Raw genomic sequence first — 72,089 nt, 5'->3', positions numbered from 1 at the left:
CGCGGAAACAGCCAGAACCAACGGTTTTCGAGACAAAGCATCTGCCACCACATTCTTCTGTCCCTGCACATGGACAATCTGGAAGTGGAACTGTGACAAGATGTTCACCCACCGCATCTGCTTTTCCGAAAGCTGCTTCTGTGACAAGAAGTAGCGCAAACTCTGATGGTCTGTAAAGACAGTAAAATCCGCTCCGAGTAGGTAATGCCGCCATTGAGTAAGAGTGTGGATAACCGCCAAAAGCTCTTTCCCATAGATCTGTGCTGTCATCTCCGGCCTAGAGAACAAACGGCTCTCGTAAGCTATGACATGGCCTTCTTGCATCAAGACCGCACCTAGACTACGACCACAAGCATCACAATATACTTCAAATGACTTCTGCAAGTCCGGCAAAGTCAAAATAGGTCCCGTAGTCAATTTCTCTTTCAATGTCCGAAAGGCAGTCACCTCTGTGGGTCCCCACGAAAAAGGTACTCCTTTCTGTGTCAAGGTATGCAAAGGGGAAGCAACCTCTGCAAACTTTCGTATGAACTGCCTGTAGTACGAACACAGTCCCAAGAAGCTTCTAGCTTCATGGACATTCCTCAAATCGGGCCAATCACGGATAGTCTCTATCTTGGCCGGGTTCATTTGCACTCCTGCTGTTGACACAATGTGTCCCAAAAAATGTATCTCTCGTAGGAAAAATTCACTTTTCGTAGCATTAATCACAAATGTGTGATCTTGTAATTCCTGAAAGACTTGAAGCAGATGATCTCTGTGTTCTGCCTCATTCTTGGAGAAAACAATGATGTCGTCAAAGAAAGTGCCAACAAATAGCCTGTACTCTCGAAAAATCCTATCCATCATCCGGTTAAATGTCGCAGGAGCACTGGTTAAGCCAAAAGGCATCACCAAAAACTCAAATAACCCAAAAGTCGTCCGAAAAGCTGTCTTGTAGACATCTCCTGGCGCTATCCTAATCTGATGATATCCACTCTTCAAGTCAATCCTGCTAAAGCACGAGGATCCCTGTAACCTGTCGAGTATATCATCGATCCTAGGAATCGGAAATCTGTTCTTGATGGTGATTTCGTTGAGAGTGCTATAATCGATGCACATTCTCCAAGATCCGTCTTTCTTCAAAACCAACAACACTAGAGAGCAATACGGTGAAGTACTAGGCTGGACAAGACCCTTTTCCAAGAGGTCTTTCACTGAGTTCATAATCTTTTCATTCTGTACTCGGCTCACACGATAAGGTGGCCGATTCGGTGGCGTGCTTCCAGATATCAGATCAATATTATGATCTTCAGGCCCTCTCAAAAGCAATCGGCATGAGCGTGGAGAAAAAAAAATCTTGGCGTTCTTTTCTTCAAGTCAAAACATTTTCAACTTTTATCCATCGTTCAGTTCTCCCAAAAGAATGAGTAAGAAAACTGAAGTTCATCAAGTACAATCTCTAAGCCCTTCATTTATCAAAGTCGCTTTCTCGGCCCGGTAGTCAACCACGGCGTAGTTCTTGTGGTACCAAGGGATCCCGAGTAGAACGTCACTCGCGTGCCCTAAACACCCCTGTCATTGCAAACGAAGTTTGCCAATGCTCGGTGTAATGGCAACATCCCATCCGGGTGCCAGTCGAACTACCTCCGCCTGTGGCGTCAGTCTGTCGGGCGTAGTTCCAAATCGAGCCGCCAATTCCAAGTGAAAAGAAGTTGGCCTTGGCTCCTTCAAAAGAGCTTCCTGATTCTTCACTTTGCCCCGAAAGCGGCAAAGTTTGTACTTTCATTCATTAGATTCGGTGCAGGTCCCACGCCATGTGGTACCAGTTCTGCTTTTCTATCTGCCTTTTCTGCCACATTCCTCAGCTGCTCTCGAACTCTCGGATCTGTCGTCGTCTTTATCATTCTGTTCTTTCTGTGCCTTATCAGGGACGGGGGACGGGGGGGGACGGGCCCTAGGGCCAAGGGACGGCCGTAACCGGGCCGGTAACGGCTGGGAACGCCGAGGGACGGACGAAAAACGGGCCGGACGGGCGGGTCGCAGGGGGGACGGACCGGGGACGGCCGGGGCCGGACCTGGGTCGGATTCAAAAAAATGGCCGTTTTTGACCGTTTGCAATGGCTCTGTGCAGCCCCAACTGCCATATTTTTTAAGCCTTGGCCCTTGGGAGGCTATAAAAGGCTCCCTTGGGCCTCTTAATACTCATAGTCTGAACGCTCAATGCTCATTCCATTTCCCTCAAGCTCAAGGCTCAAGCTCATTCCATTTCCCTCAAGCTCAAGGCTCAAGTTTGAACTTTGAAGCTCTCCTCTCCCTCTTCTACCCACTTTGAAGCTCTCCTTTACTCTCTCTCCACACAAGCTCTCCTCTAACCCTTCTAACTTCTAAGCTCTACTCTCTCGAGTCTCTCCACCATCATGTCATCTCAAGCCAACTCCACTTCTCAAGCCGCTTCTTCTCGAAGGAGGCCCGCCATGCAAACGTGGTCATGGTGGGATGAAGTCGACTTTAGCTCGCGTGGCAAAGGTGGCGGTGCAAGACCATGGACGTGCAAACTATGTCCATACAAGAGATCGGGTGGTTCAAACAAAGTGCGAGCCCATCTTCTTCATGAACCCGGTCACAAGGTGAAGTTTTGCCCTCATGTAGCTCCCGAGAAGAGGTTGGATCTTCTTGAGAAACTCACGGTGTATGAGGTTGCGGAAGCGGCCAAGAGGGGCCGTTTTGTTGCCGTTGATCCCTCCGCCACGGCGACACCACGAGAGTAAAGGGAAGCCAACCTTGACGACATCTCTCGAACCTTCAAGAGCCATGGATCTACATCGTCCTCTTCCCTTCCGCATCGCCAAACCACTCAACGAAAATTGGAATCCTAAATTGAAGGAAGAGGTGGATAGGTCGGTTGCCCGATTCTTCTTCCACGACCACATTGCCTTCCATGCTTCGCGGTGAGTTTCCCTTGGCATATACACATTGCAATCTTCCATTTTGTATTCATAATGGGTTATAATTTCTCGACTCTCCATACTAACGCAACATGCTCTATTTTGTGTGGATAGGTCTCCATACTTTCGAACCATGGTTACGAAAATAGGGGAATATGGCTCCTCTTATGTGCCACCTTCATCGGAGAGGCTTCGCACCACCCTCCTTGACAAAGAGAAGCTTGCCGTGGAGCAAGCGGCCCAAGCAACAAAGGATTTGTGGGAGACCAATGGCGTCTCTCTTCTTGTAGATGGATGGAGCGACACCCGCAAGCGGTCCATCCACGGGGTGGTGGCCTACTCTCGAGGGGAGATGTACTTTGTGGAGTCACATGATGCATCTGATAGTGGCAAGGCCGCCGAGATGCTTGCTGCGGAGTGGACAAGCACCATAGAGATCACCGGCCCAGAGAATGTCCTTTGTATGGTTGCAGATGGAGAGGCGTCAAATAGGGCAGCCGGAGCTATCATTGAGGGCATGTATCCCAGCATCCATGTCACATTTTGCATGGCGCATTGCCTCAATAACCTCCTCAAGGACATAGGGAACTTGTCATAGATTTCACCCACCATTGGTGACACCTCTCGAATTGTCTCCTTTGTGCTCAACCATCAAAAAGTGCGCCATGAATTCTCAAAGAGGAGCCACTTGTCTTTGCTCAAATATTCAGAGACAAGATTTGCATTCAATTGGCTTATGCTAGGCCGCTTGTCTACATGTGGCGGAGCCTTAAGGGGCCTCTTTCTCAGTGATGAGTTCCAGGCCATGCCGGAGTCTACATCAGCAGTAGGATTGAAATGCCGAGAATGGGCCGACGATGCCGCTTGGTGGGAGGAGGTGAAGACTCTTGACGCCATGGTCAAGCCTATTCTACACCTACTTTGAGTGGTGGATGGCTTGCAGCCATGCATTGGCAAAGTCTACGAAGCCATGGATCGGATGATAGAGGCACTTGAGAAGCTTGTGTCTGACCCTGTTCAGTATGCGGAGATTCATGGCTTGTGTGAGTCGAGGTGAAATGGATACTACTCTCCACTTCATGCGGCAGCTTATGTGCTTGACCCTGAGTTTCAAGGAAGGCGTCAAGAGACTGACAACGAGGTGAGCAAAGGATGGCGGCTTGCATTGGAGCGCCTTGAGCCTAGCAGTGACATTAGGCACAAGATTAGAGACGAGCTACTCAACTACAAGCAAAAGAAGGGCTCCTATGGATGTGTAGATGCACAGCTTGATCGCAACAAGATTGGCTCGGTTTTGTGGTGGGAGGACTATGGAGGAGATGGCCCACATTTGCAGCGCTTGGTTGTTCGTGTCCTTAGCCAAGCATGTAACACTAGTTGCTTGGAGCAACTATGGAGTGTGTACAGCCACATTGCCTCTAAGAAGAGGAATCGCCTTGGGGTTCAGAGGGCCAATGATTTGGTGTTTGTGAGTGCTAACTTGCACATGCTTGCCAAGAGCATCACACACAAGGCAGATCCTTTCACTGAGTGAGAGATGGCACAAGAGAATCCATCTACGGCCGATACTCTTTTGGAGGAGCTAGAGGAGGATTTCAAGCCTCAATGCGAGCCTCCCGAGCCGGAGCCCTCATACGTTGCTGACGACCTCGACTACGACGACGATGTGGAGATTCAACAGGCGAGCACTTCTTGAGTTTGATGATCATTGATCACTCGACTCTCGAGTCTAGACTCTTGAGTCTACGACTCTACCTACTACATAGCCCTTTGTACTTTTTGTTATCCTTGAGGCCTCAGGCTTGTCCTAAGTCCTTTAGGCTTTTTGACTCTTGAGCCCTTGTGGCATGCACTTCTCATTTTGTATCGATCGATCATCGATGTTTTATTAGCACATTTCAGCCTATATGACTCGTGTTCTTTGGTCTATTTAGTGTAAATTTATGGTCAAAGTGATGCTCTATGTGTGTAGGTCAAAAAATGCCAAAAAAACTCTCTTTTTTTTTGTCGTTCCGACCCCTGTCCCCGTTTCCTGACTTTTGCCGTCCCGACCCCGTTCCCGACCCCGACCCACCGTCCCATGTAACTATGGAAATATGTCCATGTTCCCCGCATCCAAAGCACTTCCCCTCTCTGATGAAGCGAGCTCTCTCCTCAGGAGTAAGCTTGGGTTGTGCATCCTTTTTCTCTGGCTTCCTCTTTTTCTTTCTATTTTCATTCCCAGAAGTCTATTCGGCTCGTTGTGTCATGGCCTTTTCTGTGGGGTAGGTCAAACTGCCAGAGTGAATGGCAAAGCCCCGCTTCGCATGACTCATCAACTCCTGAATAGAAGCTGACTTCTATTCCAAGCAGTGATCTCGGATCTCTGTAGGTAGACTCAAGGTAAACCGCTCAATCTGTTCTCTGAACGAGATCTTCTTGAATGAAAAGGCGGGTAGAAAAGAGTTCCAGAATCTTTCACAATAAGCATTGATTGTATCTTTCTTGGTCATCCGAAGATGGTTCCAAGCAGCTCGTACATCTCGTTCATATTCTTGTGTCAACCAAGAAGAAAGCTTCTTAAATTTCAGCCATTTAACTGGCGCAGTCTTGTTTAAAAGAAGCGTGGACCACCAAGTACAAGCATTCCCCTTAAAGTAAGAGGCAGCTCTCCGAATCTTGGAGTGCTCTGACTAGCGTCCTCCCACGAAAGCGATGTCAAATTGCTGAAAAAAGACACCGCCTTCAAGCATCCGAGTATCCTGAAAAAGTATCAAACTTGATCGGGTGGCCACCTTCCTTAAATTCTCGGACTTTCTTGCTTTTATCTTCGAGAAAGTCATACTGGTTGGCTTTGTAAAAATTCTTCTTGTTCGCATAAAACTTTCCATCATCGGAATCTGAGCTGTCTGTAGACGAGTCCTCAGTAGAACTGTCAGTCTCTGGGCGAGATGTTGCCTTCTTTGCCTTCTTCTTGCCCTTTCCAAAGCGTTGCTTCTTGCTTCGCTTTTTACCTTTTCTGTCTTCTTCGCTCGAATCCGAGAAGCTAGAAGAACTGTCAGAAGAAGAAGAAGAAGAAGAACTGGGTAGGTCTTCAAACTTGACGCCCTTCTTCAATTTCTTTGCTTTGTCAAATGTCGACCGATGACCCAAATATCCCGGGAAGTCAGTGCCTTTCTTCTGCTTTTTTCCGTGCTTTTTGGCTTTCTTTTGCGTGTCAAAAAGCTGAGCAATCCGTGCATCAACCACGTTCTCCAGTTCCTGCTCCGTATATTTTCTTGGAGGCAGAAGGTTTCTTGAGAGCGGGTTTCGGGAGTGGTGTTGTGGTTCTCTGCCACTCCGTTTGTACCTCTTCCAAAGAGGTCTGGTTCATATATTTTGCCATCTTCGGGTCCTTGGCAAAATTGAGCATCATCTTTGTTGCATCGCCGATCAACTGGCGACGCTCTATCTCTCACCGCTCCGCCTAAGTAGGCCAAGGCGGGCCATACTCTCTGCCTGAATCTTCGCTGTGATCCCAGTCCGCATCTCCACATGCAGAGGGAGTCGACTGATCATTGCCTAAAGCCATAGGTGCCGCGGAAAAAAGAATTCGGGGATCGGATTTCCCGTAGAAGAGAAATCGGCCGTGCTCTGATACCACTGTAACAGACTTGGACACTCCAAGTCAAGAATCAACCGCGACAGCACCAAATAACGACTTCAAAACAATTCACGGATCACAATAGATTTGCATTGGCCCGGCGGAGTTCCGTGCCTAGAGATATTGGCCCCAAAGACTGGCACCCCTTTCGGTATTTCTTTTTGTATTAATCAATCATCAAAGTACAAGAGAGCGGTAGGGTTTCACTCTCAGACTCTGCATCCAGATGCTCTGAGAAGTGAGGCCCTCACCACTAATTTAAAGGTTACAAGGGATGCCCAAAAGCAGAGCCCCAAAAGCTTCAAATCAAAAGCAATTGCTCTCTCTCTCTCTCACAGAGAGTCAAAACATGAAAGCAAAAGCATTCTCTCTCTCTTTCTCATTTAAGTAGAGAAAAAGCAAAATTTTCGTCGCTCATCATTTCCAAAAAAAAAAAAAAATCCGCCTCCGCGATTTCCGGAAATTAGGGTTTCTGGCAAAAATTAGGGTTTGCAAGAATTTTAAAGTTTCTGTTGTCCGCCACGTCATCACTTTGTGACAAAGATCATCCTGCAAGAAGAGAAGCTCATACTTCTTACACAAACCTGAATACCGTTCTGGAGTCTTGAGGTCCTAAGTCACTCAGGTGGCATAAATGAATGCCGCTTGAGTTCCCCGCCATAGTTCACACTTGGCCTGCACATGAGAGATTAGAGGCAACGAATGGATGCCCTGCTCACCGCGGATGACCACGGAAGAGACACCCTCTATAGAGAGAGTGAGCGTGTTGTTTTTCCAACTAACGTGTGGATCATGCTCACGAAACCACTTAATGCTTAAAATCATATCACATCCAATAAGAGGAGAAACGACAAACTTGCGACAGAAAGATACTTGCTGAACAGAGACTAGCACACTAGGACATTCTTGCGTGATTAAAGAGTTCATGCCAAGAGCGAATCCAGACAACTCTATGGGAGTTGTTGGAGTGGCTTCTAAGCGTGCCCTCTCCACAAGTGAATCACTAATCACATCATGCACACTGCCAAGATCAAACAAAATCACAAGACGCTGACCATTCACATGACCATAACACTTAATGAGAGACTCATTAGGATGATCATCAGAAATTTGGGGTGCACTACTTGGCTCAAGCATGACACTAACAGAAGATGTGGGTTCTTTCTTAGGTGATTCCTTAGGCAATCTCTTTTCATGTGGCCCTTAGTGTGACACTCAAAACATCTTCCTTCTTTTCCATAAGCTGTTTGTTCTTCAAAACTTAACCATCCTCCTACTATTCCTTTAGCAGATTTTTCATTAGGTGTCACCGTAGGGGTTTCCTGAGTTTTAGCCTTTCCTTTATTATCACTATTAGGTGAACAGTTTTGTGCTTTAGGTGTAGAGGAAGATTGAGAAGGAGAAGAACTACGTTGGTCTTACCATTGTTCTTACCATTCTGTTGGTTCTGAGGGTTCTGTGGAGTATTTGACTTGTTCTCATTCGGCTTACCTTTGTTGTGCTTCATTTCTTGCTTGAGAGCGATTGTGACGGCGTCATTGTAGTCCTTAGGGTCTAAGACTTCTACATCGTATTTGATGTACTCGTCCAAACCAAAGAGGAAAGCCTCCTTGCGATCCTCGTCCGACTTACGCAATTGAACACCAACCTGCAAAATACGGTTAGAAAAAAAGCATAACGGGAGTTTCATTTTGCTTGAGGCCTCTCCAATCCGCTTTCAACCGATCAAGGTATTGCGGTGGCATAAAACGAGCCTTGAGCTTGTCTTGGAAGTTGGCCCAATTGTAAGACAATGGTTCACCATCCACGGCATGCTCAAGATGTTCGGCCAACTGTGCCTCTTGCCAGGCTTGATACCAATTAATGGCATCACCCGACAGATACAGGCAGCAATCAAAACTTTATTGTTACTGTTTTTCTTGTTAGCAGCAAAGTAAGCGTTAATTTGATGCAACCAAGAATAAATCAAAGCTACATCCATCTTACCATCATACTTACTGAAAGTCAACTTTTCAGTGATTGGATTGTTGGAGTCGTCGTCTCTACCTGATCGGCGTGATGACTCACCGGCCTCCTTGAGTGGATGGCTCTTTAAGGAGAGCACGTGCAGGACCAAGTCTTGCATGCGTTGGTCGCGTAGTGCCTCACACTCGAGCTCCATAGCTGCCCTCTTTTCTTCAGCCGCTATGCGTTGAGCTTCGCATGCTTGCTCGCGCTCTAGCTCCATAGCTATCCTTCTTTCTTCAAGAGCTTCACGTTCCCTTTCGAGAGCCATGCGTTCCCTTTCAACTGCGGTGCGCCTCGCTGAGCTTCCTGCTGGAGCTTCATTTCCATCATGGACTTTACAAAATCCTCCATAGGATTTGGTGCAATCGGTGGCGTAGATGGGGACGGAGCAGGGTCTTGAAACAATCCTCCCGGTGTAGGGACTTCTTCTCCAACTTCAGACTCATCACTTTCACGCAAAGTATCGATTCCGCTTCGGGTGATGACCATGCACTAAGTACTGGGGTACTTGGGTTCTTGGGTACTTGGTACTTGGTACGAGGTACTGCTTGCAATCTGCGTTCAAGAAGGCTTATCTCTTACCCAAGCTCAACTCCTTCCTGCGGGTGCACCCCTTGGGGGCCTGGCCCTCACACCAAGGTTGCTTTTTCCCACCTCATGTCGATTGGTCCGCCGCTAAGTGCAAGGTCCGCTCTCAATGAGTGGAAAAGAGGAACGAGGGGAGCTGGGCAAGCCCTTCTTTTCTAGGTTACTTGTCACTCTTCAAAAACACAGATTAGGGATCGACGTGCCCAAGTGCGCTTGGGTTACGTGCGATCACAACAAGCAAAAAAAAAATTATGTGGTTCTTTATGATTTTTCCTTGAGTGATGATACCGAACACTGCCAAAGAGCCTAATACCAATGTAATGTGCAGCGGAAGTGAATGCTCAGGATGAGTGCTCAATGATTACTCGTGGTTCCTTTTACTTCATAAGAGAGTTCCTTTTACTTCATGAAAGATGTGCAAAGACTAGAGCGAGAAGAGAGAATGCTATTGTGAGTGAATGTGTTGTGAGCAATAGAGAGAGAGAGAGAGGAGATCGACACCAGATGGGGTCCCAAACCCCCCTCCAATGGCCCCCCTCTCTATTGCTAGAGAAGTATTTGCTTTAGATTGCACAAATTCTTGGTAATGGTTCTAGATGTTGAGATGCTTGATGTTACTTGTGGTAGATGCTTGATGCTGCGACGGGAATGCTTGGTACTGCGAGGCTAAAGGCTGAAAACTGATTAGCTATAGATGCCGAAGGCTGGAATATGAAAACGCTGATGATAATGATGGCTGAATTCTGGAAACGCTGATGGTGCTAGGCTGAGCACTGAAACGCTGAAGATCTGGTACTGAAAACGCTGGTGATCTGATCTGAAAACGTTGGCGATGCTGATCCGAAACGCTGGCGATGCTGATCGGAAAGAGCTGGAAGAAAGGGGTGCTGGTACTGCTCGTGTTGATAAGTCTTCTCCTTCTGCCCCTTCTTGCTTCTCTAGCGCTCCATAGGGCTGCCTATATAGGAGCTTTAGGCTGGGTCGAACAACTTAAACGATCAGCCCACGATTTCCTTAAAATGCCCAAGTCACTTATTATTAAGTGACCCTTATAAGAGGTGATTCACATGCTGCCAAGAGGAGGTTCACATGTAGTGAATTGCTTATGCTTGGTGCTCACTGCTCATGCTGGGTGTTAACGGGTTGTGCAATCAGAGGGTATGCAACTACTCTAATTGCCTGGACATGCACGTCCTGCATACAGGCTCACAACGGTGCCAGGACACTTCCTAGGCTGACCTAAACCCTAGAAGTAGGAGTAAGCTTGTCCACATGCACATAGGGTTAGATGTGCACGTGACACCCAGCCCAAAAATAATAAAATACACGAGGAACTTTTGATATTACAAAGAGGGCAAGTAGCCTCTCCTTACAAACATAATTCCCAAGGCGTCGGTCTCTCCCTGCTCCTAGCGTTTCCTCGGATAGCATCGCCCACCTTTTGCTAGCATTTTTGGAGCCCTTGTGATACTATTTCCAAATCTAGCCAACGATCTGTGTTTGCAACCATCTTGTGCACACCAGCCCACCCATCCCCCTTTTTTCCTTGGCGCCCCATTCCCTTGAAGCCGAGCCCCATTTTCTGCCCATCTATTGCTGCATCATTTTCAGCATTGCATTGCGACGGATTTACTGTGTTTCCAACATCGCAGATCTCCATTTTTTCAATGGGTATCCACAATCCACATTGAGCAGGAATACTAAGGTATATCATATAAGCCCCGGAGGTGCTTCATTCCAAAGAATTACCACGGCTACAGCAATTGAGCCGTGGTAAGTCTTATATTGAGGTATCTCATCGGAGTACAGCCCATTTACGCAATCTAAGCATATACCACATTAGTAATTGTGTGGAGGGGCCTAGATACTGTCAATTGGGACCCCATCAAGGTGTCGTCATCTCTCTCTCTCTCTCTCGGTGGCTCCTGAAAACTAGAGCTGGGGAAGGAACTCCAAGAACTCTGATGACAATGACCATGTGAAATCCTCTTGTAGAAACCTCGTAGAGTGAGCAGAGAGCATAGCAAAAAGGCAACAACCCAACAACCAAAGCAAGACAACCAAGGAAAGGAAGCCAAATACAAAAGACGGAAAAACCAACCAAAAACACACTCAAACAAAAAGAAAAGCGCTCTCAAACAAACTTCACCCACACCCATGCGAGCGTGCACACACACCCCCCTAAAGTTTATCTTAAAACCAAAACATGCAGCCAAAAACCGGAAATAGTACTTTTGAACCCAACTTCACCCATACTCACTCACCCTCCCAAACACACACACACAAACTCGCACCCCCAAAAGCACAGCATAAAAGTACATAGACCACACACGCACACACACAACAAAGCAAATAAATGAAGATGAAACCAACAAAGAACGAAATAACCGGAAAAACAAAGGAAAGAAGCCAAAACACTACCCTAAGTCAAAACCAAGGTGGAAAGGTACGTAAGGTACGGTTCGGTTTCAATTCGTAAGGTACGTACCTTTGTACTGATAAAAATTTAAGGTACGTAACAATACGTACCCTTTTTAAAAAAAAACATAAATTATACAAAAATTCTACATTTTCACAGACATATCAGCCATCTTGCTCCGTAGACAACCATTCCTCAATCTTAATATCCATGGAACTTTGTGTGTGAATGAGACCTCTCTGATAAGCCTATGCAACACTTTTCTATCTGCAGCAGAGAACTTCTGTTTTCTCTAGTTCTCTGCAGAGCATTAAAAAAAGCCGGGCGCCCTATTTTATCCCCTCGCTATGCTGCCCTGACCATACATGTATGATGTGCAAGCTCAAATTTATAATTTGGGAGGAGGGGAAAATAAAAACCCCTAAAAAACCACTCCCGGGAAGACCCCCGTTTAAATTTATAAATCTAGAGGGAAAGAAAAAAAAAGAAGAGAAAAAAAAAAAAGCGAATGGTACCTTTTTGTACGTATGGATGTACCGTACTGTATGGATCCGTACGTACGTACGGATGCAACCTTGAACAAAACAACTGGAAAAACAAAGGAAAGAAGCCAAAACACTACCCTTCCAAACCAAAGACTACCCGGGAAGCAGAGTCAGGTAGTAGCCAAGCTAGTGGCACCACCAGGAAGACCATCATGCGCAGCGCAATGCAGGGCTCCATTGCTCGCAAGGTGCACATCAGCCTCGGCTAGCAGAACCGGGGAAGCCTTCCAAGGGGTGGCCTATGCCGAGGAAACAATCGAGCCCGACGATGGCAATATCTAGGAGGTCAAGCTTTTCTTGTCAGAACAATGGGCAGCAAGTGTTCCTAGTAGCGAGATAGGCATACTCGCTAGTGTGGCTGGCAAGACAACTCGCACATACTTCAACTAAGGCAAGCAGCCCCAAGTCAGGCTGGGTAGTAGAACTTGAGGAAAATCAACATGCGGCACTAGTAGCACAATGCAGGAGCAGCCACAGCTCACCTGAGAACACATAGGCAGAGCTCTGTAGGCAAGAAAATCTACACTTTGTGTCTCTGTTCACGCAAGCAACTCTCTGCTCGCAGCCAACCAAGTTCTCAAGGGCGGAGATTGCTCGCGATCACCTAGGGCTGTAGCGAATAGCTGCTGCAGATATGGATGGCGAGGGTGGGCTGGCAAAGGCAGGCGGCAACAGCAATAGAGGCAAGGGTGGCTGTGGAGACTGAGGCTGTTAGTGTTCGACGCCAGATTGGTCGCCAAGAGAGGGTTTTAGGTGGATCCCCCTTGGGACACGTGTATGATATCTTGGTTGTCAGGTTGGCTTGGATTTGACACCAGAGTAGCAGATTGCTCCTCTCCTCCTCTCTATTCGGAGGAAGTTACTGCATTGGAGCTCAGCACGGCTTTCTCTTGCCGGTAGGGTCATAGTGGCCAACCAGGTGCTCTTGGCTACTATGTGGTACATTACATCTTGCTGGATTTTCTCTAGCTCTTGCATCAGCCAGCTGGAGAGGTTAGTCAGGAACTTTTTGTGGTCAGGGTGTGATACACAGTCGGCTCGGGCCAAGGTTTCCTGGCAGGTCATCACACTACCTTGCTCACAGGGAGGGTTGGGGATCATAGACCCAGCACAACAGAGTAGAGCCCTCCTTGGGAAGCTGGTGATCAGGGGTCTTCTTCCAGGTGGGGAGCCCTCGAAGGAGCTGTTGCTGCATCAAATTAGAGACAAGTCCCGCAGACGGGGGCCCATGGAGTCCCTCTACACGGTGGATCTTTACAGAGATGTGCAGAGTCGGTCTGAGCAGGAGATGGGAGGATCGGTTTGCAGTGAACCTGTTGAGGGCTTGGGAGCAGCTGAGGGGTGGCCTGGAGCAGCATCAACCCACCTGCATTGAGGAGCGCTTGAGACAGCCACTGGTTTTGGACCATCTGGTCCGCACCCAACAAAATAAACATGGATGGGAGTAGACCCCATGTTTCTTGGGGCCCCATGGCAGAGGGGCCAGCCCGCTCCCTAGGGGGACTTGCTGCAGTTTACAGAGCTTCCAGAGCAGCTTCAGAGTACACAGGTGCAGGGCATGAGAGGGGCGCAGAGCATGTGTCAGGACATTTCAGAGGCTTTACCAGCAGATAGGCTCATCCCTTTAGAGCCGCCAGCTCCTTGCTGGATGGGGGCCTTCACGCGACTGGAGGTCCTCATAGCAGTGAGGGCCAGCTCAAACTCAGGCTCTTGCTTGTTCTTTGAGGTACAAAGAGAGGGTCGCCTCCTCAAAGTTGCTGATGAGGCACCCGAGGTGGCTGAGGGCTGCTTCCAGAGATTCGAGTGGTGGGCATCAATGGGAGGACTTGTGTCATAGACCCCCACTCTACTGCTCTGGATACAGGACATTGGCGGCTCTGGACCTGGGAGAACGCCTCTGACGCGGCTACAGTGGGACCCTGGGGAGTGGTTCTGGAGAGACCCCTTTGCCGCAGTTGACCACCCAAGGACCCCTTTTTCTCAGTACAGAGCTCGGCTGGGTCGTCACATACTGACAGCTCGAAGGGAGGCTTGGCCACTGCAGCGACTCACTGGCAGGAGGAGGGCCTCACGACAGAGTTTCTAGCAGACTTTTGGGAGCGGTTGTGGGACAGCCGCCAGCCGAGGAGAGTTACTCTGTTCCAGTGGCTGGTGGCACGCAGAGCGACCACGGTTGGGAGTTGGTTGGTGCACAGTGGCCTCTCGGCAGCATGTGGAGCTTGCAGCCACCTATTTGAGACGTAGTGACATTGTTTGTGGGATTGCCCCATGGCACGGCAGGTGTGGCTTCGGATCTTGCGATGATGCCTGCGCTTTCTTCAGTTTGTCAGTACACTTGGGGTGCTGCTGCCTGGTCCACCCTCTCGGGCCTAGCACTCAGTTTCAAGAGGGCGTCAGTCAGCAGGATGATTGTGATACAGGATGGCAGGCCTACACTTCAGCCAGCCACAGAGATCATCCCTCGGGAGCAGAGCAGGGATAGAGAGAGGTGTTGGGAGCTCATCTGCTGCCTGACACTTTGGTTCATTTGGAGAGCCCGCTGCTTTCGCATTTTTGAGGTTCGCAGTGTCTCTCTGGCGGAGACTGTTCACGACTTCTGGCTAGAGCTGGTCCACACACTCAGAGGCCAGTTCGAGCGGCTACAGGGTAGCTTTGACCGCATGCAGGAGTGTCGGGAGGCTTTTTTGAGATTGTGGCAGCTTGGACCATTCTACACCATGGTTCAGGGAGTGCCCCGATGGCAGTACCATCCACCGGTGTGGCTCTTCCCCCCACCTATCTCCTGATTTAGCCTTTGTACATACTTTGTTGTTTCATTGGGAGAGTCTCCCCATTTGCTGATGTAGCCCTCTGTTACAGGGGCTGTTTGTAGCCCATTGGGCAGGTTTGTTAACTAATGAAAGGATCTTTTTCTGGAAAAAAAAAGAAAGAAGAAAGGGGCAAGAGGGCATCCCTGTCGAACCAATCGCGTGACCAAAAAACGATTCCCTCTTCCCCTTGCCAAGAGCAACTGATTGTGAGCACGCCTGTATAGAGCTGGCACCCCCCTGATCCAAGCATCTGAGAACCCCATGCGAAGTAGAGTGTCCTGCAAGAAGCCCAATCCACTCTGTCATACGCCTTCTCAAAGTCGAGAAGAAGTACAACCAAGTTCTCTCCCCTGAGACGAGCCAGGGCCGTCGCCTCCCAGAAAGTGAAGATGTTGTCAAGGATGCTGCACTCCTTGACAAAGCTTGTCTGCGTCCCATGTATGAGGCTCTCTAGCAGTGGCTGGATTCTCAAACTCGGAGCCTTCGCCAAAATTTTGTAGGTTGAGTTGAGAATGGTGATGGGTCGCCACTGCTGAATCTTGTCCAGTGATCCTCCCTCCTTGGGGATGAGAAAGATCAATCCCTCGCTCAGACTGTCAGGCATCTCAACAGTGTGTAGAATGTACTGATAAGCGCTACACAAATCCAGACCAAGCACCTCCCAGTACTTCAAGAAAAAGCTCGGAGTCAAGCCATCCTTCCCTGGGCAATTGCCTCGTGGTAGTCACTTGAGAGCATCGTGGATCTCATCTGACTGGAGGGGCATCTCAAGCCTCTGGCGCATCTCCTCAGTGACCAAACAAGGCATCTGTGCCCCCACCTGCTCTCTGCATGCATCTCGGCTCTCTGACTAAGGCTCAGCTGAACGCAACTCGCGGTAGAAGTCTGTAGCAGCTGCACGCATATCCTCTGGCTCAGTAGCCAATGACCCATCTGGCCTCCTCAACTGGCTAGCACTGGTGCGTGCATGTCTAGGGCCCACAATCTCGAAGAACTCACCAGTAACTCTGTCTCCCACCTAGGTCCACTGAGCTGCCTGACGATGGTATGCAAACTCATGGCACCTCTCCTCTACTGTGATCAGCTCCTATCGAGCCTGCTGCATCTGCTCCTCCATCCAGGGGCTGCCAGGGTGGCGCTCCTGCATCCTCTGCAGGGATGCAATGCCCCGACGAAGCCGCCTCTCCTCCTCTCTGGTCGCAGCCAAACGAGTTACAGACTCCTGGAGAAAGAAACGGCTAATCTCTGCGAGGCCCATGGCCACCCTATCACCTAGGGTGCCCTGTCTGTCCAAAGCATCTCAACTTGCTCTCGTAGCTCTGTATCCAGTAAGATCCTCTCAGGGATGCGCAATGTGGTACTACAACTCCTCTGTGTGTCTGCCACTGTAAGAATCACTGGCGCGTGGTCAGAGAAGGTGGTGCCTGCCAGAATGCATACTGCTCCTCCCCTGTCACAAAAGTGGCTCTAGCATAGAAGCGGTCGATCCTCGACAGATTCACCCCTTCTACTCTCCTGTCAGACCGAGAGAAAGAGAGGCTATCTGATGGTCGTATAAATCCTGCATGCTGCCATACATTGGCTACCCTCATGGTCATACATAACTGCTCCCAAGATGCCAACTCAACTCCATGCATTGTAACTTGGCTGCCTCTTGTCCTGTCAGAGGGGTCCTCCAACATGTTCCCCACACACCACTGCTCTGCGTGAGGTAAGGCCCCCACTATCTATGCCCAAAACTTGGCTCGACCACTCGCATGGTTGGGTGTATAGATGTTCAGGAAGCCCATGAAATAGCCTTGGACCTGCAAAGTAATCCATTGTGCCCTGCCTGGCACTATAATGCCCCTGTCCACAATGGCCGGCTGCCATGAATCCGCAATAGTTATACATACCCCACCCTGCGTGCCTCCTGATCCAAAGCCAGCTGGCCAGAAAGTCTCAGAGTGGCCCCGCAAAATCTAACCACATCGCCGAATACGGCTATCACAAAAATGATGCTCCTACAGCATGAGAATGTCTATCCTGCCTCCCACAAGGCATCTCTGTAACTACTGTCTTAGGCAACCCCTCTGCCGCACAAACTGGGGTCCACCTAGACCTTGCACGTTCCATGAGACAATCCTCATGGCTCAGTGAGAGAAAACTGACGTTGCCGCGGCAGCCAAACGCGCAATCTTCGAGGCTGGCTTGGATGGGGAATAGTCCGCATCCGAGCGAACCCCGAGAAAGGCGTGTATGCATGTGCTGTACAACCCAAGCCCACGAAGAGCGTGCAGATCGTAAAGCAACATTTGCAGACCAAGAATCCTCATTGACAAATACATAGCTTGAAATGCTCTGAGTGTCTGCAAAGAGGTAAGCCACAATGTAGCACAACCCGAAGAAGACTGTAAGGGATCCGTTCTGCAAAAAATGGAACTGACAGAAGTTCTGCACAAAAGGACGAAATTGCCTGCGCAGCACTGCCTGTAGTGGAAACGAAGGTCGAAATGAGCCTAAATCAAAATTCTAAGTAGACGCCCTGTTGATGCCCACCAAAGCTCACTCAAATCGGAGAAAGTGAGTAGGAGAGTGTTGGCGACGCTGGCGACTATGCGCGGGAGGTCGCAACCTGCTCTGATACCAATTGCTGGAATTAGGGTTGCAAGGAAGCACACACACAGCTTGGAGAAGATGAAGAAGCTCTAGGCACACAGCAGGGAGTGTATTGCTTAGTGCTCAATGAAAGATAAGTTAATCCTAGAATGATACAATGCACGGGGGAAAAAACCTCCTAGTGAGGGAAAAAATGCTCTGGCGGTCCTAAGTGTGTTCACACGCATCACTACCTCATATATAGTAACACCATCTACTGAGATAACATGCATGAAAGGAGATGATCAACCAATGCCGGAGGTACCTAATGAATTAAAAAGTCTTTATCGCTTAATAATTGACAGTAATACATTGAACCACCTGAACCTTTCGATGGACGCCGCAACAAGCAAGCAATAAATCAATGGATATTTAAAATGGACACCTATTTTGCAAACCATGATTTACCAGAACCCAAACAAGTCGCCTTGGCGGCCAGTCTTCTAAAAGATACTGCATTTCTATGGTGGCAACGATGGGTTGCACTTGGAAAACACACGCCAACTTGGGCTAAATTTAAGCGAGGATTGTGCAAGGCTTTTGTATCTGCTAGTGCAGACTTCCATGCACGTTCGGCTTTGCGTCACTTATGCCAAACAGTGTAATGTGCAGCGGATGTGAATGATGGTGCAGCTCAGGATGTGTGCTCAATTCACGCTCAAGGTTCCTTTAATGAGATGAAGGGAGAGCTTTCACCTACTTCAATGAGAAAGTGTGTGTAATGATCAAACAAAGGGGCAATGAAATACTGTGCGTACAAGTGCATGAGAGTGCTAAGGAGAGAGAGAAAGACACAACACCAGATTGGGTCCCAAACCCCCCTCCAAGGGCCCCCCCACACCGTTGCCGATGTGGTATTTGCTTTAGATTGCACAAATGTCTGGTACAAGTGGTACAAGTCGTAAATGCTGTGAGTACTAAATGATGCTATGTCGAGGCCGACGGTGGTGCCGACGATGACGAGACTAAGGCTGAAAACTAAATGCTGCGAATCTGCAACTGTTGCACCAAGACGGGGCTGATCTGCTGCCGTCGCCAAGGGCAGTAAATGCATGCAAAGTTGCTGGCTGAACTGAGGCTAAATCTGAAAATGGACTGTCGTGATGGCTAAAAACTGACCATCGCAGATCGCGCCTCGGCAAGCTCTCGCGGTGAGGATCTGCTACGGAATTGTTGCGGGTCGTAGAGGCTAATAGCGGAAAACTGAAAACGCTAGCAGAACTGCAAAGAAATGCAAAACGCTAGGGCTTACCGGGTTCTTCACGATGGTTCCGTCGAGGCAGAGAATCTGCGGCAAGGAGGCTAATCGCTTGGGCTGAAATCTGCATTTGCCGGCGAGAGTGGGCTAAATTCCAAAACGCTGGCTGATCTGGGTCCTTGGGCTGAATTCCGCAAACAGTTGCGTGGATGGGCTGAATTCCCCAAATGCTGGTACTGCTGGCTGCTGACGGTTGGAATCGCTGGCTGATCTGGGCAATTCCACAAACGCCAGGCTTGGTCTACTGAGAAACGCTGAAGCTTGATCTTCTGCGATCCGGCTTTACTTCATCGCGTGGGTATTCTTTAATACGTCCCAATTTACTGGTCGAGCAGCGCTATGCCAAACTCCACGATCTCATTACTTTATTATAAGTTAAAAAGATCACTTATAATATATAAGAGGTGGTTCACACGCAAAGTGAGTAAATGACTTGCAGATGGTCTGATGACTCTGTTAGGCTACTGATGGTCCTTCTCTGCTACTGAATGCTATGCTTGGGACTAAATGGGTCATGTCGTGTTGTGGTTGTGCAATCAGAGGGTATGCAGCTACTCTAAGTGTTTAGGTGATGCACGGCCGGCTACGGCTCACAGGGTGCCAGAAACACTGCCTAGGTTGTCCTAAACCCTAGAAAGATGGGATAGCATGTCCGCGTACACATAGGGTTAGATGTGCACGTGACATCCCCTCCTTTTCAAGGTGAGGTACTGGTACCGAGTTATATGGCCGCAAAAGAGTCGGTCAACACCTTCAGAGAATCTTCGCTGGTCCACTCTGCTACGTGGGTCCTGCGATACTTGAACTTCAGAAAGGTTTGCAATGCTTGCTTCTTTGGGCCGCACTGAAAGCAACGCCAAATACTCAGTTTCTGGTCCTTGTCTTCAATGTCGTCTACGATCTCGTGTCCATCTGCGTCCAGGGTCCATCCTGAACCATACTAAAACACAAAACCATAAACGCATCTGTCCAATACAAAAAATGTGTGCGAAACTTAACCTTTTTCCTTACACTTATCCACTGTGGCAAACCACGAAGGGAATACCAATGCTTGTTGGACAAGCGTGCTAATGCTTTGGCGGTGACTGTGTCACGAAATGTGTCTATCTTTTCTAAAGTATTGTCTATGCATCTGTGCTCATCCATGAGTGAATCATGTGCAGCGTGCAATATGTCTTTCCTATGAGAAGAAAACACATAACGAGGGTGACGAACATACAAGAAACCGTCACGAATGAAACATTGAATCAATGCAAAGAGACTAATCAAGAGAGAGAAAAATACTCCCTGATGGGGTGCTTGTGATCTCGACTTGGAAGTCAAGATCGGTCATGTGTGACTAATCGAATCTGCAATAGGGTTAGCTTTTCGAAAAACACTGAAACCACCAAATTGCTCACAAAACTGGAACCATCTAGCTTGACGGTCACCCCAAGTTGTACTCGGTACAGCCTGAAGCAACTTGAAGGCTTGATGCTCCTTTCGAACAATCACTTCTTTCTTGTGCAAAACATGTGTTTTGTGTTGAGAGAGAGTTTCTTTTTCATGGTTCTGTTCTTGTGCTAGTTCTTGTTCTTTTTCGGGTTCTTTTTCATACAAAGAATGGTTCTTTTCTAAGTGTTGGGAATGTGTGCAAATTGAAGCTATGCAACTACGTGTTTTCACCTCATGCAACACACTAGAGTGAGAGATAACTGGCACGGATGGAATGCTCGTGTCACAGCGAAGAACCACGAGAGGTGATCCTTCCACTGGAAGAGAGAGAGTGTTTTCTCTCCAATTAATCTGCGGATTATACTCCTTAAACCACTCAATGCCAAAAATCACATCACATCCAATGAGAGGCGAAATCACAAAATTTCGTCGAATGCAGACATTCTGAATTGCCACGGTCGTATCAACACATTCATGCGTGAACGAAGTGTGCATGCTAGGAGCAAATCCACAGACCTCGATGGGATCTATAGGACTAACTTCTAAACCTCACTCTTCACAAGAGAGTCACTGATCACATTATGCATACTGCCAGGATCAAACAAGATGACAATGCGTTCGTTTTTCACACGACCATAACACTGCATGAGAGACTCATCGATATGATCATGAGAAACTGTGGACACATTAGTTTCTCGTTGTATGACACTAACAGAAAATGTGGGTTCTATGGGTTCTTTAGGTGCCTTAGGTGCTTTCTTTCGACAATCTTGTTTCATATGACCCTTAGTGTGACATTCAAAACATCGACCTTCTTTCTTGTATTCATTAATCTCCTCTGGAGTTAACCTACCTCCTACGATTCCTCGAGCAGATTTTTCATCAGGCGTCAACTTAGGGGTGTCCTGAGTTTTAGCCTTTCCCTTAGGTTCATTTTGAGAATTCTGTGCTTGTGAAGTACAAGAAGATTGAGAAGAAGAATTACTATTTTTACCATTGTTCTTACAAGTCTGTTGGTTCTGAGAATTTTGCGGGGTACTTGACTTACTCTCCTTCGGCTTGCCTTTGTTGTGCTTCATTTCTTGCTTGAGAGCGATTCTGACAGCGTCATTGTAGTCCTTTGGATCGAGAACTTCCACATCATACTTGATATAGTCGTCCAAACCATAGAGGAAAGCTTCCTTGAGATCCTCGTCCGACTTTCGCAATTGAACACCGATCTGCAAAATACGGTTAGAAAAAGACATGACGGGAGTGCCACTCTGCTTAAGGCCTCTCCAATCCTCTTTCAAGCGATGTGGTGGCAGAAAGCGAGCCTTGAGTTTGTTTTGGAAGTCGGACCAACTGTAAGACAGTGGTTCGTCATCCTCAACATTCTCAAGATGTTCTGCCAACTGCACCTCTTGCCATGCCTGATACCAATTGATAGCATCACCCGACAAATACATGGCGGCAGTCAAGACTTTATTGTTATTGTTCTTCTTGCTAGTAGCAAAGTAAGCGTTAAATTGATGCAACCAAGAATAAATCAAAGATGCATCCATCTTACCGTCATACTTACTGAAGGTCAACTTTTCAGTGACTAGATTGTTGGAATCGTCGTCTCTACCTGATCTACAAACAGGTTTTGGGAGGGATGCTCCGAGAGCTGAAAATGTCTCTGGAATAAGTTCGCGCTCTGGAGTCGGGGAATCAGGAATAATTATCACTTCCGGCTCTGGCGAATCTGGGTTCCGCCCAAGGAAGTACTCGTAATGCTGAAGATGTACCGGAATAGGTACTGTCTCTGGAGCAGGGACGGGTTCTGTGGCCGCCGTCGGATTGTCGGAATAACAACTACCTCGTGGACGGGAAGGGGGTTCTTTGGCAAAATCTCCTCTGATCCTCGTTTATGTACGAGAAGTACGGAAAAGGCTAGGTGTGATCGTCTGCCATGATTCTGGTTTGTACTTGGTGCAAGAGAGAGAACAGGGGCCAGCGCTGGAGGGGAAGAGAGGGGCAATGTGGAAATTCTGCAACGTGGGAATTGTTTTTGTTTATTTACAATGTTCACACTTGGGTAAATTTGGGGCAGCGTGGTGCAATCTGGTGACGCTCGCTAGCATGCACTTTTATTGTTACGTAAGTTGAATTTGTTCAAGAGGGGCACTTAAAAGGGTGTTTCACATTGGTGATAATTTAGGGGCTGGCTAACCAAGTTAAATCAATAAAATTGAAGGTATTTGATGGTGTTAAAACCCATACGCTGCTGGCTGATTACGTAAATAAACTCCAACAAATAAATTTCAGCCAGCATTGTGTTTTGATTGGACGAAGGGGCAGCCTCAACACAACTTTTCAGTTGAGATCTTGGTGAAGGGGGGTGATGCTGGGATCGTAGAGCACACACACAGAGAGCCAACACGAAGAAGGAGATAGACACAGTGTATGGCGGGGCGGTACTCACACTACAATGTGTAGTTATGAGTATAGTTATTATGAATGAGTAAATGAATGGCTGTACATGGGCGGCTGAACAACGGGCAGCCGGGCACACTGGCCTTTAACCCAACAATCTCCCACTTAAAGGCAGTGTGCCTTTAAAGTGGCCAAAGTACAGCAAAAGAAGTCAAGCCATACCCATCAGCGATCTACAGTGTGCAAACCGCTGTGAGGCTAATGACTTCGTGAGTAGATCAGCAGGGTTATCGTCAGTGTGTACCTTGACAAGCTCTATGCACTTGTCCTCTAGCACCTCTCGTATGAAGTGATACCTCACCTCAATGTGCTTTGTCTTCGCATGGAAGACAGGATTCCGTGCCAACACTATGGCACTCTGGCTATCACAATGTAGAATCGGAGCATCACAAGCCATACCAAGATCTCCCACTAGTCGTGAGAGCCATACGGCCTCCTTGGCAGCCTCAGTGGCAGCCATATATTCAGCCTCTGTAGTGCTCAAAGCAACGCATGGCTGTAAACGTGATGCCCACGAAACCGGTCCACCTGCAACTGTGAACACATAGCCGCTAGTAGACTTCCTCGAGTCCACTGACCCTGCATAGTCTGAATCTGTATATCCGCAAACAGACATATCCTTCTCACCATAACATAGGGACAACTCTGAAGTCCCTCTCAAGTATCTGAGAATACCTCTCACTGCATCCTAATGACGCTTGCCCGGGTTAGACATGTACCTGCTAACCACACCAACTGCATGAGCAAGATCTGGACGCGTAGCCACCATGGCATACATCAAGGAACCAACAGCTGACGCATAGGGAATCTGAGACATCTCTGTAGTCTCCAAATATGTCTGAGGGCAGTCATCATGGCTGAGTTTTACATATGGAGGCAACGGGGTACTAATGGCCTTCCCCCCTTCCATATGAAAACGCTCAAGCACCCTGTCAATGTACTCTTTCTGACTAAGAAAGAGCATCTTGCGAGAACGATCACGAGTGATCCGCATACCCAAAATATGATTGGCATCCTCAAGATCCTTCATGGAAAAGGTCTCATGTAGCCTATGTTTCAAGGCATCCACATCAGAAATACACTTCCCTGCGATTAGCATGTCATCCACATACAAAACCAAAACAATAAGACTACCATCTGCAGCCTTGCGAGTATAGAGGCATGGGTCCTCATAACTGCGTACATAGCCCAATGAACTCATGAATGCATCAAACTTACAATACCATTCACGAGATGATTGCTTCAGCCCATACAAGGTCTTAAGAAGCCGGCATACCATCTTCTTTGAGCCATGAATAACAAACCCACTTGGTTGCTCCATGTACAAATCCTCGTGCAAGTCCGGATGTAAGAAAGCTGTCTTTACATCCATTTGCTTCAACTCCATGTCTTCTGTAGCTACCAAGGCAAACAACATACGCAAAGTAGACATCTTCACCACTGGGGAGAAGATCTCGTCAAAATCAATGCCCTTCTGTTGCTTGAATCCTTTAGCCACAAGCCTTGCTTTGTACCTAGGCTTTGCATCCATTGAACACAATTTTATCTTGTAAACCCACTTGCATGGTATTGCCTTCTTACCCTTTGGCAAAGGAGTAAGCTCCCACGTTTCATTTTGGATCAACGAATCCATCTCTGACTGCATAGCCTGCTCCCACTTGAGCTTGTCAACACTAGACATGGCCTCATCATAACATGATGGCTCCCCGCAATCAGTCAACAATACATAATCCATAGAAGGCACAAAAAGCTGAGGCTGTCTTGCACGCCGCTCTGAACGCCTCAAAGACTGTGCAGGAGGTGCATCTGGCTGTCCCACATCTACATGATCTCCCAACAAGGGCTGATCTGGCTGTCCCACATCTACATGATCTCCCAACAAGGGCTGATCTCCCACTTGAGGGTCAATGGGCTGCCCACGAGCAGCCATGGGACCATCATACCGATGGCCATCCTCCTCAAATATCACACGCCGAACCTCAACCGTTCGCGGTGATGCTCTATACATAGAGTCCTCATGAAAAACAACATCATGGCTACGCACAATCTTCCTGTCAATAGGATCCCACAATCGATAACCCATCTCACCAGAGCTACCATAACCCAAGAAGATACATCTCTTGCTCTTCGGATCCAATTTGCTGCGTTTTGCCTTAGGTACATGTACATAAGCTTCACAGCCAAAAACACGAAGGTGACCATACGAAGGTGTCAAACCTGTCCATACCTCTTCAGGCACTTTGAAGCCCAAAGGAACACTAGGTGAACGATTTATCAAATGCACAAAAGTGGCAACAGCTTCAGCCCAAAATCCATTTGACAAACCAGCCATAGAAAGCATACTACGGACTTTTTCCTGTATAGTCCTATTCATGCGCTCTGCCACACCATTTTGAGGAGGTGTATAGGGAGCACTAAGCTCGCGCCGTATACCCTTCTCAACACATAATGTTGTGAAAGCATGAGACATACACCCCCATTGTCCGTACGTAAGCACTTCAACTTACAACCTGATTGGTTCTCGACAAGAGCCAACCATTGCTTAAATATATCAAACACCATATCCTTCTTACGAATGGGGTATGCCCATACCTTCCTGCTAGCATCATCAATGAACGTAACAAAGTACATAGCACCTCCAAGAGAAGCATTGGGCATCGGCCCACATACATCACTATGCACCAAAGCTAGCTTTTCCAAAGATCTGTGTGGAACACTTTTCTTATGAGAAGACCGAGCATGTCGACCATAAAGGCAATGCTCACAAAACTCAAAACCACCAAAATCTGAAACGGGAATGTAATCCGCACGTGCCAACAACTTCAAACCTTTTAGTGACATATGCCCCAAACGATGATGCCATAAAGAAGCAGGAGGTTGCTCAGTGATCCCCACAATGTGATCAGCCACACTAGCTACACAAAGGGAATACAAGGTATTCCTCTTAGCACCTTTAACCAAAACAAGGCTGCCCTTAGTGAGCTTCCAACCTCCATCACCAAAAGATACATTGAAACCAAGTGAATCCAACTGACCCACACTAATCAAGCTTTTTGCAAGAGCCGGCACATGACGCACACGCTGCAAGACAAACGTAGTAGAGTTTGGCATAGCCAAATGAATATCCCCAATGCCATGAATCTGCATAGAACGCCCATTGGCAATCCTGACAGTACCTGTGCTCGAAGCATCATAGTCATGAAACCACGACCTATGAGGCGTAACGTGAAAAGAAGCACCACTGTCAATGACCCAATCCATAGGCATACTACGCTCATGAGTGAGAAGAAAAGCGTCATCAAAATAGGATGCAAGCAACACATCACCAAGCTCTTCACTAGTAGCACTAGTCGGAGCACATACATGGTCATCTTGAGAGCTACACTCTCCCTGTGTTGCATGTAACTCCTCAATCTTGACATTGGACTTAGGCTTGTCCTTAGCATCATGGTCTTTCTTCTTACCATCTCCATTTTCCCTTTTCCACTTGTAGCAATCCTTTTTGAAATGGCCTTTTCTACCACAATGAAAACATTCCACATCCTTTTTACTTGTGCCTGCACGGGACTTGCTTCTAGATTTACCCCTGTTGGACTTATACTTGTCCATAGTCCTGCCTCTGACAACCATTGCACTAGAAGACTTACTACCTGCATTATTCTTTCGATTAATCTCTTCCGTGAGAAGACTAGACTCCACATTAGTACTTGTCAACTCATTCGCAGGAACCGAGTTACTTATGGCTGTCCTAAATGTGTCCCATGACTCAGGCAACGTGACAAGTAAAAACATAGCTTTTACATTTTCCTCAAACGTAATTTCCTACGTAGCAAGTTGGCTGAAAATTGTATTGAACTCATTCAAATGCGCATTCATGGAAGCACCTTCCTCCATTCGCAAATCAATAAGCTTTTTAATCCAATACACCATAGAAGCAGCCGAATGCTTATCATACATATCGCAAATCCGCTGCCATAGCTCATAAGCTCCACCTTGTGCATCTTTCACATTGTAATAAACAGACTTTGAAAGGGAAAGCCTAATGGTAGACCTACACATCTCATCCAACTCCTCCCAATCATCCCTCTCCATGTTCTCTGGCTTAACTCCCTGCAACTTTAGAGGTCGAATCTGTTTCTTCTGCACCAAGACATCCCAAATCTGATCTTTCCAATATGAGAAATTAGCACCATCCAATTTCTCAATATTGAAAACTGTGTCCTCTTTAGTGCCCATTACAACAAGAATGCAACAATGAGAAACCTGTAACCAACCAACAAACTGCCACAACAAAGTAGGGTTGCAAATCTGACAACACCTGCTGCTCAATCAAAGAGCAAACGCATAGAGTATAAATCAGCCCATAATATGGTCAAAAAACGTACGTAGAAATCCACAAACAAATGCATAAACCCGTGACACCTGTAACTCAACCGGCCTAGGCAAACCGTGCCACAAAATGCATCAACAATGAGCTGTCATAGAGGCATAAACATACTCCATGTCTGAATAACCACAATAGAGACATAAGCTGACCAAGCTTACACAAATCCGTGAGCATAAATGGATCCAAGTGAGCATATAACCAATGCACAAGCTCAACGAAGTCCAATCTCTACTGTCAACCAAGTACCTGTCCGTACTCAAACCACAACACTGCAAGCAAGAGAAAACCCGCTCTATGTATAAGTGAACCAAATCTCCACAATATCATGCATAAAGAGTGTCTGTCAAACTGCCATATCCACATCCATCAACATACATAGATGATGTAAACCTATAGCTCAAGCATAAATAGACTGCCCAAAAGAGTAGAAGCTCCCACTCAAACCACAACCATATACATGGCTGTCCCACAGTCAAAATACATGTTTTGTAACCACAGAAGAAACCTGTATCCAAAGCTCCCTGTAACCTGTAACCTATACCCGTACCTGTAGTCGAAGAAGACAATGTCGCCAAACTCCCACTCTATCTGTGTGTATGAGGCCACTCCAAGAAGAGGCTACACACTCTCAAATGAGCTGTGGGCTCACGTAAGTGGAAGACACTACAACAATGGCACCTGTAATGGCTATGGAAGCTCTGGCAGCAGAAAACTACCAAAGAGAGATGAAAAAACGTAGCTCCTAGTCTGTAGCTCGGATGGGATTTCTGATGGCACGAATGGCTCCGAAAGGGGGGTTAAACCCCAGGACACCTGCAACACCTGGAGAAAATACTCGTGGAGTGCTGAACCTTCCAATGCCAAGCTCAGAAAAACCTTCTGCTCTTTGGAAATGCGCGCGTGCGCGAAACCGAAAAACGGCAATGAAACAGCAGCAAGTTTCAACACACTCAACAATGATGATGAAGCTCTCAATGCTCTCACTACCAAGCTCTGATACCACTTGTTGGGATCGTAGAGCACACACACAGAGAGACAACACGAAGAAGGAGATAGACACAGTGTATGGTGGGGCGGTACTCACACTACAATGTGTAGTTATGAGTATAGTTATTATGAATGAGTAAATGAATGGCTGTACATGGGCGGCTGAACAACGGGCAGCCGGGCACACGGGCCTTTAACCCAACAGGTGACGCTTGGGAAAAGGGTGCGGCAACTGCCCAATTTAGCCCAGCAAATGGCGTGAGGGGACATGCCTCTTGGGAAGGGGTGCATCCACATCTGCTAAAGGGGCACGACAAGAGAGGCACCGCATGACACAATCGGCGAAGAGTCACCTCAAGGAGGCACGGACGGCTACCAAGAGGCACAACCCAATGAAAGGGTGCCGATGAAGAGGTGCATCGCGAGTCTTCCATCGGGAAATTTCAGCACGCACATCGGGTATGCCATCCCTCCGTACATATATCTGTATTAAGTATGTAAATGGTGGAGTTTAGGAATACCTCACATTAGCTAGTATGCCATCTTTCCTCTGCTACCATACAACTCTGGAAGAGGGGTAGAGTGTAGAGGCGAGGGCGAGAGGCTCACAACCTTTGGGTCCCGGGAAAATTTTTGCTATGATACCACTGTGAGGATTAGTGGTGCTAATCCTATCTTTAATACTAAAACTTCATACTTAAGATCAAACTAAGACTCAAGAGACGAGAACATTGATGTTTGATTGATTGAATGACTGTGTGAATCTATGTAAACTGAGTACAATAGGCTCTTTATATAGGAGACGAAGAGACACAAATGAAAAGACATGACTTTAAATGTAAAGACACATCCTTTCGGCGAAGAGCTGCAACCATTGGGCGAAATGGTGTGACCAGTCGTCGAAGGAGTGTGGCTTTTGACGAAGAGGCATGTCTCTTGAGCGAAGACTCGTGACCATCCAAGCGTAGGGGTCCTCCTTGGCATGGCACTTCGCGTATCTGCATCCATGAGTAAGTGTATATGCTGTAACTTAGTCACAATCGTGACAGATGGGATAGCATGTCCACGTACACATAGGGTTAGATGTGCACGTGACATCCCCTCCTTTTCAAGGTGAGATACTAGTACCGAGCTGTATGGCCGCCAAAGAGTCGGCCAACAACTTCAGAGAATCTTCACTGGTTCACTCTGCTGCGTGGGTCTTGCGATACTTGAACTTCGGAAAGGTTTGCAATGCTTGCTTCTTTGGGCCACGTTGAAAGCGACCACAAATACTCGGTTTCTGATCCTTGTCTTCAATGCCGTCTACGATCTCGTGTCCATCTGCGTCCAGGAGCTCCGTTGAGGGTCCATCCTGAAACATACTAAAACACAAAACCATAAACTCATCTGTCCAATACAAAAAATGTGTGCGAAACTTAACCTTTTTCCTTACACCTATCCACTGTGGCAAACCACGAAGGGAATACCAATGCTTGTTGGACAAGCGTGCTACTGCTTTGGCGGTGACTGTGTCACGAAATGTGCCTATCTTTTCTAAAGTACTGTCTATGCATCTATGCTCATCCATGAGTGAATCATGTGCAACGTGCAATATGGCTTTCCTATGAGAAGAAAACACATAACGACGTTGACGAACATACAAGAAACTGTCACGAATGAAACAATGAATCAATGCAAAGAGACTAATCAAGAGAGAGAAAAATACTCCTTGATGGGGTGCTTGTGATCTCGACTTGGAAGTCAAGATCGGTCCTGTGTGACTGTTCGGAAACCCAATACCTTCACATCGCTTTTGATGATACACAGTGCAGATGATGAATTAGCTGTTACAGTTGAGTCTGAGCCAAAACCAAATCCAGCAACATATCTCAAGCAGCCTTTTTATAAACCATATCTGGACCTATTTCCTGATGATTTGCCAAGCACTTGGCCTCAATCTATTGAGGTAAAGGTGTTGTGCCTTGCCCGGACGCCCAAGCTATGGGCACCTGCCCATTGACCTTATTGTTTGTACATATACAAACCAATAAGGAGTAGCTCACTTTGAGCCCTACTCCACCCACACGGCATGCTTCTCTCCTTCTCCCCTTCCTGCATGCACACATAGCACTGGATTTTCACTGCACATGCACACATCCGTGCACACGCACTCTTCAACCCTATGTAAAGGTGCACGATCTTCTCAAGGATTCTATACAGTGTATGCAATGTACACAGGTGGACGTTTGAGAGGGGAATATCTAAAATAGCTTGAAAGTTTGGATCTTTAGAGTGTCGATCTGGGGCTTTGTTCCAATTAGCAGGATTTAGCTCCTTTGTTGCACCCATGCAGTAGATACAGGGGCTTTTGGCATTGGCACCCTTTGACACATTGTACATACACTTTAGTGTCTCCTCCCATGTGCCATTCCACCTTGTACCTAGCAAAACCCTCAACATCTAACTCCTCCCTAACATGTTGGGCTTTGATTATTGCAGGGATATTAGTGCGGTGGAACGACTAGTCGATCATCCAATTGATCTTATTCTTGGCAGTACTCCACCTTCTCGAGCTTCATATAGAGTCTCTTATTTAGAATCACAGGAAATTCAAAAGCAACTTGCAACCTTATTGGATAAAGGTCATATTCGTCCTAGTAAGAGCCCCTTTGGTGGATGCCAAGTCCAGAGGCTCGGGAAAAAAAATCCCCTTGTGAAGAATACACTTACTATGCGTGTATATTCATAACTATACTTAAATAAAAACTAAACTAGAAATAGAACTATAGACAAGAGACTCAAGAGACTGAATGTGTATTGGTTTTGATTGAATCTGTTACAATAGGTTCCTTATATAGGAATTGAAAGAACACAAGTGAAAAGACATGACCATTGGTCAAGAGACACAACTTTAGGCCAAGGGTTGTGATCGACAGAGTCATGACCATTCGATGTAGAGATGCAGCCATTCGCTGAAGAGGCATGTCCATTCACCGAACAGGTGTGACCTTTGAGCGAAGAGACGCATCATTTGGAGAATTGGGGTCTCTGATCTGGTGCATCTTCATGTCTGCATTAGAAACAAGCAAGAGAGGTGATACTAGCTTCAAGGAGAGGCTCACTATAGGACTTGTTTCTAGAATTACTTCAACCATTTGGAATCCTTATTGGTACTTGTGGTAGCAGCATTGGAGCTGTATTGCAATAGGAAGGACATGTTATTTCCATTAGATTGCTTACATAGGCAGAAAGAGTTTCTCAAATTTATGAGGAGCTTTTGGTAGCTCATGGAAGCATTATGTGTGGGTGTAGATTTTATAGTCAATACAGATAATCAGAGCTTACAGTATTCTCTCACAAAGCTGTTTGAATGATAGATGAGATGGGTACATGTGATAGGAAAGAAGAATGCAGTTGTAGATGCTTTATCACTTCAGCCTCAAATGGCAGCAGTGTTGGCTCATCATTAGTTGGATGAGATGAAACATCAACCGCCGTATGTAGGCACAGAGGTATTGAAGCGACTTTAAAGAAGAGACTTATTTTTGTTGGCCTCAACTAAAGCAGGAACGAACGGGAACGGGAGGGTCTAGAATGGGACGGGAACGGGGGAGGAGGAGGGGGGGCCGGAATGGGGGGAGGAGGAGGGGGGGCGCTTGAATTGCTTGGCCCCAAATCTTCTCCCAAACAACCCCAAAAGTGCCCCCAAACAGCCCCAAATCTGTCCCCCAAAATGCTCCTTTTGCCCGTTCTGCCCCCTATTCCGCCATTCGGTTCCCCGTTCCACCCCGTTCCCCCTTCATTCCGGAACAGCTTTCCGTTCCCGACTTCGTTTTGGAAATGGGAGCCGTCCGGAACGCCGTTTCGGAACGTTTAGGCCGCGTTCCGCCCATTCCCTGTTACACTGAACTAAAGTCAAATGTGAGATTTTTGTTTGAGCTTGTGCGATTTGTTAAAAAGTCAAATATGATCGATATAAAGCACCAGGGCTACTTCTGTCATTGCCTATTCCAGGTAGTACATGGGACAATATTGCTATGGTTGCTGTTGTTAGTCCTTTTTTCTTTGGATCTCCCTAGAACAAAGGGTGGGCTTGATGGTATCTGGATCATTGTGGACAGGTTCATGTGCCAATATTGCATCCTTTGAACAACAGCAAAAAGGAAAGGTAAAGGTTTTGAAAGGTAACGAGAATCCACTTTATACATGCCCTGAGACATGCCTGAATGGGAGTGAGATAATGCTAATAGACATAGTGTAGCTTTCCCTAATGGATATCTATACAAATAGTGGTCCGTCTACTGATAACGAATCTATGTATTAGGGATCTTTCAGTTTTTTAGTTTTTTAAATCGGAGATTTGTAACTGATTTGCCATTCTGCTGGTTCTTCTTACAGGTAATAATCGGGGAACAGATCAAGAGGAGAAATATCACCCTGGTAAACACAGATCTTTATCATCAAAGGTGGGCAATTCATCTTTCCAAATTTTTGTAGCTAATAGCTAACCGTGTTATACATTCCAAGGTGTTACTGCTCTTAATGAGGATTCTTCCAGCTGAACGATTGTGCTGTTGTAGAGTTGCAATGACTTATGTCTCCATTCCCAAAGTACAAGAGAATAAGATCGTAATGATCCCGCAAGTGGTGGCAACAAACACCATATGTTTAATGAGCTTCTCTTTCAAGCTTCTAGTATTCCTCATCATGGGTTTACAACTTTGAGAAGTTCAACATATGAAAAAGTTTAAGCAAGATATAATTGCAGCCTGTGAAGAGTCTCCTGTGTATTTATAGATACAATCTGCTTTTAAATAGGTGGATACATGTCAGAAAGTGGAGTATAATCTCCATGTAACCATACAAGGTTGGTTTGGTGCCAAAGTGCATCACACAGGCACTGTAATAGTATATAGATTTTCATTGCATGCTTAGCAGTCTGTCCTAGAGAGTAGTACAAAGAGTGTTGTACAGGTTATCTTTCATGATTGGTTGCACTGCATGTCTAGGGGTAGAATGCACATTATACAGCTTGGTCTTGCTCTATGGGGTACTCGACGAGGGTGCATATTCTTCCTGTCTCTGGGTGCCAATCAGTGTTTCCTGATTGAATTGAGTCTATTTTGGCACAAGCTTTCTCCTACAACTGTCGACATTGCATATTTTGGTGGCATAAAACGCACAGTCCCTACTGTAACACTTGATTCAAAAGAAAGTTAGCCATGTTTGTCAGTTAATCAATAAGTACTGCAAAGTAGTCATTACTATCTGTGACACACTTTTTGGTGTGGAGTCAAACAATTAGGGTTTATACATCATCCAGCATGTACATAGCAAACCTTTTTCATATTTTCTGGTCATTTTTGTGTCTGAGTTTGTTTCGTTTGATTTTTTTTTTCCAAAAAAAGAAAATCGTTCTATTAAAAACACCTCAAGGGCACAGACCTTAATGTAAAATTACATCATCGTTATACAAAGAATAAACCATAGATGGTATCACCAAAAGATAAAAAACCCTAGGGCAATCTAAGATACAAGATTGCCTCAAATCAAGGCTAAGAATGGGGATTAGGTGTAGAAGATCTCCTAGGCATAGAAGTCTTCAAAGACTTCTCCTCAGCAGACTTCTTAGCAATTTCTGCCAAAGAAGAGAAATGCCGCTCGTAAGCTGAAATTATGCCTTCAGAACTACTGCTGATGTCCAAATCAGTGCCCTAGGGATCAGGTGGCGGATCATGAAGAGGTGTTGTCGAAGAAGTATCTGAAGAGGGAAGAGAAGCAAGAACTCTGTGTCTATACACAAGCTTTGGAACCTTTGTCCTCCGAGCTCGTTGTCTTCTTTTCTTCGCTTCCTTCCTCCTAGCCTTTTCTGCTTCACTTCTTTTCCTTACACTACCATCTTCCAATCCCCCATTTCCATGAAGTGCCTCTTGCTCTGATGCATGCTGCCTCTGATCAGGAGAAATCCTACGACGAGTACAAACTGCAGCAACATGGCCTTTCCTGCTACAAACAAAGCAGTGGCCAGGAAGACCAATGAAGAAAACTCTCTGCAAAATTTCTCCTCCATGGATGGTCGGAAGAGAGATAAATTGTGGAGGGTTCTTCACCAAGGATGGGTAAAGCACCATCCTAATGGAGATTGTGTGATCCCCTCATTGGGGATCACAACATCTCCGACCACAAAGCCCATACACCTCCCAATTTCATTAACATGTGGAGCGTATTCTGGAAGAAGTCCTGGAAATCTAGCTGTAACTGTAGTTGCTCCCTCAAGTCCATTGAGATCCATTCCTTGAGTCCATCTAGCAAGAAAACCTATAGCAAAATGAAAGTCCACAGGACTCTGTGCTAAGACCTCGATGGCTTGATCTGTAGACTCAAACTACACTCTGAAGAAGCCTCTCCAGAGAGGGGAGACATTCACAATCTTGAAATTGACATGAAAGAGCGAAGCCTGAAAATAGTCCTTCAATAGCGCTTCCCACCACTTTACAAGCCAAAGAACTTGACTCCAGGCTCACCGTGGATTCGTGAATGGCGCGTATGGTGTCAGAAGAGAGACGAATACCAATTGCAAAAGCGGAAGGGGGGGTTCGGAGGGCCTCTGATGGGTCTCCTGAAAAGGTTTCTCGAAGAGGAACGTCCGACTCTGCTGCATTCTTCTCTTTCCCGATTTTGAAGCTTTCCATCTTCAAAACAGTCTGCACCCACAGAGAAAGAGAGAGAGAGAGAGAGAGAAAAAACAGACAAAGAATTAGCGCTGAAAAGGTTCCTCGAAGAGGAACGTCCGGCTCTGCTGCATTCTTCTCTTTCCTGATTTTGAAGCTTTCAGTCTGCACCCACAGAGAAAGAGAGAGAGAGAGAGAAAGAACAGACAAAGAATTAGCACTGAAAAGAGAAAAAAAAGGGGTGGGGGGGCGATGCACAACAGAAGCAAAAAAGAAAAAAAATTCGCGAGAAAACAAAGGCAGGAGGGGGGCGCACTGCAGAGGAGGGGGCAAAAACTCTGGAAGGGAAGGGGGGGGGGTAAGGGGGGAGGGACATCTTATCTTTGCTCGCGACTTCCAACAGAGTTGTTTCGTTTGATTTCTTAAAATGTACACTCTGTTCGATTTTCTATCAATTAGAGTATTCACCCTGTGAACTTTGCTATGCAGAGATGCTTTGCTTCAGGAAATTGAAGCCCTTGCCTTTAGGAATCCACAGAGCATGTTGGTAGTAAAAGCTATTTATCTGCCTGTCTCTACGCCCTTGTATTTTAGGGATAATTCTCATTCCCCTTTTTGCAGGTTCAATCTTGGAAATCAGAAGTTGATGGCTACAGTAGCGAAATTTTGATTGCGATAGTCGAGCATCGTAGTAATATAAAAGTGGAGAAGAAGAAGTACAGGCTTTTGCTGGTGAGATATTGCACACAATGACTGTTATTAAGTAAACATCAACGGTGATATTTACATGTGTCTCTGTTTTGAATAGAGTTTTGGACAACATGGTAGGGAGTTGATCACAAGTGAAGTTGCTTTGAGGGTACTGGGCATTCTGGTTGGTGAAAACGAACCTGCTGTTTTCAACAATGTGACAATCACGGTGATGCTGCAAAAGCTGATTATAAAGGTAACTCTAGTTTCTCAATGGTTTACAAGAGGCAATATTGTTTGAGAAATGATGCTAAAGACCAGAATTTGAACATGGTAAGGATTGTCTGAAGAAATGTCGCAATCGGACTTTAGGATTTCATCTTTAATGATTAAACTACAATGCAAGTGTGGAACATCCTTAAAGTTATCAAACAACAATGCAAGAGTGCAACGTCCTTGACGGGCGAAAGAGAGGGAGAGAAAAAAGCTCACTATTTATGTGTGCTAGAGGTCAAAAATGATTAAACTACAATGCAAGTGTGGAACATCCTTAAAGTTATCAAACAACAATGCAAGAGTGCAACGTCCTTGCACGGGCGAAAGAGAGGGAGAAAGAAAAAAGCTCACTATTTATGTGTGCTAGAGGTAAAAAAACTGGCGTATGAGACAAATTGATGTGCAACTGTCTGTCCTCTGGACATCATGAAAGTGCAGTTATATCTAAAGCTCCCCGCATTTGTTGGGGGGCTAGACTCTTCCCTTCAGCTAGTCATGACAGCCCACAATCAGAGGCGCTTTGGCCATTTCCTCTTGGATGAATATGGGCACAAAGAGAGGGAGATTATCCGGCTCCTATATCTTTGTAGTGGTCACATCTGCATAAAAGTGTCCCTTACTCTCCACCTCTGCCTACAACTAAGCTCGTGTCAGATGACCCTAGTATGCTTGTAACACAGAAAATCTCTCAGCTCATTACTGATGCTAAAGTATAGAAGATCGTGACTCATAACATTAGTTTTCCCAAGGTTCATTGCAAGTCCTCACTCTGTGCAGAGGCAATACTTAAACCAAAAGATGCACTTTGAGGCCTGGTTGTCTTATCATACAACAGATAGTCCTCCATGCTCATACAATGATGTACTTTCAATGGTTGTTTGAAATTGAAAGATGCGCTTGGAAATCCGGTTATCTGCTCTAGTATGCTCCAATTCTTACATCTTTGAGGTCTCTTGGGATTGTTCTTGTGATGTAAATATTCTCTTCTTCTTTTTGTTCTCCATCTCCTCCTCCTGAACTTCAAGAAACTCTTTTGATGTAGGCTCCTCTTGGACTAAGTATGGGTAGGTGAGGATGCTGTAGTATTTAGTTAATACTATATATACTTAGATGAATCTAGGATAAGCCCAGATTCACCTTTAAAGGAGAACGCAAGGTATAGACTCATGGTAGTCATCCACAAGACAATATAACCATCATGCATGATGGAGCTGATAGTTATATTGTCTTCTAGATGACTACCATGAGTCTAGAAGTGACACTTTCCTTTATGGGGAATCTGGACTTTTCCTGGGTGGTGACCCCTTCCCCTCATATATGGGAAGAGAGGTGCTACTTGACCTCATGCAGCATGCTAAAGTGTCCCAAGACACGGACAGCAGTTACAATTGGCCTTGGGTTCACACTGGGTGGACTCTTGCTAGGGCAGTGACACGTGGCAGACAAAGGGCGTGGTGGTCTAGAGGACACCGTGGCGAGTTCACCGCCACCATAGTTCAGAGATAGGAGTAGTTGTGTTGTTAGAGATATTTGTGTTAGCCGTTGGCTGCCCTTTATGTTTTGTATATATGCTCAGTTGGTTGTTTGAGAGATCCATGTGTCGTATGAGTCATTGAGTCTAGAATCTTGTGTTCCTGTCTAGCACTTGCGCACCTACACTCTCCCTGCACAGTTGGAGCCTCAACACCCCCATTGTGCCCGTGAGTCCTGGGCTTGGAGCTGAGTGTGCTGCCAGCTAGAGTCTGTATTGGTTCTATGAGTATAGTCAAGCTTCCATTGGGTTTGGAGTTTGCTGTTGTGTCATTTTGAGTAGTTCTTGCTACACCTGATGTTGTCCCCCATCCATCAGAAAAAAAAAGGGCTAGACCTGTAAGCTGTATGGGCACCTTGATAAACTAGCATGAATCTGGCCTCTCGAATATGCACACCAAGCCAGCAGTACTGACCGACAGCAACGTAAAACCACTCACTCCCCACGATTCGCCCCTAGGAGTACTCGAGCACTAGCAGCTCTATTTAGAGAGGTGCTAAACTTAACATTTCCTTCAACCACTCAAAAGTAGTAATTTCCTTTGTCCTCGTCTAAAAGGAACCCCTTCTTGGTCAATTCATGGTCAATTCATGCAAGTGAGATGCTGTTACAAAGCGTTAACTTACGTGGCATGGGTGTACCGACTGGATGAGGAGAGCATTGGCCTAGTTGGAGCCGGACTGGAGCAAGGAAAAAAGTCACATTCCCGGTGCGCGTGATATGCGGCGCATTTTGTGGGCTGCTGACATGCCAATGAGGCTGATGTGGCAGTAAGGATGTGCGGACTGCTTTCTGGCTTCAGTTCTTGAGCGCGTTGACATCTTGGGCTGGCTCAGTAGCACGCGGTTTCAACTTTTTAATTGTTGAGGGGAACAATACAAGACAGGCATCTTGTGGTTGAGGCCTTGACCCCTACACAGGAAGACGAATTTTTAGACATCATAGCCACCGGGAATGCAGGGAACGGAGCCAGAAACAGAGGAATGAGCGTTCCAGTTTGGAGAAGTTGTTCCCTATATTTCCTTTTTTTGGGAAGGTTCCCTGTCTGCATTTCCCACAAGAATGCGTTCCCCTTCTGGGAACGCAGGTAGGTAACTTGTTCTATTTATGAGATTTTCTATAGCGTTCAGTAATTCTGTGCCTATTAAATCACTATGTTGGTGTCAACAAATGTTGCATTGGGTCACCGTGCTCGTGTTTGAATATGCGTCTACATTGGTTGCCGTCTTCTCAGCACTGTAATATAATTAAATCAATGTGAGTTTTCTCTGTTCTTGGCAGCTCCTGCTCCCTGTTTTCCGTTTCATGTGGCTGTCTTTCATGTGGCTGCCTGGACCTTCGGTGTGGAGCGCCAATTGAGGAGATGGCATGGGTCCTTAAAGAAGGCAGAAAAGGGTTGGATGTCACAGGAACTGAAGAGGGAGCCGGAGGTGAAGGCACTAGAGGCAAGAGGCAATTGTGGAGGGGAGTAGCTGGGGGGAGTGTATAGATATAGTCTGTGCTGGTAGAGCTTGAGAAGCGACTACCCTACCATCTTCATATATTTATCAGTTTATAATGATACATGGTATGATAGCACAAGCTCCCACATGCTTTTTAAAAGGAATTGCTTTTCAGAAATTCTTTCAAATCACAATCAAGGTTTCACTATGGTTTAACTTTTGCTTAAATGAAAGAGACTGTAGTTGCCAATCTACATTTACATAGTGTAAAACCTTCATGTTTTTTTGCTTGTCATCAAAACTTTTTTTCTTTGTCACCAAACAAATGAAGGTCACTGATTATGCCTTTTTTCTTTCCTCTTAAAAAGATTTCGATTTACTTATGCGACAGGCTTCTTTTTCTGAACAAGGGGTGGATTTTTGTGACATAAGCATGATGGAAGACATTTTAAGTCATTGTAACAAGCAATCTTTTTCTTGCCAGCGGTTTATCAAACATGCTGCCTTGTATGTTTTTCACGTCATTCACCAAGAGGAAATGCATTATTTACTACAAAGATGTTCGTAATTCTTGTCCCTATGAATGTAGATAATACCCTTGGAGAACTATAATGGACGCAAGATAGTGGAGAATGGACAATTGTGTGAGCGGAAAAATGGTAATTTTAGTAATATACCACTTTTTTGTAAAATGATTATAATTCTAGTTTTGTAACTGGGCAGTATAGTGTCTTGACACTCTTTAAGTGTCCTCTTTCTATACCAACCTTTTCTATTTATTTTGTGAAGCTAACAACAAGCTTTTTAGGTGTTGCTCATATTTTAGTTAGGTTATGAGACGAAAAGACTGAGAATTTTTGTCCATGTCAATCGAATATTATATGAAGGTTTTCATTATTTGCAAAGCTATGATCGAAAGTTGATCTTTAAAATAAAAGTGATATTTTTTGGAGCTCCAATCTAGAGTATATTTTGTAGGTCAAGTCCCATTTTGAAAACTATCATGTATAATTTATAAAAGAAATATAATTTCCACCACACAACAATTTAGATAAAATTATAGATGCTTCAAATGCATTTTTGTCAAATAATTATCTATGATTTGTTGAAATTGACAAAAAGTCTGGAGCTTATGTGCAATTTCATGGTTAATCTCCTACTTTCATTACTAATTATCATCATTAAATATCATTATTAGATGGCATACCATAGTTGATTTCAAAAAATAAAATAAAAAATTCATTGTGCATTGTAAAAATCTCCTACTTTCGTTACTAGTTATCATCATTAAATATCATTATTAGATGGCATACCATAGTTGATTTCAAACTTGTTTGAAAAGTTTTTTAGACGCTTGAAGGGTTTGAACTTTGAATGACTTTTCAAATCCGATGATAATTGGGTGAGAATAAAGGAGTTTTCTATTGCAATGGCCATTGACCTTTGATTGACCATAATGTTGAATAGCATAATTCAAGAAGATGCTTGTAAATGTTTTGTTTTATTAATGATCATTTTGGAGCTAAATGCAACAATGCTAAAAAATTAGGGTCCATTTTATTCGACCCAAGGGTCTGAATCAAACTCAACTCTCTTTGATGTTTGATTGGTGTTTGAAAAAACCGTGTAGCATGCATGTGTATATATAACTCTATTTAACTTGAAATTACACAAAGAACATAGTTTACTCTATATGGTATATATGATTGGATGCATGAAACTTGTGTGTTGGACTCATTATCGTTTGATACGAACTTAAACAATTATCTATCAGCTCACTCAGATTGCTATATTAATATAAAAAAGTTGTCTAATTTTTCCCGTGATCTTTTTTTTAATCTAACCTTGCGATACCTAATCTTTGAAAACATCGCATGCAGTTTTGTGAGGGTATTTTTTATGGTTCCAATGCTTTATGAGGGTAACCTTAAAAGTCTATGGAACTAATTTTAATATTACTCCAATAATTTTTGAAGATTTGCGAGGGTAACCTTAAAAGTCTAAGGAACTAATCTTAATATTACTTCAATATTTTTTAAAGATTCTTTCTATTTGCAAATAGCATTTTCTTGAAACCTAGCAAGTAGGACACTTAAATATCCTGTTTTAGTACCAAACTGGTGCTGTTAAACCTTAATCAACAAATCATGGCATTAATTTGAACTACTAGTAAGAGTTTTGAAGTGATGAGATTTGCAGAGAGAATGGCATTAGAATGTATTTTTCATTCTTAAATCCTCACTATCAACAAATGTACAATACTGATTAGTATGAGTTGTGAATAAAACTAGTTGATGTGAGCGTATGAGATGGAATTTTCTATCAGTGTATGCAAGACATGTTACCAAGCTAGAGAAGTCAAAAGTATGTATATGATGAGAAACCTTTACCAATAATGTGTCACACTATAAATGTGCTAATTGGATTTGCTTGAAAATGTTTTCTCACCTTATTAATTGCTTGAATCAAACCCTTTACGTGAGAATCGCCACAGACCTATTTAACATCGCCGCATTCAGGCCATTATTGAGAGGCATAGGGCAGCTCCTACAAGATTCTTTACAGAGGAGAAGATTGATGCCATGATGTAGCGGCCCATGAGAGAGTTTATATGATGGTACTTACAGTGGCATTCCACTAAGGAGATTAGGCTTTGGAAGATAGGGCACAAGCTGGCTCTACTGGATCACTTATATCTTCACATTTTAGCACTTGTTGTTTTCGTTTTTTGTGTTTTCTGTATGGCACATTGGGATCATATGACGATGATATACATTTTCTGGTTACATACGTTCTTTAGGCCTTTTTCAGACGTTTCATTTCATTTCTCTCTTTGATTCACAGATGTTTAACATCTTTAATGAGAATTGCATTTGAACTATGTATTATATTAACTTGAGAATTGATCATTTCTATTCAAGGCTGTATTGCTTGTTGCGAGCTGCCAATGCTTGCATTGTACTGTGCATAAATTTTTATATGTCTTATTGCATATCGTGACTAGATGTAATCAGGGAGAACTGCTATAGACATTTGTGGAACTCAGCAGGAGGTTGCAACATGTGAACATCATTGAAGGGTACCATCAACAATTGGCGGCAATTTGTCCATCCTCACCATGGTCAAAGAACGTCTCACAACTGGTGTAATGGTTTAAGAAGATGAGTGCATTTATGATTGAGATGCATTTTCAATGGATTTCAATTGAGCTCTGATGACATTAGTGGGGATGCTGGTGCATCTAGTTATTACTATTCATGATGGTGCCAATGGTTATATTGTCTTTTGGATTACTACCATGAGTCTGCAACTAGTATTTTCTTTTTTTCAGGTGAATCCTGGGCTTTCATGGATTCATCTAGGTACATGTATAGCTAGATTGTCGGTACATGTATGTACATAGTCACATAGAACAGGAAACAGAAACGAGAACGAGATCGGAAGGGTAACTAAGATGGAAACAGCTTGCTCTTTGCAATGGAATGGATTAGAAACTGCTTCATATGGTTATATTCTGTATGTAACCGTCAGAATTCATCAAGAAACGGCACAAAGGAAACGAAAAATGGGCGACTTTGGAAACAGAGTTTTCGATTTTCCCCAAAACGGAGATTCCTTGTGACTATGGCTGAATATGCAGGGGCCTGTGCCAGAGAGAGGCACCCTCGTCCTCTAAAACTCAGGACCTGACCATGTGAATATATTAATGTGTGTCCTTTGCCTGGGACAGTACGTGGGTCCTAGCTTTTGTGAAAGCCAACGGAAAGCTCCTTGAATGATAAATCCAATAAAGTGCTGACACCTCCCAAACCAAGTTGGCATTTCCAAGACAGTAAGTGCGATTACAAGGTGATACGTGTTTGAGAGGCTGCAAGTAGACAGTTAAGTCGATCTCAATTAGCTAGTTAAGTAGAGAAGGCTACTCTAAGAGATCCAATTGTTGCTTAGCTTCCAAAATTCTAGGAAAGTTATTTTTCAATGAGATTCCCATCTCCTTTTGGTTTCTATTGAAAAGACATTGAGACCATCTTTCTAACATTCCCCACATTTTCAGGAAGAGGGGTGGACATCAACAGGAATTGGAGCTTAGATTGGGGGAAAAAGGAACAGGTCAGAAGTCTTAGAGAATTTTATTATTATTTTTAAATACTTGAGCTACCTCCCCCCAAGCAACTGAGTATGGATTGTGCATATCTAAGCTAATAAAGTGTAGTTTTATGCTATCCAAGCAGGATTTTGATCCTGCTGAAGAATTTCCAGGAAATGCCCCTTTCAGTGAGCCAGAGACAAGAATAATGAGAGACCTTGCAAGTTCGTTCAAGCCCCATCTTTGGATAAATGTGCATTCAGGAATGCAGGTTATGTTCTCTTCATAATAATGCTGTTTGTTTTCTGTAAGTTGGTGCTCTCAGCCTGCATTTATCAAATAGAAGCTCAACTTATATTGAACCGTTTGTTACTAGGCAATGTTCACGCCTTATGATCACAAGCGCGATTTGCCGGATCCAAGGGTTGCGGAGCCCATGAAACTTCTTCTGCAGAAGTTGAATCACTTGCACTGTAATAACAGCTGTGTGATTGGATCTGGTGGCAGTTCGGTTGGGTGAGTAGGAATCGTGAATCTTTTGCCCAAGACGAGCTGATAGCTTTTCAAGGTGACAAAGTCCTTTTCTTGCAGGTACCTTGCTCATGGGACAGCAACAGATTATATGTATGAGGTTTTGGGAGTGCCTTTGGCATTCACGTTTGAGGTTTGCTATTTATCCTTAGCATTCATACTTCGCACAAGTGACTGCATGGCACTGTACTAATTGTTTGAACGTGACAGATATATGGCGATATGGAAGCCCCTAATGAAGATTGTTTCAGGATGTTCAATCCAACAACTTTGGAGACCTATGAGGTAGACTTATTCATCTGGCTTGCACTACTTCCAACAGTACAATAGTTTCTCTTGACAAGCTGGCCCAAAGTATGCCTTCTAAGCACTAATTTCATTACTGCAGAGCATTGTCACAAATTGGTCAATGGCATTCATCACTATTTTTGTGAAATTAGAAACCCTGTTTTATCTTCATGGCCTCTGTTCATGTCGAGGCAAAATGATGGTGCCCTCCTTGGAAGGAAGTTCAACCCTAACAAAGTTTTTACTTTTGGGCACTCAGTTAGAGCTAGGGAGTGGAACAATGATGTCCAGACCCTCTTTGAGTTCATTGTATTATTTTCAGCTTCTTACTTGGCCTTCGTTTGGTATATATACTTGAAGCCTTGGGACTGGGCATTGCAAAGGTTAAGGACCATGTTCCCTTTTAACACACTACATTCTCATAATCAATTCAACTAGACACGTGTAACAATTCACATAGTAGGCATGGTTATGACCAATTTACAATAGTCATTAGTGACATGACATTTTCCAAGCAGCCTAGTGGTGATAGGTGTAGATGTGATAGCCAATAGAGAAAAGAGGAGAGTGTAATTTGTGGAGGGCGTGAAAATCCTAGGATGTATTGATTACAGCCCCATATCGATTACAGGGCTTAGTTAACTACTTTCCACTGGTTGATTGTCCCATAATAAGAATGAGTGGCCAATAGAAGCATTGCAACATCCTTTGCAAGAGTGGTTTTATCGCATAACATCGGTTCTGCAAAATTATTCACTTAGCCCTTTTCCACCACTGCCGAGGTGAAGGGAAAGAAGAGAGGCAGATCCTCGACTTGTTAGACTGCCAAATAAGGGATGCATGCCATGGAAATACTCCTAGTTACATAAACTCTGCTTCCCCAAAAACTGTGGTATAATTTGCCATCAAACTATACATCCCAAAGAAGGGTAGTACAATCCATGGCCATGTTTTTCCTATCATTCTTAATGTCGTGGGTTGCCTCCGGATTAGCCCTTCGAAGCCATGCTATAGATCACTCTTTGCTCAAACTAAAACTTTTGAATTTGGTGAAATAATTGTGATAAGGAAGGCACTAACAAGGTGGCTGCATTGCTTTTACAAAACATTGATTGCGAAAATAATTTGAAGTGGACAGTATCTCGAATTTGGTATGTGTGAATTTTACTCTTTGTGTCTTCAACATAGGATACTCACATATGTAGCCTAGAATGTAATTGTACAACATCTAATCAACAAGATGGTTTTGGTGTCAACAAGAACACAGGACGATAACCGACTCATACTAGAGGTCTAGTGTTCGTTAAAAGCTATCTAAAATTGCAAAGTCCTTGTTAAAATTGAGAAATCCTGGCTAGGTTCCAAGCTTGCCTTGAAGAAAACGGGCAAAATCTTACAAGTTTTATTGTGGCAAATGCTCCAAATTTTGACCTAAGAACCGGAAGAGTTTTAAGTGTTCCCTTATTCTCTTCTCTTAGGAAAAATGTTTTGGCAGGTCCTCAAGAGGTCATTAGAGCACAATGATTGCACAATATCAACTACACATAAACCTTTGATGACTTGAAATAATTAGGGTTACAACGTTGATAATCAAATCATAGAAAAGATCATTGAAGAGAAGGTAGGGAGCGTTGCTTGGCGGACAGGCACTATATAACCCAAATTGGATAGTTGCTTACCTACAACAAGGACGGTAGGTGTCAGGTCAACCCCATGCTAGTCCATTGATGTCCTTTTTACATGTAATTAGTACATGATGATGCCTTTCATGGTAATATTTACACTGATATCTTTTGAAGGTAAGGAGTCCTATTAAGTTTGGAGAGAGAAGAAAAAATCATGTCTTAGTATCAAGGCTAAGCTCTAATAATTTGTGTAACGTTCTTATGTATCAAATTTATGACTTAAACACGTGTATAAAATTCAATAACTTTTATGGTCTTGAAAAAACTCTATGAGATCGGTCATACATGTGACAATACAATGATGTGAACAACTAGATTACCACGTACTTGAAGGTTAGTTTTATTCTATAAAAAGAAAATGTGATTTTGCTCATAGAAAACTTAGTGGCTTGTTTTAGATCTCAAAGTTCTAGACCAATAAGGATTTCCCAATTGTTGTGGGGCCATTGAAGTCACACACATCAACATGGAGCTACCTGATGGAGATGCATATAAACCATAACTGCTCAATGTCATTGCAGGCAGTGGTTGATAGTGACATGAGCTTCCTTGACATCATGTGCGACATGCCATGCATGCGCAATGACAATTGAGTGCTACAAAACTCTTCCCTCTAAGCTAAGGTGCAAAACCATGCAATCGTCAATGTCCTTGCATTGGCGGAAGATAACTTACAAATAAGGGAGTACATTATTGAGGATAGAGGCTACCTCAACCTACCATGGTTGGTGATTTTTTTCACATTGGTTGGATGTAGATGAGGACAAAAACTACAAACTTTCTAGCTCTTGCATCATGGTTGATTGGAAATTTGGATGCTTGAAGCTCATGTGGGGCTACTTGCATTCACGAGTAAAGAATCCTACTATTGACTTTCTTACAAAGGTTTTTGCTCTTTGTTGTATTCTCCACAACATGTGTATTCAATATGGAGCATCCACCTCAAATATGTGCCAGCTATGGAGCATTATCGAGGTCTAGGTAGAACATCCGCGTGCAATGCCTTGTTTGAATACATGAAAGAGGGTTTTATGGATCGATATGCTATGAAATTTGTAATGAGATGCATTATGTATCACTAATATAGTTCTCTCTCTCTCTCTCTCTCTCTCTCTCTCTCTCTCTCTCTCTCTCTCTCTCTCTCTCTCTCTCTCTCTCTCTCTCTCTCTCTCTGGTATTCCATCCTCAATCTTATCATTGTGAACAAGGAGGAGGATGCCATATTGGAAGCCCGGGGAAGTCACTCTCTATAGGAAAGGACATGCCACTCGTGAGAAGAGAACCTTGGAAACCCCCTATTTATGACTTATGTGAAATAAAAATGAACCCCCTTTCTACACTTATTTGACATGCAATTTGTTTGTTGAATTTATTTCTTTTAACAATGGATGATGAGTATTGGTAGATATCCCACCCCATTCGAGCGCAATTATTGCGCAAGGAAGTGTCTCAATCCACTCATGGAGTTTTTGAGATCTTAACCCGATGAGAAGCTAAAAAATTTTGAACACTATTTACATTAATGTTACCTTGTGTATTTGTATTCAATTTTGTTTTATACACTTTTTTTATTTATTTTTATTCTAATTTACATAATCCGTGTTAAGCGCTGTTAGAGCAAGAGGAGATATCTTCACCAGAGTAGCACACTCATATGCTTTCATATAGTCTTTTTATTATATGCATATATGTACTTATTGGGGATGACATGCCTCTCCCATTTTGTAATTGAACATTTTGCTTTTATCCATATGTTATTCTGCTTTGGCATTGGCAAATTCAATGCATTTAGCAACTTTATAGCAATGAAATACAAGATCCCTCCAAAATTCATTTTGTCTCTACTTTTTCACGTTATGTCGGTGTTTTGCAATGCAAAGTTATGAGGGAAAGACTCACTACTGTCTATTATTCAGGTTGATTGTGACTATCGGTTACAATGGTTGATTAGGTGACAAGCCTTTTGGTCCTGCCATTACTAGCGGCTCTTCAGCCTATTGATGCAAAAAGAGCGATGCTTTTTGAACTTTCTCTCGGCATCAATATTTACATTGATATGCGTGTCATAAATATCGATTGTGATATTGACGTAAGTACGGACTGTGATATCGACGCTCCGTGAGGGCAAAAAAAATTCGAACTAAGCCGCGAGCTCATTTTGAAATGTTCGTGACAAAAAACAGATCCACCTTCTTTGAGTTTGCTACAGGTAAGCTTGGCCTGTGTGTGTGTGTGTGTGCGTGTGCATTGTGCAGTTATGCACAAAGAAAGACACACAGACATGCATACACTGCAGATCTACACAATAATGTAGATCTGCAAATACATCATTGAATACAACTACCTACGCACACCAAAACCAGAGAAATTTAGAGAAAAAATATTTTTTAATAATTAATTGTTAAATTTAAAAAATTATTAAACTATCAAGGATTTCAATTATTTTTTGTTAATTAATTTTAGTTGTTTTGAGTATCAATATAAGATTGAAAACTTAATTTAAATTTAAATAATAAATTTATGATTATGTTGTTATCAATTCGTGTTAAGTTTAAAAATTGAAGGTTATATTTTTGAATTTAAATTTAAGTGTTCGATTTACTTTTTTTTTTTTTTTACAACGCACCAGAGGGCCCACAGGGGGAGGTGTGTATCCCTTCCAAATATTAGCCATGTTACATGGTCGGGCAAGGGCCGCGTACCATTGGGCAAGAGCCACGCGTAGGCATCACCATGGCCACCTAATTGATGCACCACATGTACTGGGAACAACAGAGAGAACTCGTAGCAATAGCTAGGAACCTCCTCCTCGGGTGACCCACCCCAAGAGGAGGATGCACTCGAGTGTCCAAGGGCAAGAGCCCTAGCAACGTAGAACACTAGGTGAGCACAAGGTGTCCCTCTAGAGAGGACCCAACGGGGGATTTGAACCCACAACCCATAGGTTGAGAAGCCAAAGCCTTACCGTTAGACCAACTCTTTGGGGACTTTCGATTTACTTTTTAAAATTTTATATAGATAAAAGTTTTAAATTTATATTTATAATTTAAAGTTAGGTTTAAATTATAAGTTTAGATTTATATTTAGTGTTAAGTTTAAGTTTAGAGTTTAGATTTTATGCTGTATTAAATGTAATTATGTTTAAATTTAGTTTATAGCTAATATTTTGGTTAGATGTAGTTCTTGAGTTAGAAATTTAAATTTAAAGTTTAAGGTTTAGGTTTAAATGTGTGCTTAACACAAACGGTAAGTTGACAAGCCACTTTTGAAGTCGATATGTTTGCATTTTTCCTTTTAAAAATGCAAATAAACTTAAAAAATAACTTTTCCTCTTGCTGTTTTCACTTGCAAGAACGCATATGGTTTGCTCAAACCATCAAGAGGTAAGTGGGCAAGCCATATAAAAAAAATGACTTGCCCTCTTATTGTTTTTGCTAACAAGAACGCATACGATTTTCTCAAACCATCAAGAGGCAAGTGGGCAAGCCGTATACTAAGCGATGAGCACATATGGCAAGTGTGCAAACCGTTTTTGAAGTTCATTGTGTTTAAAGTCTTAAAAAATGCAAACGAACGTACAAAACAATGTATACACTTGTCATTTGTGCTTGCCACTTTGCATATAGTTTGCCCTTGTACCTATTGATGGTTTGAGCAAAATGGCAAATAGAAATGGCAAGTGCGAAAGCTTTTTCTAATTTTGTTTGCATTTAGGAGAGAAATGTAAACAGCCTTTAGAAACATTTTGCACACTTGCTTGTCGCTTTGTATATGGTTTTCTCAATTGCCTATTGTGTGAGTGCATGTGCGGTGCGTGCGAGTGCGAGTGAGGAAGGAGAGAAGTACACAGCGTGTTGGTGGAGCTCTCAGTGATAATTAAGCTATTTCCTCACTACTCCTTATTGTTCTATATAACCAAAGAATAGAGAATGAGATTAGTACGGACAGTGATGGGTGTCCGGCCAGTTGGCTTGAACCCTAACAATCTCCCACTTGAAGGCCAACGTGGCCCAAGTGGCTATGGATGTAAGTATGTACATCTATACAACCGTGAAGCAATCTTGTGGCTTTACCCTACAACCATCATCTCCATGCAATGTGCAATTTCTTTGAGTGTAAACTCTTTGTGAGAGCATCTGCAGGGTTGTCATCCGTATGAACTTTGACTAGCTAGCCAATATGTTCCGTATCATATGATAACGGACCTCTATGTGTTTTGATTTGGAGTGAAACATGGGGTTCTTTGCTAACGCAATCACACTCTGACTATCCATTAGGAGATTTCGGAGGTCAGTTAGAGGGCCTTATTGAAGAGAGAGAGAAAAGAAGGCGCAACCAATGAGGAGCAACCTTACGTAACGTAGAAATTCATAGAAAATATCCAATAAAATAGAGAAAGTATTTTAAAATTGAGATTTGTCCCATTTTTGTGAGGTAACTTCCTCCTTTTACAAAGTGGGGCCCACTAACACTAGCCATCGAATTGCTGAGACCTGACTGTTGATTGATTGATACATAAGTTTCTCTCTTTATTAAAACATATCCACTCCCTTCATGAATGGATTTCAAAACTCATTCTCCCTCCACTATAGCTTTTCCCTCCACTATAGCTATGGCTTCCTCTTCTTCCCGCCCTAGAAGTTCTAGAGGTTGCTCTACACTGTCCCAACTTAACCTTACCATTAGTGTGCCAAGAAGACCATGTAATAGTATAGGCACTATTTCAATCTCAAACTCTCTCACTACAGATAATAGGTGGCAAGAGCAGAGGATAAGCATTGGCTCTTGGGTTCTTATGCAGCCAAGAAGGAGGAAAAGCTCGAAAGGATCAAATATGTTTCGTTCTGGATGGAAAACAAGAGTTCTGGATTTCAAAGTCGAAGTTGGAAAGAAGACTGTGAAAGAGGTCTTCGTTCAACATGTTTTCACTCACTCTCATGTGATTACTAACGGTGGTGATGTCTCCATGGTTCATAATCCACGATGCAACTGTTAGTAAATTATATAGCACTCCTGTCTATATGATATCTTACATTTCAAATGTCAATCTGTTTTTTCTTCTCTGATTACATAATTAACATAGTTATACAAAAGTTTGTATTTATTTGTGTTCTTTTACGTTGACAGATGTTTATCCCTCCTCATACGAGGAATGGGAGCCCTTGGAGTGCATTATTGGTCTCATATCTGTGACCCATGCTCATATTGGGGTATTGCAGTATGCCGGAAGAACGAGCAAAAGCCTTGCAGACGAGGGCATTTTCTTCTATGACCACTTCTACCAACTCAATCAGAGGAATCAGAAAGGAGTGTTGGTGAAGGTTTCTCTACCAACCAACTAGAACTCTGTGGATTGGTCTGTTCCCGACACAACAATGATTGAAGCATTGAGGAGTAGGCTCTATAGAGATATTCAGAGGTCTCTCCGAATCTCTGTACCCACTAAATTGGTGAAACTTGCAAATTTCTGTCTTGTTGGTCTCTTTGTTGAATTATTTCATACCTACAATGTACATGTTGCTAAGACAATGCTGCTTTGCAAATCATTTGATTCCTCCTTGTGTGATAAGATTCTTGATCAAGGGTGGTATGTGAAAGAAACAGATGGCATATGTTGTGAGATTGCTCTTGACACTTTCATTGTCAAATATATGCTTGCGACACAGACACTAATTATCTCATTTTGGTACAAGCGTTCTCACCTGGTTGAAGGTTGCTATGTGCCTATGGATCAAGAGGCAGCAAGTTTGGCAAACAATGGAGTCATAGATGTGGAGGCGATGGACAAAGACCAGAACCTGATGACAGTTATTACAATAAGGCAGCAATGCAATCTATTGAATCTTCAACAAGACATAGTGGAGGAGATTGACGACATTGAATTAGTAAACTTCTTTTTCTTAGTGGACGGAAGAAGAGTAATGGAGCGAAGGGAAAAACATTTTTTGTGTGGAGACCTTTGTGGCCATATTCAAATCGTGCCCATGTAATGTTGCCTGAATGGCTTCAAAGAAATGTATCTTTTTTTATTACATCAATCTTAATATCAAGTGTTTGCTCACAGCTCTCTCTCTCTCTCTCTCTCTCTCTCTCTCTCTCTCTCTCTCTCTCTCTATCGAAACTCATAGACGGGTAGACAGTATCAATTTAATGTATAAACCATGAATTTCTTAGTACATTTGTAAGTACAAATTCTGATGTACTCAATCGTCTTAAGTACAATCCTTGCAGGTATGGGATCAAAATGTCCTCGAGGTAAAAATCATGAAGATGCCCTTCAAAGGAAGGTGGGGAGAGAGTAGTACCGGGGGGATTTAGTAAACCCTTGTGTGGTGTGTCATCAATCAACAAAGTATTGAGAGCATCATAGGGCACATTAATCAGCTCAAAGGGCTTGTAGAAAAGCTATACATCAGGTTTAGTGGGGTGGAAGTGTCCCGCAATAGTGATACAATTACTTTGACTATACACAAAATAAAAATCCGATCTTTGGATCACAGCTACATTGCAAACCATGGTAACAAGGGGATTCAAGTTTTGGGGCAACACTGAAGACCAGATTGCAACCCTAAACCGTGGCATCAAAAAATTAAAAAATTCCTTCGTGTCTGGTCGAAATACAACTCTGCGATTTTCCAAGCGAAAACTATGCAAATCGGAGCTCTCAATAGGTGCACTAAGCGGCTGTCGTAGCAACAACAATCCATTGACATCTAGAATAATTAGTCTCTGCAATCATTGTATACATACATATAAGTAGTTAGAAACAAAACAGTGTATATTATTTAAGTACAATGGATATTACCAGAACAACCATATTTACTTCAAGCAAGAGGCCATACTGGTCATGTCTATTCGGGACATTGTGTTGTGGAGGGTCGATGTTCCCTTCTGTATTCCCAAGGGTATCTTCCTCTTGTTGTTGTGCAGTACAAGACTCTTGTGTTTCCATGGTTGAATGGTTCACTTGATCTGTTGTCCTTTCCTAGTTTTGATTTGCCAAGTTGGCATCTTTTTCTACATGGCCTAGATTGTCCGTATCTTCTCTTGTCTCTGAAGAGGTCTTCACATCAGCAGTTCCTAGAGCATGGACCAACTCAGATTGGTCATCTGCCTCATCTTGTGCCACAATTATAGGCACTGCCATATCCACTTCCACTTTGTCTAGATCCTCAGTTTGATTCCTCTGCTCTGAAGAGATCTTCAGCTGAATATCTTCAGCTTCCTTTTCACTCTCTCCAACGCCAAGAACCTGTTCTACATCACCTTTCTCAACTCCATCTTTATTTTGAACTTGTTCAACTCCAATGCTAACCGGTGTCTGCTCCTCTAATATTGGGTTAGTTTCAGGGTTTTGAATTCCAGTGGTGGAAACTGGTATGGCCTCCTCACCGGTCATTGTTAAACTTATTAAATGATCGTCGACAAAACTGTCTTCTGTATTGAGATCCCTAGGGATTGAAATAGATAGCATATGTTGAAAAATGAATGCTTGGTACCTTTGCAAATATTGCAACGTATAATTTTCCACAGCATTCTGCAAAATAATGTTAACTTGTGGTCAATGTTTCAATTAATAAAAGCACTTAGTTGGTCCAAAACATAGCACGAAAATACCTTAGACATAAAGGGATCCAAAGCAAAAAAACTTTGAAGTATATACTCTGCGTGGAGAAGACATCTCCAACCACAAGAATTTGGATCTGTTTGATGAGGCACTTCAACAACTTTGAAGGTTGCCTTGTATAGCTCTTGATTTCCACAGAGCCTTCCATAGACATGAAGCAATCTTTTCACACACCTATAAACAATGAAATATGTCTGTTAATAACAATATTGAGTTCATCATCCATAGGCTATGAAGACTCAAAGTTATATATACACTCACAGTCTTATCTCGGAATGTGTCCCCCGTATGGAGTTGATAGTCCATACCACTTGTTTGTCTAGCTCAATACATACAAGGCTCCAATGGCTATTTGATTCATGTTGTGACTTGTAGCATAGGGCAGTGGGTAAACCATCTCTCCAATGTGCCATGAGGGGTGTTTCTGACTCGTAGAGGCACAGATAATTGTGGATCTAATACATGTATTTCACTTTGATCTTGTTGGGGAAGTTGGCTCTTTATTAAACTACAATCAAGAACAAGGGGTTATTTAGTAACCAAATAGAGAGAGAGAGAGAGAGAGAGAGAGAGAGAGAGAGAGAGAGAGAGAGAGAGAGAGAGAGAGAGAGAGAGAGAGAGAGAGATTTGATTTGATATTCACGTCCACGGGGGGCCAAAATGAACCATGGGACCTTTTAGACATTCTCCTCTTTCGAGGGTGTGTTACTCGTGTGACTTTTTGTGTCTTCTGTGAGTGTTTTGTGGTGTTCTAGTATGCGGGCAAGATATGTCCCGAGAGCTGTAGGGGAGGGGTCCATTTTGGAGAGCAACTCGGCAAGAGTATGGCATCCGTGTATGAACTGCTGAAAATCAACTCGAATATGTGCGTATGCTGGGCATTCTAACGTCACATGTGCTTCATCTTCAAGGGCTCGCATAGTACATGATGTGCATATTCTTTTCTGAGCATCAATTTTCAGCCAGCCGCCTGTTTCTATCTTAAGCAAGTGTGATCTTGTACGCATCAGAGTTATGGATTTTCTTTCCATATGGGGCATAGGCATTTGGATGTGTACTTGGGCTTCCGGCTTGCTTGTGCTGTAGAGCTCCTAGTATTTTGTGTTGACATGTTTGCAATAATATTCGAACTTGGACCGATGTGTGGTCGTTCGCCATTTATTGTGAAGGCATTCAAGTAGTGCTATTTCAAAATTCAGCATACATTCCCCTTCTTCCCCCTTGACAATGGGCATGTCCACATATGCCTCTACATTCCATTTTGCAAACCACTTCCTTATGTCTTGGATAAGACTCGATGTTAAGAATTTACTTTTCTTAGTCTTTTGTAGTGCACATCCGGCCTTCCATGCTATGTGGGGGATTAGAGTGGAGGGCATCAGTTTAACTTTCATAATGTATGTAAACATTCTTTGCAGGGCTTTCATTTCGAGGGGTCTTTTGCCTGTTTCCAAAAGCAACACTGAATACGGTGTAGTTTTTTTGACTCCCAGATGTCTACATAGGAACTTCTTTTGTATCTTTTCAATCTCATTCCATGGGTGGGCTGAGATACTAGCTCCCCAAATTTCTACTCCGTATAGGATGGCCTGTACTACACACGTCTCAAATATAATTGCTTTAATTTCCCATCTCTTGATGACTTTTTGTGTATACATGTTTTCAAGTTGGTAATATTTGGCATGCCCCACATCAATTCTATTTCGTGCGCATTGTCCCCAAGCACAATTTCAGCAGCTAGAGGAATCGAATCGAACACAGGTATTGTGATCCTCAAACTTTGTTTTAAACTCTGCAAAATCTTATCATGTTGTAGCTCCATCCTGAATAATCTTTAAGAGCTTTTATTTGGTCCTATACAAAAAAATAGGTTGTAGGGTAACATACATTCAATGTGTTTTTGTTATGTAGCAGTCGAAAAGATTGAAGTTACCTCTTAGAGATACACAGAAAGAGAGAGAGACAAAGAGAGAGAGAGAGAGAGAGAGAGAGAGAGAGAGAGAGAATGATATACAGAGTGTAATCCTTTACAATGGATCATTGCGTGCGTTAGTAAGGTTTCTATTTACAAACCAGCGTCCGTGCGCCGTGATCCAATTTTTGTAGGGAGTTAGAGAGGTAGGGAGCCTAAATCGTGGATCACGGCGCGCGTTAGGATAGTTTCACCTCTCAAACTAGAGCCCACGCGCCGTGATCCAAAGAGAGAGAGAGAGAGAGAGAGAGAGAGAGAGAGAGAGAGAGAGAGAGAGAGAGAGAGAGAGAGAGAGAGAGAGAGAGAGAGAGAGAGAGAGAGAGAGAGAGAGGGTGTTGGCTATGGAGGTAAGCAACCATAAAGAGTGCACCAGGATAGAACAGCAACCGTGTCGAGAGTGAGACAGATTCTTAGACAATGAGTGTACCTCAATTGGATCACGGCGTGTGGGGGGCATTTTTGCCATTCTCTTAATTGACCCGATGCACTGTGATCCAGGTTGAGAGAGAGAGAGAGAGAGAGAGAGAGAGAGAGAGAGAGAGAGAGAGAGAGAGAGAGAGAGAGAGAGAGAGAGAGAGAGAGAGAGAGAGAGAGAGAGAGAGAGAGAGAGAGGAAGGGAGGGAGTGAGAGAGAGAGAGAGAGAGAGAGAGAGAGAGAGAGAGAGAGAGAGAGAGAGAGAGAGAGAGAGAGAGAGAGAGAGAGTGAGTGAAATTAAAATCCTTTCCAATTTTTGTGGATACAGTGGAATGGCAAGAACTAAGGAGACAGGAAGGAAGGCAGGGAAAGGACCAGGGCTAACAAAGAAAGCATGTGGAAGGTCTGCCAGTAAGAAGAAGAGTGCAGGAAAACCAACGAAGATTTTGAAGGCGCCAAGAATGAAGAATATACAAAGAAACATGGGTTTATTCAAAGAGATCAGGAAAGCTCAGAAATGTATTGAGCTTTGTGTCCCGAAGCTTCCATTTCAAAGAGCAGTGAGGCAAATTTGTGAGGAAGCTTGTGCTGGCACAATGAGATGGAAGGGTGTGGCACTGCTATGTCTACAAGAAGCAGCAGAAGATTTTTTATTGGAGTATTTTAATGATATCACTATTGTTGCTGCTCATGCTCACCGTGTCACCATTATGGACAAGGACAGTGAGACACTGAAGAGAGTACGGTGGAGATATGACAAGCTACTTATTCCTAATGAGTTTATTGATCCCAAGATGAAGGATATATTTCTTATACCACCAGGGAGACAGGGGCATGGGGTTACAATACATGAGGTAACTCATGATGTGAACACCAGGGCCAGAGTAGAGCAGGAAGAGAGGCAGTGCATGGAAGTAGAAAAACAAAAGCAAATAGACATTGCTGCTGCAGATACTGAGGCACAAAGGAGAAATTATGGGCAAGTTACCACTGATATAAATGAAAAGAACAATGATATCTTATATACCATGAAAGAAGGATTGTTAGCAACAATACCACTTGTTGATGGTGCACGGCAACTAGCTATGGACTCTGTTGATGTCAGGATTTTGCTAGATCCCAGTGCTCAAATTATAGACTCTATCATTTATTTATGCCTAAAGTAAGTGTGCTTCTTTACATTTAAGATTCTCTCTCTCTCTCTCTCTCTCTCTCTCTCTCTCTCTCTCTCTCTCTCTCTCTCTCTCTCTCTCTCTCTCTCTCTCTCTCTCTAGTTCGATGAGGAATGCAAAAATGCAAAGAAACAGTTGCGGCTAACACCCCAAACAGCCAATGCATGGGTAGATTTAGCAAAGATCTACAATACTCTCAAGCGAAGGAAGAGAAGAGAATATGAGTTGCACACTAAAACACAGGCCATAGCAAATTTCAAAAAGAACCCAAAGGGGGAATGGCTGAGAATGAAAGGAAAGCGGCAAGACACTATCGGAGACATAAGTCCAGAAGACATGTATGCATATGTGGAACAATTGTATGTACATGAAGACGCACAAGGGATGCCAGATATGCGCCATGAAATTCCAATAAAAGAGCCTTTCGATTTCACAATGGTGACCAAAGGCATACAAAAATTAGCCAATGGTAAAGCACCCGATACGCTACACTTCAATTCCGAAATGCTCAAATGTTCAGGAAACATTGCACGGGAATGGATACATGGATTAATTAATAAGGCAATCACACAACGGCTGCCAGCAGACTGGCAAAGAAATTGGATAAAAGCACTTTTCAAAAAAGGGGATGTAAATCAGCCCACTAATTACCGAACCATCACGGTTGGATCATGTATGTCTAAACTTCTGGGGAGTGTTCTAGAACAAGCCATAAGCTCATGGGCAGAAACAAATGGCAAGCACGCAATAGGACAAGCAGGTTTTAGACCCAAGCATAGTACGATTGACCACCTTATTTCACTCAGGGTCTTAATGGAAGAGAGCCGGCTAAAAGGGAAAACCTTGTACTGTTGTTTTGTTGATTTCACAAAAGCATTCGACACAGTCCCGAGAACTGGCCTATGGAAAAGAATGGAAAGTATTGGGGTACCACTCCATCTCAGAATTGCAGTGGCACATCTTTGCAGTGTCTAAGGTGGATGGAAATCTTAGTTGTAGACATTCAGTTAATTTTTAAAATGATTCACTTGTATGTGATTGTGTTGCCATCCAAGTATGGAGGATATTCACAAAGAAAGAGTTTGTATTATAATGGATGTAGATCACGGCGCGCCAGCGGTTCTCCTAAAAAATATTTAGGTTGTTCGTGCGTCGTAGTCCACTGTTTTTGAACCATATTGGACTATTTGTACAATACTTATATTATTATCATTTGTTTCTTTTATTTTTATTTTTATTTGAGGAAACTTATATATCTTAGCATGAATGAAATGGTAGGATTAAGATCTCATAGGAGGAAAAGGCAGAAAAAAGATCCAGAGTGCGTAGTTGGCCAAGATAACAACCCGAGAGGAATGCCGACGCTGTTAAGAACTTCTATGAAGAGGAATATAGACTTCACAGATCCTATTCAAATATCTGGTGCAGAGCCTGCCATAAGTTTGGAGGAGGTCGATACTGATCTATCTGTGGAAATGGAGGCCCCTTCTACTCCAAAATTCTCTTTGCCAAAATCATTTAAGAGGGAGGTGGATTTTTCAACACCTACTCAGCCCAGTGCCCAAACTGTCACAACAAACACCAAAAAAAAATACAGTAATTGATGATAGGCTTCTGGATTTTGCATTGTTTTCTGGGGCTGGTGATAAGTTCGATTTGGTCTCCTCCATCTTTAATGCTCCATTTAATCTGGATGAATTTATAGCTGAGCAGAGTGTACACTTGAAGCAGGAATGGGAGAAGTTTGAGCTACATACTCAAGAGGGCAGGATTGTAATAGATGAAAAGGTTGTAGTCCATTTAAAAGATTGTGATCCTAAGAGAGAGTCATACAAGAAGTACAATCAGTTGCCACTTATGTACAGACCCCATTGGTGCAGCCTACATGAACGGGAATGCAAGCTGGTTAATGAATCCTTTGGATTTTTAATATTTTTGAATGGTTTATTTACCAGTCTCATGAAAGATCCTAAGAAGGTCATGGACGAACACGATATACCAACAGATGAAAAGGAGGATGAGAATGACGAATACATTGAGGTTACAGAGATTGAGGAGTCAATTAATTTTGAAGAAGAAGCCAAAGAGGTGGAAAGAAGCAAACTACTCTCAGTGAAAACCTCATAAATCAAGCTACCACTAGATGTGTCAGGGTTCAATGAGCGGCAAGCAACCTTAATATTACCAGGAGTGCCAGAGTTTAAGTTTGGAGATAGGTCATACATTTTCCTTCATGATATCCAAAGTATTTTTTGTTTGCGAGAGGACTTTGCATTGGCAACTATCTCCAAGTACCAAGAGGAGAGGAGAGAATTTGTTTCAGATGATAGTAGTGATGATGAAGCAATGGAGATCTCCAGTAACCCACTGGACTATGTCAAACTTTGCTTTGAAAAGGCAAAAACGTATAAAGAAAGCCTGCCTAATGAAGCCACCTTTCAATCAATTCGAAATAACCTCAAGCCATCAACTAGTAAAAAGAATATGGAGGATTGGTTTAAGCAACCAGCGCAGCAATCAACCCGATCTGTCAACCTATGGAACAATGAGCTCTTTTTGCAAGATGAGAGTTTCATGGTACGCACCCCTACCCCGCCCCCCCCCCCCCCCCCCTCTCTCTCTCTCTCTCTCTCTCTCACACACACACACACACACACACACACACACACACTTCTTTTGTTTGCAGTCATGGATTGCTGAAAAGGACGACTTTCTTCGTCGTCGAAGAAGACAGTTCCGTGGCAGGGATGCAGCTCTAGGAGAATATCTTCCTAGTCTATGTGAGGCACCCATTCTAATCTTTCACAACGCAATGTCACAAGAGGGGAATACTGCAACTTATGCTTTCAAGACATTATCTCGCTTCTTAGGTGGTCCATTGCTACCACAAAATATTGACAAAGTTATCCTCGTCGACAAGGTTTTAGGAAGAGAATGTTTTGGTTACTCGTCAGGTTATACTGGGGGCCGTGTAGCATATTACTACACATACACAGCAATGGCATTATCTTTAGGGAAAGAAAACCCTACTGAACTCTTAGAGTATGGTAAACATTTAATGATCAGATACAAGGGCGAGGTTCCAGATGATATTTGTAATCATCAAAAGTTTGAAATAGTTGTAGTACATATTGATATCTAAACTCTAATTCTCTTGTTCCACCGATGATTGCCATATTGCATTGTCTCCCTCCACCTCATTTGATTCTCACGAGCATTTGAGTTGTTGAATGCATTTGCTCTTTTTCTTTTTTGAAGTTGCAAATGTCTGATTGCTTGTACAGTTGTTGAAGAGGCCAATACTTCCTTTTGTTGCATGCAGTGAACAGTTCTACGATAAAACCATTGAAATAACTCTTTCAGACTGTTTGCTTTATTTCTAGAGCCTCCATGCTGTGTGTGTCTGAAGTAAGCATTTATGGCCATGTAATGAGACTTCTCCAAGCCCTGGGTGTTCCATATACCTGGATTCCCATACTTTTGGATGAAGTATGGCAAATGATTAAAAATAATGTGCTGCAAAACAAGAAATTAATTTAGAAATTTAAATACAAACTTAGTACTTTGTATATGTGAGGTACAATGAATTTACCATGTAATGAGTAATTTGAGTGTCAGTCCATGCTGTTTTGAATGATTTTTTAGTAGATGAAGGTTCATTTTAAACTTGCTGAGATTATCTTACGACCAATCATCATTCTCACACATTTGAAATAACGTGTCAATGGAACGCCACACATCACCCTTTGCATTGCGAGTTGTTGGCTCGTGGTCTTTCACTGCTAAATGAAGGTTTTTCCAGTGCATATATGAAACTTTGCTAATGTAGGTGGAGTGATACACTCTCCCTCGCTTTGTTAGCCTCACATCTTTCACACCTTTCGGTTTAGATAGAAACCGGCGTGCCTTGACCCCACCAATGGATGGTTTGCTGGGTACATCTTTTTCATTGGTTGACCTTTTTTCATCCCGCTGGATTTTCACATTGCCCCCATGCAGACCAATATCTGACAAAACTAGTTCCAAAGCCTCTAGAGCGACCTGTCGTTCAGCTGACTTTTTTATTTTCCAAGAAAACCCAATGTATAGATATACCAACTTCTCTACAATTCGGCAAAGAGCATGCATTGTACAAATATGGACATTAGCAAGTGGTATATCTAGAACAGGGCGGAAATTAGGGTCTTGATTGTGACGAGTAGGAGCCTTTTTCCACCAATTTGGGTCCATCACCTTTGCAGGCTCCATGCAATACAAGCAGGGAGACTTTGCCATGGCACCCATTTCACAATTATACATACACTTCAGTGTTTTAAGGTCACCTGCAAGATGCCATTGAACTTGAAAGTTTCCTCTCCTTTGTACAGACAACACCTCTCCTCAATTCATTTGCCTATCAATGATATCAGGAATAGGGGTTTGATGGAACACCCAGAATAAATTGTCATGGTCCTCTTTCTTTACGTGCATGATTAACTCTTATGAGATACGAAAATCAAATCTAAAGTTTAGGTACAAATGAGGGCTTGATAGAGCTGCAAAATTGGAAATAACTGGATTACCTGAAAAGCACCAAGCCACCATATATTTGTTTCTGATTGAACATTGAAGTATGAAGGATCGTGAGTGGGATATTTGGAAAGAGCCCTATTCATTAATGTGATTGTTACTCGCTCTAGCTTCTTTTCTTTAAGAATCTCACATTCATCTAGCTTCAAAACAAAATGTAGAACGCCACGTGTCTCTTCGAATGTGATATTGTAGAACTCTACCATTCTGGTTTGTAACAAAGTCAGGTCCATGAAGATATTGTTGTACGCATCATAAGTGACAGTAGTCCCCTGTGAGCTATAAATATTTTGAATATGAAATGGAATTCCAATGAAGTCTATCTATTCGTTATTGCTCTCTTTCCAAACACTTGCAGCTGTTGGCAATAGCTTAGACTTAATTTATTCCTTTCTTCACAAACATGGAAGAGATAGACTGTTGAATAGCTGAGTAACCTTTCTTACTAACGCCAAGAGAGTCTAATGTACCCTGTATTTGCTTGGCAGGCATTGCATTGTTTGAAATGAATTTGTCAACGACATCACGTTGCAAAACCTGAAACTTTTTTTCATCCATTATATCCTTTGCAAGACCACTAGTTATCAATGGCTTTAACTACTTTCCTACATTGGCCTTCGTGTCTATGTTTTCTTTGTCTGGATAGATAGAATCTCTACAAAGAAACCATAACTAAAATAAGCAAAAACTTCAATTAGTTTATATTATTTAGATTTACAATGCTCACCGCAGTGCTTGGATTCTTTTCTTAAGGCCGCCAGAGCCTACCTTCAACGTTTCAAGATTTCGTAGTTTCTTCTTTCGCACACGAGCCCCTAACATTGTCTCTTTGTTTTGTAAGGTCCGCACCTTTGCTCGCAAGACCTGCGATTCTTGTGTGTGCTGCATTACTATCTTTTGGTCCTCAAAATGCAAGTTACAAAGTCTTTGAATCTCATCTGCTTGGTGCTTCACCATGTCTTTATAAGCTTCTGATTGGCTGTTTAGAGCTTTACAGTATCCAAGCAATCCATTCTCCCCATCACCTGCAAATGTCAACAAGTTAGTGGGATTTGCAAACGCAGGGAAGGCATTGGTCAATAGAGTATTCCTTTTGTCCAAATATCTAGGTGTTTTGCTCCCTCTGCTTTGAGTCTCTCCGTCATGACCGGTGTCACTCTGGTGTTTGTTTTCCCGTGCTTACAAAGTGGGGAGTATTGTGGATCCATGTCAATATGTAGATGATAGAGGGGTCTTTTCAGGAGGACATTTATGGGGGTGGAAGAAGAAGCCATGTATGCAACGCTGCAAGAAAGGGAGGATTAGCGCACAAACAGGTAGAGAGTAAGGAGAGAGAGAAGGTTTGGAAGGTTCATACATTTGATAGACATGAAACTCCCCCGAATTCTTTAACGTTCATTAAATGTAACTAAAAACGATTTATTCTTCAATCATCACGGCCGTTATGACGCTGTGACAAGAATCTTCTTGAAGTACACTTTTTAAATGGTTATTCCAAGTTTACTATTGTTTTTATCTGAACTATTTTCTAGAGAGAGAATGTCAAAATTCTTTTTTCTTAGAAGGCCCTCCAAATGACCTCCAAAATTTCCTAATGACAATGCAACACTGGAGTCTGAGTACTGCCAAGATCTCCCACTAAGCAAGGTAACCACACAGATTCCTTGCTAGCATCAGAAATTGCCACATACTCTGCCTTTGTGGTAGAAGATGACGTACAATCTTAGAGACATGATCTCCATGACATGGCTTCTCCGAAAAACAAAAAAACATAGCTAGACGTTGACCCGCATAATTCGCATCCGTGTAACCCACAATGGATGCATCATTGTTCCCAAAGCATAAGCACTTGTCTGCTGTAGTTTCAGATATCTCAAGATGTGGTTCACTGCTTCCCAATGCTTTCTACTAGGATTTGCCATAAATATTCTAACCACTCCCACTGCAAAAGCAATGTCCGATCTTGTGGCTACCATGGCGTACATAAGACTACCAACAGCTAAAGAATATGGCACCTTTGCCATTTATGCTTTCTTAGCATCCGACTTGGGAGCATTATTCTTGCTAAGTTTTGCATATGCCTGCATTGGGGTACTCAATGTAGCCTTCCCCCCCTACATATTAAAACGTTGCTTGTGGATATACTTTTTCTGTGACAACTTTAGTATTCCATGTTTCCTATCCCTCTTGATACGCATACCAAGAAAATGACTTGCATCTCCTAAATCCGTTATAGCAAATTGCGTGCTAAGAGACTTCTTCAAACTAGCAATTTCATCCTTTGACTTTCCTGCAATGAGCATGTCATCAACGTAAAGTATGAGGATGATGAGGGAACCATCGTTCAACCTCCTGGTATATAAGCAGTGACCTTCCTAGCTCCTTACATAACCTTGGGACTACATGTATTTGTCAATTTTCATGTACCACCACCTTGAGCCCTGCTTTAGGCCATACGATGCCTTACACAATTTACACACCAATTCTGCCCTTGTAGGCTTGTCAGGTTTGACTTCAAAACCCTCTGGTTGTTTCATGTAAACATCCTCATCAAGATCTCCATGAAGAAAAGCTGTCTTCACATCCATTTTGACCAATTCCATGTCCTCAGTGGCTACTAATCCAAGCATAAGACGCAATGTAGTCATCTTGACCACTGGAGAAAAAATCTCATCAAAATTTGCGCCTTTCTTTTGCTTGAAACCCTTAGCAACCAATCTAGCCTTATACTTAGGCTCAGGATCTTTTAACATGTATTTCTTCTTATACACCCATTTGCAAAGCAAGGCTTGTTTTCCCTCTGGCAACTCTATCAGTTCCCAAGTTTCATTAGCCATAATTAAGTTGTACTCAGATTGCATTTCTTGCTCTCAATTCATGCTATCATCTATCTCAATAGCCTCTTGGTAGCAGGTAGGCTCTTTGTAGTTAGCAGGTAGCCTCAATAGCCTCTTGGTAGCAGGTAGGCTCTCTATAGTTAGTGACCAAAAGATAGTCTAACCCTGGTTGAAATTTCTTAGGGACACGAGATACATGTGTAGATCTCCTCACTGCCTGACTGCTGGACTCTGCTCTCTCAAGAGCATCACTATCTCTCTCTGGAGCACTACTAGCAGGAGGTACATCACTAGTAGATTAAGCTGTTTGTGTAATTGGGCTTGAGGTTACATCCTAAAATCTCACTCTGCAATAACCTCTTTCACGGGTTGTTTGTGCACCTTTGATTCATTAAAGATCACTTGTGAGGTGCGAATACCTCTCCATATACACCATATCCAATGAATTTATGTGACTTGGGATCCAGCTTATTTTTAAGCTCTTTTGGCACATGCGAGAATGCCTCACACCCAAACACACGCAATCTATCATAATTAGGCTTCTTGCTTGTCCACATTTCCTGTGGAATCTTGTAGTTCAACGGTGTACTACGCGGCCTATTGATTATATGCACTACTGTCATAACAGCCTCTCCCCAAAACTCTTGAGGTAAATTTTCCATAGATAGCATGGAAGTGACCCTCTCTTGAATAGTCTTATTCATGCATTCAACAACTCCATTCTGAGCAGGTGTGTACGGCGTAGTAAACTGCCTCTGAATGCTTCTTTTGCTACAAAAATTCTTGAACTCAGTGGAGACATACTCTCTCCCATTCTCAGTACGCAAAGCCTTCAACTTCTTGCCTAACTGGTTCTCTACCATTGCAAGGAATTTCTAAAATGTAGCAAAGACTTCATCTTTCCTCTTCAAGAGGTAGACCCACACCTTTCGAGTAGCATCATCTATGAAAGTCAGGAAGTATAATACCCCCCCAAAGAATTATGCGGCATAGGCCCACATAGATCACTATAAACCAAATCTAGAGGTTCTCCCAACTTTCTATCCAATGGCAAAGTGGTAATCCTAATCTGTTTTTTGTATATAAAATGCTCACACAAATCAAAATCAAAATAGTTTAACACAAGGATATAGCCAAAACACTGTAATTGCTTCATTCCCTTCTGACTCATACGACCAAGCCGGCTTTGCCACAACTAAGTAGAAGGTAGCTTGGCTACGTAAATATAATTTTCTTTCACAAAAGAGACATACAAGGAATATAATGAGCCTGACTTTTGGCCTTTGAGCATGACCAAGTTACATTTTTTGATCAACCAAGAACCAGTAGTGTAGCAAAGATCATCAAGTTGTCCTATTGAAACCAAGCTCTTAGTTAGCTTTGGCAAATGTCTAACACCTTGCAGCATGAACTCAATACCATTCTTCACATATCCAATGCCACATATCTCAAGCTAATGAGAATCACCTAGCTTAACTGAACCATGTGTAGAAGCATAATTGGAGAACCAATTCTTGTGAGGAGTAACATGAAAAATGGCACTTGAGTCAATGATCCAATTCTATGCATAGCATTTGTCAAGAGCTAACAACGCCTCTGGACTCAAATAAAAAGTGAAGACTAGTACATCTGATGACTGCGGCACGTCAAGAACAACATTGACATGTGGAGACTCAATGACATTGAGCTCTTCTATCTTCACACTGCTCTTAGGAAGTGTAGAACTTACGACAATGGCTTTACCCTTTTCTCTTTGCAACAAATGACAATCTTTCTTTATGTGTTCTTTCTTGTGACAGTAATAGCATTCAAGGTTTCTTGTGTCACCTCCACGACTCTTGCTACGTGTATTTTTACGATCCTGAGAACAAAATGACTATGACTACAACCTCTTTGCCTTTGATTGTTTAATTGGCTACTTTCACTTGCCATATATGCATCACCGTGCCCACTAGTGTCAAGAGATTGACGTCAAAACTCTTCTGTGAGCAAAGCACTAGTAACATCACCAAAAACAAGCTTGCCTTTGGGGGCGGAGTTACTAATGGCAGTGTTAAATGTATCCCATGATGTAGGCAAAAAACATAGCAACAAAATGGCTTTCATTTCATCTTCAAAATTCAGCCCCTTTGATGTCAACTGAGTAAACACACTGTTAAACTCCTTCAAGTGTAAACTGACACTGTTGCCTTCTTTCATGTTAAAGCGCATAAGATTCTTCATCAGAAAAACTTTGTTTGATGCACTTTTACCATCCCATGCTGAGCATAAAGACTCCCATAATTCCTTTGCAGTGGTCTTATCCATAATGGTAAAGAAGATAGACTCACCAAGTGTAGGCAAATGGTTGCCATATCACAAGCATCAAGTTCTTCCCACTCATCTTCAGTGTAAACACCCTCTTTACGCTCTTTCAATGGCATTGCAAGCCCTTATTGACCAAGATATCAAGCATACGTTGCTTCCATATTGTGAAGTTTTTGCCATCAAACTTCTTGATATAATACTCCTCTTTCTCAGAAGTACCAGCCATAATTTACAAGAGCAAAAGCAAAAGAGTGAGACTAGGAATTTATGGCAAAATTTTGGCAAAATTTTCAACAGAGTCTCCTTTGCACAAAGATCAAACTCTCAAGCAAAAACTCAGCAATCCAAATGCATAAATTGTAAACATAGTGCTATAAGAAAACTAGAGGACTCGTGGAAAAAATCCGATAGAGTCTCCTCTGTACGGGGAGCAAAATCTCAACCCAAATCAAGACAAAATCAACGCATAAAACATCAAGAGTGCTGATAGGGCATAAACTGGCATACACTGCTCAAAAACACTGTTGAACGACTGCCAACTTGGCATCAAAGCACCTATACCCGTCTATACATATCCTATGATGAGACTACGAATGGTGATCTCCCCTAGTGCTTGGATTCAAAACACCTCATGCAACGACCGTCACAAAAGGTTATATAGACACAACTATCCATAGTTTCAGAAAGGGCTCTTCCAAATCGAGTCTCAAAAAAGGTCGAGACTGCCAAAACAAGACAAAATTGGCTCCACAACGACGTACATAGGTAGTATCCGCAACACAACATACATCCAAAACGTGAAGTGTCACTGTACGATCGCAGGGCATTCGCTCACACAGACGCCAATCAGATGCATGCAAGAATCAAGACTCCTACGAGCTCCTTGCGGGGAATAAAATGCTCTCAATAGAGCACAAGCACTCTCAAGTGCTAGTCACACATAAACCATATGTATCCAAACTCCCACTGGAACTGTAATGCATCTTACTGCCAAAATATGGTTGCAAATCTCTGTATAAACTCTCACTAAAACCTGCACAATCATATGAGCCAACATGCATAACAAAGAATCTGCCACCTAAACAAGATCTGTTCATAAAAGTGACCTCGCATAGGCATACATGCTCTCTATTGATATATATAGAACTAGCCATGGGTGTAGGTCTAGCCATGGGATTGGCATAGAGGTGGTGGATATGAGCCGACACACAGGACGACGGAATGCTTTGATCAGAGGCATTCTAATGTGGACCATGCATGACTATCCCGGGCTAACAGAATGCTCAGGTGATCTATTGACACTCCTCACTCAGACACTGTAAATCTTGTTTTTTCTCATAGTTGATCTATTATCATGTGTATACATGCAGGGCTTCAAACAAGCGGATACAGAGCATGTGTCACATGTGGACCTAGACTGAATGCACGTAGGGCGCCCTCACTGAAGAAGCAAATCTACGAAGGTCATCAAGCATATCTTCCAGAGAATCATGTGTTACGCGACGGCTTTTTGGGAAGAGAGCCACCAAGGATGTCTGCACAAGCATGGTTAGAGCAGAAGGAGATGTGCGATGACGGATTGCCTCCAGGGATGAAGAGACTATCTCTATGGTACGAGTTACCATACTGGCCCCGACTCATGATCAATCACTTGCTCGATCCAATGCACATATTCAAGAATGTGGGTAATCTACTATGGGACCATCTGACTGGCAAGAAAGATACTTTGGGAGCCAGAGTTGACCTTAGAAATGTGGATCGTATGGAGCAATATTGGCCGCAAACAACGTCTGATGGATCGATAAAACTCCCTAAAGCACCATGGATTTTCACAGGAGCCCAAGAACGCAAAGTAAAAGAGACCATTTGATCTTTGCGGACCCCCACTGGCGTAATGCACTCGCTCTGAACGTGTTTTACTAAAGACGGAAAGCTTACCGGTTTGAAGTCACACGATTGGCATAAAATGTGTCAGGTACGTTCATAGTGGACTCTAATATCATTACATAAAATGTGGACTTTAATATCATTGCTGCACATACTTTACAGTATATTTTACCGGTTGCCATTGAGGGATGTTTGTCTCTCGACATCCGTAACACAATCTACAAACTTGCAAAGCTGGTGCAATGGATCTCACAAAAGGAGATCAACGTAGACTCCATACCATTCGCCAAACTAAATGCTGCGGAGCTTGTGTGCATGTTTGAGAAACATTTTCCTACTACCATGCTAACCATTCAGGTGCATCTTCTTGTTCACATAGTTGATGAGGTGGAAATAGCTGGCACAGTTCATTCCAGATGGATGTTCTTCTTAGAACGTTTCATGAAAGCGCTTAAGGGATATGTGCGTCAAAAGGCACGTCCGGAGGGTAGCATGGCAGAAGGTTGGTTGGTATCAGAGTCCCTAGTGTACATTGGAGAGTGGCTAGACGGATTTGATAAAGCCCGGGACACGCTATGGCGAACCATAGATGATGAGCGCATATATGGGATTGTCATGTGCAATCTCGGTGTTGAGAAGAAGATGACGGAAGATCTAGAGGCTAAAATCAACCGATTTTACATGCTTCACAATCCAGTGATGCAAAAGTGGATTTCACAATGTGAGGATGCAAAGCAAGAGCGACAAAGGGCACGAATCGAGTGGAGACGGGGAAGACGACCACCGATGCACTATCCGACGGGTCTGGAGAGCCTACCAACCTTCATGAGCTTAAGATGGTTGCACAACCAATTGAAAAGCGCACAACAATGCGGTGACGAAGTGACTGAGGAAGAGTGGGAGTACTCTCGGGGTTGTGCGACCAAGGTAAGTTTGCAATGTACGACATGCTAGTGACTTTATTTCTAAACGTTTGAACGGCCACTCATAATCTTTGTTCGTTGTAGTATAAGTCATACACAGCAGCATGGTGTAAAGGTCGACATTTTAGGATGGAACGGATCGACAAAAAGCGTTTTACTCAAGATTGTGGAATCATGGCAAAATTTGAACAGTCTAGTCGACGACGTTCCTCTGATGCAGATCCTGTGGTGGCGGAACTCACTTACTTCGGCACGCTGCAAGAGATTTTGAGGATCGATTACAGAGGATTTTTTGTCGACTTGTTCGACGTGCAATGGTTCAAGATAATCATGGAGGGTCGCAACGCTACTGTGCGTAGAGGAGAGTCTAGTTTTCTTGAGGTGGATTCTACTGAGAAATGGTCTGACCTAAGAGACACTTTCCTACTACCAGAGCATTGTGAACAAGTAAGTATGTAAATAGTTAACATCCCCCTTTTAGAAGTTATGTGCTTGAAAGCTCTCATGTAAGTTATGTGGCTCTGGCAGGTAATATTTCATCCTACAAAGTCTACATCAAACTGGTGGTACGTCATAGAGGTAGCCCCTTGTAGTGCAAGGACGTATGAAGGCTACCATGTGCCAATCACAACGACATCAATGGAGGGGATCAGAGAAGATGCTCAATCAGAAGCCGTTGCGGTGGTGCGAGACGAGCATCAAGATGCTACTACTCTATATGGGGTGCATGCAGAGGAGCTACAAAATGAAACAGAGGATATGTGTTTAAACGGAGAGCTCTATATAGATATAGGAAGTTATGTTGAGTTATGCGAGGATGAGAGAGAGATCTCTTAAAGCCACAAATATTGTATTTGAACAATTTTGCTCCGTGTTGTAAAAGCTCTGGCTCTCTAAGTACCTTCCATGGTGTATAACGCTCTTTTCTACTCGCGCTCACATCTTTTGATTGAAAATTCTAAGTTTTCGACTTGCCTCTTCTATCACTCAATTCATTGCGTCATTGTATTTATATGCGTCATTACGTCATTGTATTTAATGGTCTTTGCGTCATTGTCTACTCTATTCATTCAATATTAAGTTTAAATATTCGTGTGTTTAATGCAGGTATGGATGATGAGGAGTTTCTTTCTTCTTTGTCACCACAGCAGAGACAGTGGTACGTGGAGCGTCATCGCTCTGGCGCATCATCGCGCGTTCCTACTCCATCCGCATCTCCCTCTCTTTCGGAGCATTCGGCGCGCTCCGAAGCTTCGGCGTCGACGAGACGATCTTCACACTCGTCTAGACACCGGCGCTCTAGTGGTGGCGGTGGCGGTTGTTGTGGGGATTCCGTCGCCGATGCCTCCACACCGCCTCGTGTTCGACGAGGCTCTTTACCCTCCCCTTCTTTGCCCGCCCCCACACCAGCCACAGCATCGCCATCTACGCCAGGTTTTGCGCGGCTGACTGTTCCTAGCAGCTACACACCTCTACCTACTCCGCCAGGAGCCACCCCACTCGACACTCCTTGCTTCGGGGCCCAGACGCCGGTGGAGACACCTGACGTCCGTACCCCCATCGACACGCCGCTAGAGACCCCTGCCGGGACACCCAGGTTCACGCGTCACCGGCCAGAGGGCTTGCCTTACTCCGTCGACTTCAGCGGCGGCATCATCATGGATGATGACGGCAAGAAGGTGATCTCGCGCATGCGTGGTCTTTGCTCTCAGCTGTTTAGACACTACATACTAAACAAATGGAGTGAAGTACCAAGTGATTTAAAAAACAGAGTCATCAGCATACTTCATGATGAGTTTCCCGTTCCAACACGGGATCAGCGCTTCAATGAAGACCTGATGAAGATTCGAATGCGCGAATACTGCAAACACAACCGGATCTCTCAAAACCATTTGAGGTCCAATGTGATGCTTGTGGTGATTGCCTTGGAGCTGTTTTGCTCCAAGAAGGGCACGCCATAGGCTATGAGAGTCGAAGGCTCGACCCTGTTGAGCAAGCTCTAGGCATATATGAAAAGGAACTCCTTGCGGTTCTACATGCCTTAGACTCATGGAAGCACTATTTATTGGGGACTCCTTTCATTCTGCGAACGGATCACCAAAGTCTTAAGTACTTCATGACACAGACCAAGCTCTCCGATAAACAAATGAGGTGGGCAAATTGCCTTTCGCAATTTCATTTTCATATTGCTCACATTGCTGGCAAGCATAATCAAGTAGCTGATGCACTCTCAAGACGGCCGAGAGTGAATGCGGTTTCCATAGCAACTCACAATGATCTATCTTCAATGATAGATGAGTACGCTATTGATCCCGATTTTAGAGATGTGATTTCAGCCCTTGCATTAGGGAAGAAAGAAGAACCATTTACTTTACAAGATGGTTATCTTCTCTATGGCAATAGACTATGCGTTACTAACTCACTACGTGAGTTAGTATCTACGTGAGAAAGTAATGTATGAATCTCATGCTCCACCTTATGTGGGGCATAGAGGGATTCAGTCTACCTTAAAGGGAATTGAAACATATTTCTATTGGCCTATCATGAAAGTGAACATACAAGAGTATGTTTCTAAATGTGTGATATGCCAAAAGACAAAATTTGATAGAGGGAAGAAACTTGGATTGCTTCAACCCTTGCCAATCCCTAATTCACCATGGGAGAGCATATCCATGGATTTTATCTTTGGATTGCCTAAGTCTATCCATGGGAATACGGGAATATGGACAATAGTAGACAGGTTCAGTAAACAAGCTCATTTTATACCTGTCAAAAAGACTATCAAAGCCCATCAAATGGCAACCCTCTTCATTTCACAATTTTTCAAGTACCATGGGTTGCCAATGTCCATAGTGTCGGATAGAGATCCTAGAATGACCAGTAATTTCTGGAAGGGTCTCTTTGAGAATTTAGGGACAAGGCTAAACTTCTCTTCGGCCTATTATCCACAAACGGATGGCCAAAGTGAAATAGCTAACCTAACCATTCTCGATCTACTAAAAGCCTATGTAACGGAAGTAGATCAAAGATCCCAATGGGAGAAGTACTTACCCTTAGTGGAGTATGCTTACAATAACACTGTACATACATCCACGGGAAAAGCACCTTTCGAGGTAATTG

The 72,089-nt window shown here is 43.5% G+C and overlaps 1 long non-coding RNA gene and 2 pseudogenes across 2 annotated transcripts; all 3 read left to right on the top strand.

Annotated features, from left to right (window-relative positions):
• The first annotated feature begins 31,793 nt into the window (after positions 1–31,793).
• Positions 31,794–46,278, top strand: LOC147429475 (uncharacterized; annotated as a pseudogene). The gene is made up of 12 exons (XR_015185872.1): positions 31,794–31,808; positions 32,459–32,526; positions 35,221–35,278; positions 35,353–35,463; positions 35,540–35,677; positions 39,260–39,329; positions 42,725–42,780; positions 42,903–43,028; positions 43,134–43,273; positions 43,349–43,421; positions 43,499–43,573; positions 43,677–46,278. The product of XR_015185872.1 is annotated as an uncharacterized LOC147429475 (transcript).
• On the top strand, positions 38,085–39,247 carry LOC147429476 (uncharacterized). Its single transcript, XR_015185873.1, has 2 exons — positions 38,085–38,315; positions 38,510–39,247. It is a non-coding gene; the product is annotated as an uncharacterized LOC147429476 (long non-coding RNA).
• Positions 46,279–49,873: 3,595 nt separating the features above from the next.
• Positions 49,874–51,276, top strand: LOC147429474 (uncharacterized; annotated as a pseudogene).
• The last annotated feature ends 20,813 nt before the right edge of the window (positions 51,277–72,089 follow it).

This window comes from Adiantum capillus-veneris, chromosome 22 (genome assembly GCF_014529385.1).
Source record: "Adiantum capillus-veneris isolate H3 chromosome 22, ASM1452938v2, whole genome shotgun sequence".
Lineage (NCBI taxonomy): Eukaryota > Viridiplantae > Streptophyta > Polypodiopsida > Polypodiales > Pteridaceae > Adiantum > Adiantum capillus-veneris.
Note: the sequence above shows the minus strand (reverse complement) of the source record. Positions and strands in the feature narration are given on the sequence as shown.